General features: G+C 39.4%; 1 protein-coding gene across 1 annotated transcript; it reads left to right on the top strand.

Moving 5' to 3' along the window:
* The first annotated feature begins 8890 nt into the window (after positions 1-8890).
* PTCH1 (patched 1) lies at positions 8891-52629 on the top strand. The gene is made up of 22 exons (XM_005426893.2): positions 8891-9076; positions 10372-10441; positions 10554-10645; positions 12082-12280; positions 12927-13048; positions 14342-14489; positions 15373-15504; positions 15806-15961; positions 16563-16661; positions 17941-18066; positions 25662-25780; positions 27715-28114; positions 28616-28925; positions 34119-34261; positions 36198-36381; positions 37881-38161; positions 39663-39800; positions 41724-41866; positions 44812-44911; positions 46257-46511; positions 47572-47989; positions 49433-52629. The coding sequence occupies exons 1-21, from the start codon at positions 8946-8948 to the stop codon at positions 47986-47988; spliced, it is 3765 nt and encodes a 1254-aa protein (XP_005426950.1). The 5' UTR covers positions 8891-8945; the 3' UTR covers position 47989; positions 49433-52629.
* The last annotated feature ends 15264 nt before the right edge of the window (positions 52630-67893 follow it).

Raw genomic sequence — 67893 nt, 5'->3', positions numbered from 1 at the left:
CGCCCCGACCTTGGAGCCGCCGCTCGAGGTCCAGAGGGAGCGCGGACCTCCGAGCCAGGCTCCGTAGTGAAAAGCCACCAGCACGATCGCAGTGGCCCAAAGAACAAAATAAAAGCCATGCTGAGGGGTGTGCTTGGCCATTTGTTTGGCTTTTTTTCCCGACCTTTCCTGCTTCAGCATAAACCTGGCCATATGGTCGCCCGCTCGGAGTGTCTGACGGGAATCTCGGAGTGCATCCCGCACAAAGTGGGACGCGCTCTGTCCCGCTCGGTGTCAATGGCGAGCGAGCGATGAAAAATGGGCTTCCTGACAGATGCAGCACGGCCTCGGGAGCTGGTGGCCAGTAAGAAATATCGAGGTGGGGGAAGCTGTGACAGGCAGCAGGTTCGGTGCTGGGGGGAGCGCTGACCTGACCTGATTGTGTCCAACAGTGAGAGCAGTTCTGCTTCAGTGCAAAGCCATTCAGAAGGAAGCTGCTTAGGCAACAACAGATGGTACAGCAAGCAGCTGGTAGGGAATACTTGAAAGGAGCTGTACCCTGTGTCGTAACATGTTCATTCCTTTCATTTTTCTATGTTAATTTTGACATCTCCTAAAAGTGCTGTTTAGGAAGTGATATCCTCTAAAAAATTCTGGATGCTGTTTGCATCTGTTTGCATTGCTGTTTGCTGTTCCTTTAAAAAAGATTGCATTCAAATTTTGTGCTACTCCGTGTACAGATGAAATTTGTGCTATCCCAGGAGTATAGATGAAAAGACCTAAAAATGCTGGTTTTAACCACACAGGAAAACAATTACATATTTGAGGAAAGGGCACTGAGAGGTTAAATGAAAAGTTTGGCCTAGAGGAAAGCTGACTGCTGTGGAATAACACTGCAAATTGTTTGTAACACATTACCCAGCAGAAGCTCTTATTCAACCTAAAGTAACTTAAAGAAATTATATTCAGCTGTTTTGAAATCCTTAGCTTTAGACCTTGAAGCCCTTTACATACCCTTCTCAGCAGAACTCCTCTAAACTTTGCCACTTTTGTGTACAATTGAGGATTTTTGCTTGTTATGAAGCATGCTTGGCTGTTACCTTAAATTACTGAAGAGTAAGAATTCAGCTTGCTCCTCTTAGGGTATATACCATCATGTGACCATAAACTGTTGGGAGAATTGCAATAATCTATATTAGCTGCTGAAGGCAGTCTCCTTGATATCTAGGAAAAAGCATAGTCTGTGACACTTTTGCTACTATTCCTTTGCTACTTGAGCCATAAAATTCAGTTGTTGGGCTTCTCCACTGAAAGCTATGGTTTAGTTGTGACGTGAAGGGACCATGTCTTTGGAAGGAAGTGTAGTTTGCGCTCCATGCCCATTCATTCCTCAGTTTCTTTGCTGGATTGGTCAACAAGGATGCCTGTTGTGACAGTGCTGTTGTATAATGTGGACACCTGCCCCATAGGAAATGGACTGAGACCACCAACTCATTTCACATAAGTTAGCAAACAGCTGTCAGATGGTAAACAACTTGAGGTCACTATTGTTCCTGGCTGGATTAGGAACGGTGACCCAGAGGTGAACAGCTCATATCCTGTTACCAAGGACATGTGTCGCAGCTCAGTAAGCAGCCACTGCATTTTACGTTTAATTGAAAAGTTTGAATTGTGATGTACCAGTATTGTATATTATTGTATGTTTCATTGCATATTGGTTTTGCTTTTTTTTCTTAAGTTTGTACTGTTTGTTCATTTTGGTGTGCTTTTTTTCCCCTGCACTTTTCCACTCTCTCAACCTAGATGGACACCAAGCAAGAAATCAAAATATCTCTTTTTCTTTAGCAATCTATCTGTTTTACCCAATTAAAACGATTATTTTTCTGCCTATAGGCAATACAGATGTGTATATGTAAAATTGGATTTTAGCTGATTTTTAGAAAGAAAAGGTTTCAGTTCCTAAAATTGCAGGGAAGGTTTCTCACTACAAGCAGCAGCAGCTGTTGTTGGGCTGTCTTCCTGAGTATGCAGACAGCTTTGTGTCCTTGTCACAGCTCTAAACTTTATCATACTGTGACAGAATGAAAAGGCAACTTTGATGTGTGTTTTTATTTTTGCTATTCATAATCGCGTCAGCATTAACGAAATTTGTAACAGCAACACTGGAGCCATCCCCAGCATGTGTAAGGAGTAACTTAACTCATATCATATGATGGCTTGAGAGATAAAAAGCAGACTTTTGAAGTGCTTTGTTGTTCTTTGTGTTTCTTTGTTAGTTTTTTTTTACATTTGTAGGTTTTTATCTCTGCCTTTTCCTGCCCCCCCTCTGCCCCCCACTTTTTTTAAGTAAAAATGAAGAGCCTGGTGTTATTTTATTCACAGTGTGGTAGAAATGGTTGATACTGTCATATTGCTTTTACATTCTCCTAAAGTCTTTGGCACTAAAGAGATATTGATACTGATTATATCTTCTTATTGGGATGTGATGATGTTCTAGATGGTGTCCTTTTGTTGGACAGCACAACTGGGGAGAGGGGTAAGAGTAGAGGGTCTACCTGTTTGTTGGGAAGGGAGATGGTAGGATGCAGACTGTTTTAACCTGGGTAGGCACAACAGCTGCTCTGTGTGTGCTATACAGATGAAGAAACGTGTATTCAGCGAATGCTGTGCAAGAAAACCTAGACAGACGCAGCATGCAATTTCTGACTGCCTGTAGTGTAGTGCTTGCGGAGATCATGTCTAGTTACATGATTAATATGATTTTTTTTTATTGAGCTGCTGCACAGCCCACTGAATGACCATGTAATCTCTTTAAGACTCTGATTGTTAACCACTGTGTCCTAGCTCTTGTAAGCTCACCATTTCTCAACAGATGTTTTTTGGTAGCTCAGTTTCATTCACTTTCTGTGAAGTCTTTATTTTTGCATTACGTTTTTATAATGTAATCCTGATGAATTTATGACAGTCATCCTTAGCATCATTAGATACATCGTTAGATGTATCAGTATCTCACTGTAGTTAATACATTCAGAGACCAACCATGTAAACCAATAGCAATTGTGGCTCTACAAGCAGAAGATGTTTTAAAAGTTTAAAGAAGTAGACATTCCAATCCAATCCCATTTCTGCTACCAACTAAACTTGGACTTCCAGAAGGTGTTTTGAACTTTCTCCCAGTAAATGGTTTTGCCTGTCAGGCCTAAAGAATGATAATTCTGAGGAAGGTGCTGTCTTCCCTGCTCTTCTGTCAGGAGGCTGACTTAAACTGTCTGTGTGCAGAAAAACTATATTCTGTTGCTGACAAAGAGCAGCACCAGACAAGCTCAAACATATGAGAGAACATGAAGACAGAGCTCTCTAGAGAGCAACAGGAAGCTTTAAATCAAAAGGCCATTATTTTTCTGTGTCCAGTAAGAGACAGGATAGTCTTCATATCTGCTGTAGAACTTCAACTCTTTATATCAATTTCTTTATAGGAGGTTTCAACCCTTTGTGAATAGTATTTGGCTGCTCTGTTTTTTTTCTCATGAGGTCTGTGTTCTTTATCAGTAAAAACAGAGATTGTCACTGGTGCCATTAGTTACAGCTTTCTGCCCTGTGGCATGTGTTATTGCTTGTGATCGTGGTACCCACTTAGGATGAAGAAGCAGAACTGTGTCTCACTGGCCTCATCTGGGTACCATTGTGATGGACTGAAACTAGCTTCATTGCTTGGCGTTTTAGTAACACCTGTATACACACGTGTTACAGAGATGCACATGGGAACAGCATTCCATGAGGAAGTGGAGTAGAAGAAAGCCCATAATGGCAGTCAAGGCTGAGGGAGATGGGCTGTGCAGGGTGTCAGGGAGAGAGGTATGAAGTCCCTTTCTGGTTCTCATCCTGGCAGAGAGAGGGTGCTGAAGGGTGAGAAGGCAGGGTGGAGGCAGGATGTCTGTTCTCCTTGTAAGTCTAGCATCTTTCTCTGTACACTGCTGCTTTTTGGGTTGGTTGGTGAAGGCTGAGACCCACGTTGGAATATTATTCAGTCTTTGTATGTGATCACTGGGTTGTAAGGGAGTTTTATTTCCTATACCTCCTGCTGTAGTGATTACAGGTATTGCAAAGGTTCCCTGCCTTGGCTATTGCCATAAAATAAGCGCTGCAAGGGATACTTATGCATATGTCTGATTTATGAAAAATGTTAGCATCTTTCAAAGACATAAAGCAAAAACATTGTTTGTGTGAGATGTCCATGACTATTAGAGGCATGATTCTGTTGCTTTGAGTTTTCACTAGCACATGGTTGCTGAATTACTCTAATGCTACACATTTATAGTCCCGAAAAAAATTAAAAAGGTGGTGTTGCTCAAACAAAGCAGAACTGTGTCTGCTCCTCAGGTGGTCAAATGGAAACACCTTGAGGCCCATACTCTTCAGAAGGAAGGTTCTCCAGAAAATTATTTGTGTGCATAAAATTTGTCTGAGAATTTAGGCTCCAAAACCAGTATATATTTGTGGGAAACGTGGCTTTGGTTTCTCAAAGTCTGTCCTCCACATTGGTAGGCAAACATTTTTATTCCAAATGTTTGTCTCTTAGGAATGTTCTTTTTTAGAGAGAGCTTGCTGTCTACTAAGCTACTGGTTGCATGTGGTAGTGCACAAGGTAACTATTGGGTGGTTAATAGAGGTACTGTTCATGTCCAAGAAAAATAAAGAAACCTTGGGCTATGTGATGCAATTCCAGTAACCTGAAATGAAACGTTGTAAGACACTCTGAAAAATAAGTATTTAATGCCTTCAGAGCCACTGGACAGTAAATTAATAAGCAGTGACTTCTGGCTATCCCTGATGGCTTGATCTAGCATTGGTCTGGAAGTGTGACAGAGTCAAATTTACTCCTCAGGCTAGTTGGTATGGAAGGGACTGCAGTGATAGATTCCAGACTTCTTGTAAACATGTTAATATAATGCCATGTAAATTTTCACTTTGGTTGTGAGAAAGGTGTAGATTAGACTGACATTCTCAGTGGAATGAGCACATGAGCTGAATGACACAGGAACTTCAAAATGTGTACTAAGTCAGTGGAAGGAAATGTATCAAAAATTGTGCCAATGAAAACAATCACAGTCTTATTCTTACGTCATTGAAGGGTGTATCGGTGTTATGCACCAGTCTTAGTGCAAATTACCTTGACCAGCTTCTGTTCCAGTTGGTGGGGAGGCTCAGGAGGAGCAGCAGTTTGTTTCATGGTGTAGGATGCTGACTTGCCCAAGGCATATCTGGAATGCTCTAGCAAAGAGCTAAGAGGGAAACCTATGGATATCGGAGAGGGTGGGGAGGAGGAAGACACTTTCCTCTTCTCTGAAAAAAAACCAGCTTTTTAACAATAACTAACCCTCAGCAGTAGACATGCTGCAGTTACACTGTTTTATGTTGAGCAATGGCCTTCAAATATATCCAGAATTAGAAACAGATACGTTAAATGTGAAATAATGCCAGGACACTGGTGTTAGTGCTTTGCTGTTTTTCCTTAAAAAATTGTAGCTAAATCACACAGATGGCATGGTATCTCATTTTTCATAGGCAGAAACCCATGACACTGCTGGAAGGGTAGTGTACAAGCCACTGCACTGTCTTATCACCAGTCATGAGACTCTGCATTGACCTGTTACTCAAATAATCTTTTGATTGTGGGAATTCTGACCACTAACTCAGCCATCTGTATACTTAATCATAAGGAATAATGTAATAAAAGTCTAGAATGCCATCAAGTGGCTTTTGGTATATCAAAAAAGTACAGTGATATGTGGATTTTTTAATCAGAATATTCAAGTGAGATGGTTTTGTCTGTCTTTGATATAAAATAGAACCGGAAGTATGTATGCTATACATAAAATTTCTGTTAGTAGCATTTTGAGTGTAAAATGTTGCTATTACCAAGCAGAAGAAAAGAGAATCCGTAAAGGAAAACCATAAAACACCGTCATTTTGTTCATTGATCATATTTTCCATTATATTGTTTGTCCTATGGTGTGGAAATACTATCATGACTATAATGCCTTTTTTTTTTTAAAGTGTAAGGAATGAATTCCTGCAGAATGTGTGAGTCTTGCACGTAATATATATATCCAGCACAGTGGCTTTAGTACATTTCCATGACATTTTTAATCATTTCTCTCTTAAGTTTTTGCTTGTGGGTAATCAGGGGGAAAAAAAAAGCAACAAGAGACTTGATTTTAATGCCTGTTCAGCTAATTGTGCTGATTGTGTGGGTTGAAGATATGTGGGTATAGCAGGCTCCAGTAATCTTTGCAAACTTTTAATTGAAATAAATTGAAGCATAACTGGTAAAAACTTCAATTTTTTTTTTGTTTTTTCCTTCCCTTTTGCTCTCTTTTACTCCTAATATGTTGAAAGACCACTGATGTGTTCACTTGCTTCTGGTCTGTCCATATGTTTTAACAGAACCTGGTCTTGCAGCTGAAAATTCTGTCAATGTACGCTTGTGAATTTTTTTGTACCTGACTGCTACATTGTATAAAATATTTGCAATATTTGGAGCTACTTTTACTATGTTTGGCTGAGGAAGTGTAGATAATGGACCCATCAAAGGAATAGTTAAATGGTGTAATGCCTTAAGAATTTCAAGCAGATCTGCCGATGGGTTCTGGAATCCGTGCCCAGCTTCTTGGGTGGTTTTGCTACTCCTGGTTGAAATGTTAGAAAGGGAAAAACCAGCTTCTGTTCTGATTCTGACTTGCATGATGCAATTTTGATTAGCTAGATCTGCCTTGTTCAGTGAAGTTAACGTGGTTTGACAAGACCTTGATTAGGAAGCGATCATCTCTGTTGATAGTAAACAGTTGGTCACTTTCAGCAGAGGTGGGAATGATGCCCTTTGTCTTGCATGAAGTATGATTTGTTGGTTCAAGTTCTGGTTAAATTCAAAAGGAAAGTGTGGGTGGAATGGGAGAGAATATAGTACCAGGAGTAGAAGTTTATGGTAGACTCCCCAGTCCTCTTAAGATTGGCTTTATTGTCTTGACTGGCATTGAGGGACAAAAGAGGGAGAGTCACTGTCTTTGAAGCACTTGCAGTGTAAAGGGTTGTGAAAGAAAGGTCTGGTTACAAGACGTACAGATTAGGATAACTCTGGTCCCTTATTTCCCATATTCCTGTAAGATGCATTAAAAATCCAAGTATCAAGGACTACTGATTGGTGGAATACTTTGGAAAGACAGCAGCGAGCATAAATCTGGGCTGATGAATGAAAGTATTTTTAGAGTTTAAATCTTGATAAGAATTAGCAATAACATTTTGTTGCCATGCAAATGCAGTCTCAATTATAGTATGTCCTGTCATTGTAGTAAGAGTGATGTTAAAAAGTTCTAAAGGGACTCTAGGTAAAAGGTTCTACTTTGATTTGTTTGGTTTTGTTTTGCGTACTGTGAGCTAGTCTGTGTTCCATGGTATAAAGGAGGTAATCCCACATGTGACAGGCTGAAAAAAAATTGGGTGTGTTGTGGAAACACTTATTTCTTCAAAGAATTCTTGAACGAGAAATTAAGCAACGCTTCGTGCCAGAATGTCTATATGGTTTAATTGTTGAGGGTCTTATTCTGACAGCTTTATGCTTGCAGGGGCCCAGCTTCTTGCCTGGTGGTCGTTTTAGCCCCAGGGGTGTTATGGGTGGGTTGAGGGCCCAAGTGATTGAAAAAGTATGTCCCTATTTAGGCTCAGGAATCTCATCTCCCACTCTGCCAACTGGTTATGGATCAGTCTGTTATATGACCTAGGAAGAAATAAATATATATGCTTAATTTCTGTTCACACTGTTGCAAGCTAAACTTTGGCAGTAATTCAGATAGACAATGTCAAGCTTGCTAGGACTGAGAAAAATGTAACAAATTAGACCAGATCTGTAGCTTGGATTTACATTCTTGTCCTCCTCATCTGGATGTGGTCTTGATTCAGCTAATAGGCTGAATTAATTGACGTTGCCTCCCACATGCCTTGGCTAGAGAGACTACAGGGGAGGTTGTATGAAGTATATGAACTCTAGCTGGCTGGGGTTTTTGTAAAAGGGAAGACAGTTTTCCATTCTTATGCAATGTTTTCTGGCAAGGCACATTGTGTCTAGCTCCCTCTAGAGCCTGTCGACTCTGCAGTCTCCCTCTGCCTCTTTTTTTTTTGTTTCTTTTTTTCCCCACCCATGTTTTAATATGGAGCACACCGTTTGGCTCATGTGGATTTAGAAACAGATATTGCCCATGAGCAATCTCCTGCATCACAGCACATTAAGCCAGGTAGTGGGCCACTGGGGTAAATTACTGTAGACAGACCTTTCTGCTACACTCAAACTGCATCTCTTTATATGAACCTGGCATTTTTTCTTTTTTTTTTTTTATTTAAGGCTGAAAGAAATACTTCTGCTCACTTACTTTTTCCCTTCGCCATTTTTTTTCAATACCAAAGAGAAATATTTGCCTTCTATCTTTGCCAAATTATTTAGTAGAAGAGTGTAAATTAAAGCCATTATCTTGAAATGTGCTTTTGGAGCAGACTACATACAAGTATAAGAAATTGTAACATAGTATTTCTTCTGGTCTGCCAGGTAAAGCTTTTCCTTTTTTCTTCTTCTTTAATTTTCACACTTGGAATATTGGTAATAATATAAAAAAACAGAGGTTCCAGTTTATGCATCAGTGTTTCAGTACAGTAGCAGTAATGGTATTGTAATGAGGAATGTGAGGTTTTTTCAGAGATACTAAAAGTTGTTCTTAGTTTTAGAGTTACACAGTGATCAGTTTGAGAAAGAATAGGCCCTGCACACTGTCAGGGTTTTCTGACTAGAGAGTGTTCATCAAGATAATGCAGAATAAGCAGGTATTGGCTAATACAAAGTCCTTAATGTTTATCCATCAGTTGGTGGACGAGTGAGTCAGGAGTTAAATTACACACGGCAGAAGATTGGAGAAGAGGCCATGTTCAACCCCCAGCTCATGATCCAGACTCCACAGGAAGATGGTGCTAATGTACTAACAACAGAAGCACTCCGACAGCACCTTGAGTCTGCACTTCAGGCCAGCAGAGTACATGTCTATATGTACAACAGGTGAGGGGAAAATCAAAAATTTTCTTGATCATATGTGGTAGCTGAAAAATGGACGCGTGCTTTCCTTAATGTATTTTTAAATAGTTAGCACTTCTGAGCCTTTCCCTTGGGGCTGTGTTTTGATTTGAGTGTCACTGGTTTCTGATAGCTTGACACTGTGGCATGATAGCTGTGATAAATTGGCATTTAACAAGTAAGATGGGGGAAGTGGTGTTACGTGAGGCATGCCACAGCATGCAGCATTTCTTTAGGTAAAGATATAATGTCTGTGATCTTAAATGTAGAACCTTATGGGTAGGATTCCTAACATTGAAAATCCTTCCATACTAGGTTGAATTCACTTGCTAATGTTATTATGAGGCACGTAATGGCTGTGAACAGTGGCAGAGGCTAGTGTTCTTCCAGCAGTTTGGCTATAAAGGCAAATGCAGATGTGGTACAAATGTCAGCGGGTGGAATAAGAGCTATTTAATAACACAGACAACAGACTGTGCCTTAAAGAGTGCCTGTGGCCCCATACTGATGGTTGGCAGTTGTGTGTTGTCTAGCAGAAAAATAATAATGGTGTACCTCAGGACCTCAGGAGGGTACCAGCATAGGGCTAGGATGTCTCCCTGAAAAATGGCTCTGCCAGGGTTACTACTTACATAGTGATGTGCCAAGGAGTCCTGCCTGTGAGGCACAAAGCTCCCTGTCTTTCAGCAGATCTTTTCAGCACACCCAGCTGGTTCTTCCATGAACTGCTGCTAGGGCTCCAATTATCTTTTACGCAGCTCCTGCCCTGTCTAAGTCATTAGAAGCCACGGTAGTGGAAGTTGTAATACAGCTGAAATAAGAAGGCAGGAATCTTAATGGTTTATTTGCTTCTGCATGTCTTGGTCCGCTGACTATATTTGAGTCCTCTGAGCTGAAGATGGCTTTTCTCTTACTGGTGTCACCAAGTGATACCTTAAGTCACAGTCTCATATAAATGAGACTGACAGAAATACAAGATGTATTTTTGTCCCATGAACACATGTTGACTAACTTGTATGTACAAAAGCACCTCCCTCCTTACTTTGAATGAGTTTTACAGAGAATATGGAAATATAGAAACAACTGAAATAAAGAAAGGGTTTTTTTTTTTTGTGAGGTCTAATATATCTTTTTTTAATAACATTTGCCTTATTCAATGATTTGCTGCTTGAGGCCAGTGTGTGTATGTGAGTCACAGTTTTAAATGTCTGTTATATTTTCAAAATTGCTTCTCAGTAATTGTGCAAGAAGAAAATATTTGTCCTTCACATTTCTTACAGACAGTGGAAATTGGAACATTTGTGTTACAAATCAGGAGAACTCATCACCGAAGCAGGTTACATGGACCAGGTATGTGTAGCAGGTATTTAATTACAAGGTTTGTGTGTTTTCATGATTCAGCTTGTGCTGTATTGATTATATTCTTGTGTGACTGTGTTTTTCCTCTTTCTGATTTTGACAGATCATAGAATATCTTTATCCTTGCTTAATTATCACTCCTTTGGACTGCTTCTGGGAGGGAGCAAAGCTACAGTCAGGAACTGCCTATCTATTGTAAGCATGTGTTTTTTGTAACTTTCTGGTCTGAATGTTTTAAATTGTATAACTGTGTACAGTGCTTCAGTTTCATTTCCGTTGTTTATTCAGATTATGATTTAACAGGAAAAATAAAATATGAAGTGTAGTGTATCTGCATAAAAAATACGCATATATGCACGGATTTTTTTTTTCATTTAACACAATGTTTACCTGTTTCTGTGAGATCATTTGTAAACCTCAATTTAAATCCTCTTTTATTTTTCCTGTGTTGCTAGCATGCAAATTAAAATGTAAATTCTGAGTTGGAGTTTTAAGAATTTTATGCTTTACCGTTTTTTTTATCCCCGGAACAAAGTTGTTTCTGGTGGATTTTTTCCCCCCTATAAAATACAAAAACATTGGTTGGCTGGGAATTTTAGACCTAAGGAAATGTCTTGGGTTAATTTCCAAGTCTTTCTGAGGAATAAAGAACAAATCCTTTGCTTCAGAGACCATTAAAGAAACCATATAGTATCTTTTGTAGATGGTTTCTCACAGTTTACGAGTGTGATATTAGATGCCCTGAGTTCTTTAAAGAGTTAATTGTTAATCTGTGCAGGCATTTTCTGTTAATTATGCAAGAGTTAGCATTTGAGTAATTGTTTCTGTCCTGGTTTGTGTGCCTCTGCAAAAGCAATTTGCAATGGCCATCTCCTAACCTTTAGTGTACAGTTTTAGAGGGGGAAATAAGGGGGTTTGTGTTTTCTGGTTGGGAGATTCAGAATAATGACTTAAGCCTGGTTAAGCAGATACAGTGTGGTTTGAACCACAGAATAAGGCAGTCAAAAGCCTTTCTGGTCTGTCAACATCACAAATTCAGAAGTGGGGGGTGGGAGACATGACAGTGATAGTGGTGACAGCCATGGTAGCAGGAAGGCTTGATGGTTGATAGTCAAGCTGCCAGGGCATTTCAAGGAGCACAGTATTGTTACAGATAAACAAAGATCAGTTATATTGATTGATTACATTTGCAAGATGATTATTAGACTAGCAAGAAGTAATCTGATACTATGAGAAAGGCTTTCTTTCCTCAGCCCCCTCTCTTCTGTCCCTTCCCCCTCCCCCCTAATTCTTTGAAGCAGCAGTTGGCTGCTTTTTTGTTATTTAGGTTCTTGATAATTTGTTTTGCTTTGTTTGTAAGTGAAAGTATTTTTAACCAATTTTACAAGATAGCTTTGTAAGAACCAAGTATTTTTTTTGTTCAAATTACAACTGGACTTCAAGAAAAGTACACAAACAAATCTAATTAAAGCATGCCTTACATTTTATGAAACAGCTTTACCAGAAAAGGTTTTAACTTGTAGCGGAAAATAACTCAGTTATTTGTTCAAACATGAATTTTAAAGTATGTTTATTTCAGAACTTCTTTTGTCTTTTTACTATGTGTCTTTCTCTCCTGGTTGCTCTTGCAGAGGAAAGCCTCCTTTGCAGTGGATCAACTTTGACCCTTTAGAATTCTTGGAAGAGTTAAAGAAAATAAACTACCAAGTGGAGAGCTGGGAAGAAATGCTGAATAAAGCGGAGGTTGGTCATGGTTATATGGATCGACCCTGCCTGAATCCTGCTGATCCCGATTGCCCAATCACAGCTCCCAATAAAAATTCCACTAAAGTAAGTTTGCTTGTCCTTGTGCATGTCTTTTCAAGGGAGGCTGGGGGGTGGGGAAGGTTGGGGGGGAAGGTCAAACAGACTAGAAGAAAGTACCATTTTCTTCCAAGCAGTATATGGCTTGTATTCTTGCATGATGTCATTTTTCTGTTCCTATTACCCGCTGTTAGCTCACTGTCATGGATTTTGCCTCCTTGTGTGATGCAATGCTTAATCTTGTACATTTAGAGTGAAAGTACAGTTGTCAGCTGTTGCTGTGGCACTGCAGTGATGTGGCATTTCAGCAAACTGGTGCCTCAGACAGACAATAGCCACTGCTGGAACACAGCTGCTGCTGCACCTCCATGCCATGCAGAAAAACCTTTCCTCAAGTAACTCCAGTTTTGTTGATTTTTTTTGTGATGAATTCAAAGTCATAAGCCTTGAATTTATATATCCCTTTATCAGTCACGTTAGACTTTGGAGAAATTGGCATCTGATCAACAAGGACCTGGGTGCTTTCTTAGCTTGATTTGTTGAATGCCTTTCTTCTAGTAGACTACCCAGATGGTCTTTAACATCCATGATTCTAGTTCACTGAGTGCTGAATTAAGTTATGAATTTGTAAAATTATGAAACCTATTAACTGCTTCTTTGTAACTTTTTCTAGCCTCTTGATGTAGCCCTTGTTTTGAGTGGTGGATGCTATGGATTATCAAGAAAATACATGCATTGGCAGGAGGAGCTGATTATAGGTGGTACAGTCAAGAACAGTTCTGGTAAACTTGTCAGGTAAAAAAAGTATTTAAAGAAAATGTCAGCTTTAATTTGTTAGGGTTCATTTTTTGGGCCATGATAGGAGGATGATGCAAACTCTATTGCCCTTCACATGTATTATAAATTTCGCTTCAGGGTGACATGTCTCAAGAGAGCAGAATTTAGAAGAATGCTTTGACTGTTCTTTAAAGTGGTGTCATCATTTCCTGCTTCTCATCTCAGAATGATGGTGTATGTCAGTCAGAAAGAAAAGCTTTTTACTGGCAGCTTTGTTGTTCAGAATGTATGTATAAAGCATTGAACAGTCTGTAAAGCACTGAACACCTTTGATCACATTTTGAAATATGATCAAAGTAAAAAGGAAGGAAAATAATGCGAGTAATGTACTAACTCCTTTGACTTCTCTCAGAATTCCAAAATATTCACTGAATGTTTTATTCAGGGTTAATACAGAGAATAGTCTATTTTCATGTCCCTGTGTTGTTAATACAACTTTGAGTAGTAATGCAAACTCAAACCCTTTGTTTTAGACTTCTGAACGAAGACATAGAACACTGGACTTTAGTGGCGGAATAAAACTGTGTGATTTACTGTTCTGAAAAACGCAGCCCATACTAAACAAAATGAAGCATAATTTTTCCAGAGAATTTTTAACCTTTTTAGCATTCACATAACACATTGATAATTCTCTCAAGAAAGAGCCAAGTAAGGCACTTCCATTGAAAGACAAAAAGGTTTCTTCTCTTACTAATTAATGGTTCCTTCTTATTAACCAATAAGAGCTTCTGAAATTGTTGGATGGAGTTGCATATTGTGGAAATTCAGGATGGATTGCCTTTGTGTATTCCCCACAGTTTATTTGGCATGAGGAGTTTAATCTACTACTTCTCTCCAAGGGGTAAAAAAGACCAAGGTCTTCAAATGACATTTTGTCAGCATTTACAAGACTTCATAGAAATAACTGTTTCTGTGGCATCCTCACAGCAATCTGTCTTATCAAATATGAACTTAAGAACAGATTTGTAGGGTAATATTCTTTTTTCCTGAAATTAATCCTACTGAAAATAATGTCAGAACTCTAATTAACTTTAGTGAAAACAGATTTAGCCTCAATAGCAGTACAACTGCACCAGATACACAGTAGAATAATTATGCTCTTATACTTTTAATACAAGCATGTGCCCTATAAAATCAAGAACTCAAGCAAGCTCCTGTTAGAATTGCATTGGGACTTCATGCCATGAAAATATTTTCCTGAAAATGCTCAGTTTATGCCTATTTCTCCTCTCTCTTCTCTTCATGTCACAGTGCCCAGGCTTTGCAAACCATGTTTCAGTTAATGACCCCTAAGCAAATGTATGAACATTTCAAGGGGTATGAATATGTTTCACATATAAACTGGAACGAGGACAAGGCAGCAGCAATTCTGGAAGCCTGGCAGAGGATGTATGTTGAGGTAAAATTGAAAATAACTTAGATACTATACTATAAAATCCTAATAAGGTTCACTGCCTACTTTTTATACTATTTCCTTAAGGAATGTGCTTAAAACAGAACTGAGTCATTGCCTCCCTGTTTTTAAGAGTTCTTTTGGTAGTTTGTTGGTTGTTTTTTTGGTTTGTTTTTTTTTTTCCTTTTTCTTGGTTTGGTTTTGTTTGTTTGTTTGTTTGCTTTTGTTTTTTTTGGTTTTTTGTTTTTTCCAGTAAGAAGCTGCTTATTCCTATATGAGAAGCCATGAAGGTTTTACTTTTTGCTGCCTGGGACATTTTTGTTTAGCTGGGGCTGAGAAGAAACCAAAGAGCTAGCTGGAATTTAAAAGCTTTTGGTTGGAGTGATTATTCTAAATGTGTCTGGAAAACATTAGCCACCCATGGGCTGCTTCTTCAGCAGCAGCCCAGGTGAGGAGGCTGTGTGACAAGGCCTGCCCTCTGTGTCCCAAACCCTGCCCTCCACGGCGCTCTCTCTGACCTCTGCAAATGGCCAGGCAGGGAGGGGCAGAGACATGGCTGACCTGGGTTAAGTGCAGAACTGGTACTGCGTTGTGGAGTTACAGGAAGGGGTTCAAGTTAAGTGTTTGTAATGAGCTGGGCATGCAGTAGGCTTTCCTGAAGGGCTCAAATTCTGTCTCATAATCAGGAGCTTGCCAGAAAAAAATCAGGAAACACATCAGTGTTTTATCACATCAGTGTAATGTCTGTGTAGAGCATGGGCTAAAAGGCAAAAAAGATTTGATTTCAGATGTGTGCTGTAGAAGATGGTAATGACTTTTTTTGACAAAATGACTAAAATAAACCAAAAATATTCTTTAGTCGCACAAAGTTTTATTTTTCCTTTCATAGGTTGTTCATCAAAGTGTTGCACAAAATTCTACTCAGAAGGTGCTTTCCTTCACTACGACCACCCTGGATGACATCTTGAAGTCATTTTCTGATGTCAGTGCTATCCGAGTAGCTAGTGGCTACTTACTAATGGTAATAAAATAAATCTTTTAAATTTTCTTTGGTAGTAGAGCAAGGCTTAAAAATATACTTTATTGTTACCAGTTTGTAGTCCAGAGTATTTTACAAATACTTAAAGTAAAACCTGCAGTTTGTAAACTTTACCTCAGGCTTCTCACCTGTTCCGCTTTGTAACCTCTGTGACATGTCTATTCTGATTAAAAATAGTGTAAGGATCTGTAGGTGGATGGAGAGAGACAGCTGATAGAGGAGGATCCGTTCTAATATTTTGCTTTTTTCCCCCCAAATTCCCCTCCCTGCCTCCTCTCCTTAGCTTGCCTATGCCTGTTTAACGATGCTGCGGTGGGACTGTGCCAAGTCTCAGGGTGCTGTGGGGCTGGCAGGAGTCTTGTTGGTTGCACTCTCTGTGGCTGCAGGATTGGGCCTGTGCTCATTGATTGGAATTTCCTTTAATGCTGCCACAACTCAGGTATTTAGAAGACACAAGTCTGCTGTTAAATTGCAAGTACTCTGTTAATGAATGAACACAAGTCAATCTTTGAGAAGTAAAGTACTGAAAAAATATTTTGGCTCTAGATTTTTACTTTACTGTTTTCCTATTTCATAGTTTATGCTGTGATAAATTTAATTATCATGCTAACAAGTGATACTGAAGAAAAAACAGATATTATGTAATCTGTATAATTCTTGTTAGGTTTTTCTGTGTCCCAATACAAGTGGAGGCATCCTAAGTATCTAAAGAGCTGCAGATTTGTTTTTACATCTGAGTATACCAGGATGTTCAAATTCTGAAAATATTTGGAATGTAACTTGAATTATTATCAGATATTTGTCTATCCAAAACTTAAATTACAAATGAGAATTTGTACTTGTTAATGGTATATTTTAAATTCCTTAGCTACATTCCAGAATAAAAGTTAATACCTGTATTGTGTCATTTCCATTTTCATTTTACCCTTGGATTTGTGTAGAGTGTAATGTAAAAGTTGCTATAATTAGCCATTTAATGGCTAGCTGTGTGGCAGATCATAACACAATGTATTTGGGTTTTGTTTTGTTTCTTTCCCAAGGTTTTGCCTTTTCTTGCTCTTGGAGTTGGTGTAGATGATGTTTTCCTTCTGGCACATGCATTTAGTGAAACAGGACAGAATAAGAGAATTCCGTTTGAGGTAATGACAAAATGGAGATTTGCATGAAAATAAAACAAAAAATTTCATATAGGAACAGATACTCATATCCAGAATTAATCAGTGGACTTTTTTTTTTAATAGCTTTTCCTAGGGTCTAGAAATTCTTATTTCTGTCAAAATACGGAATTATAGCAATACATGTGGTCCTAGGACATTTTTGAGTGTTCATATTCTTGTTTTGTTTTTTTTTCTTTTTTTGTAGTGTCTTAGGTTTATTTTCTCTTGAAATTTTAATTTATAAACTGTTACATAAATACAGACTTCCATAATCCAAATTCTGCCAAAAATTTCAGTGAAAATTAATGCAAATCTAGGAACAAACTCAAATAGGAGTCTTGACAATGAGATGATAAAATAATTTTAATAAAAGAACACACAGAATAGAAAAGGGGAAAAGAGAGGGAAGACAGTTACCTTTACTTTTTTTTTTATGACCCTAAAATTGAGTTGTTTTCTGTATTTTTCTCTTGTTTTTATTTTCTGAAGTTTATAATTGACCATGATATTACAAAACATTACATATAACTGATAGGTAACTGATAGGAAATCTAAGGCATCATCACTTTTATGATCCTTTACTTTTATTCATATTTTTAGTCTCAGTCCAAATTTTCACATCCAAAGTACATCCCATTTAAAACTAGTGTATATTTGCTGATTTTGTTTTGTATGAGCAGTCTTCCATGTGCTCTCTCCAGCTCGTTTTGTATGCAGCCAGTGCAACCTCACTCTATAATCTCTGTCTGCTTCGTAATAGCCTGTTGGGTTAGGAAAGGGTCATGTGTTTATCTTGATTTCTTGGTGGGTTTTGTCTGTGGTCCCTAGACTTGGTGGAGTTCTTTTTGTTTGTTTTCTTACATATTTTTTCAAGATGTGTGGCTATGTTATGCCTCTCTGCTGTTAATACATGCTTATTTTGTCTGAAAAATGAGAACACAAAGTGATTCCACTGGTAAAAATTAAATCCTTCTCAACAGCAGATGTACTTGATATATTGTCAGCACCCATTTAGTTTTGTGCTCTGAAGCTAGAATCAATTCTAGTCATGTTTTCTGCCCTCAAAAACTTGAGCAATTCATCCATGTTCCTACCGAACAGTAAACTTGATATATAGTTTTCTCACATAGTCTGAATTTATATTCAGAGTTATTTGTGATAATTTTTCACTGGTGCTGTGTTACATCTGTAGGATGACCACATTGTTTGCAGGACATCAGCTTATTCGCCTGACTTTTAAGATGTGTCCTTTGTTTTGCAGGACAGAACAGGTGAATGTCTGAAGCGAACAGGAGCAAGTGTAGCCCTTACATCTATCAGCAATGTTACTGCTTTCTTTATGGCTGCCTTAATTCCTATTCCAGCTTTAAGAGCATTTTCACTCCAAGTAAGTTTATACCCTTTATATCCAAGTAGGCTACCCGTTGCTAGCTCTGATTCCCTGAGGAATTGTGATGATGATATTTGTTGGTGGTGGCACTGAAGCCTGATTTTGGTGCTCCTGCGGTTCACTGAGCCAGAATCTCGCTGCAGCAGCACCACAGACCTCGGCAGTAACAACTGCTGTCTGCTCTCCTTTCTCCTGCTCCCTCTTCTCATGCACAGAGTCTCTCACATCCTCCTAGCAGGTGAAAGAATACTCTGTCCCAGCACAGCTGGGTTGAATGCGGAACCCAAGCTATATGTAACTAAGAAGAAACAAGTTCCCAGATGGATTTGTGTTCTAAAGTCAAGAGGAATAGACTGTGGTGTAGTGTGTACTGTAATGTTTCTCAGCAGCAATTTAATCCTTTCATTCATGTTTGTCCAGTTTGCTGCTCTTCAAAACTACGAGTGCAATTGCAGCAGTACATATGAATTTGTAATTTTAATAATTACTGTAGCACTTTTTACCGCCTTACTCACAGTAATTTTAGCAAACTTGGAGAAAATTTAATAATTATGTGTTCCAGATGGGTACAAAGAAAATGTGAATTTTATGTGCTGAACCACGCATTGCTTGTTCTGCCTTCCTCTGTCTTCTTGTATTTGTTTCTGATAATATACCTTCATAAATATGAAATATTTATGATATTGGAGAAGGATTTCTTCTAAAAGTTAAGACTGAAGAAAGATTCGGAAGTTCTCCTGACACTAGCAATTTATAGCACTACAGAGCACTGTACTATTTCAGTAGTTATTTTTCTTCTTCTCTGGCCTGGTTCTTCATTGATTTTTATTCTCATTGAGCCCTTGGCTACCCAGAGGAAGCAGGGCTGCAATTTTTCCTAATACATGTGGCAGTTATTGCTGTTCTCAGACATTTACATATGCCTGCATTAAACTGTAAAATGGTAAACTGTGATTGCAATCATGTTACTAATAATATAGAATCTGAAAAATACAAAACCTAAAACCTGATGCATTAATAATTTGTTTACATTTCCTTCTCAATAGGCAATTTGATAGAGAATATTGGAGAACATAAAGGCCTCATTGGTTTTCTTTATCATTTAGCAGATGCTTGTGGCAACTAAACCTAGATGTTTAGCCTTGAATAGTTTCTAGTGTTTAGCTCTGCTGATTTGCCAAAACCTAGATGTCTCTCCTTACAGATCATTTGATAGTGAATTGTTTTATTTTATAGAATCACAGAATAGCTTGAGTTGTAACAGACCTTTTGAAGGTCATCTAGCCCAACCCTGTCCCCTACAGCTTGAGCAGGGACATGTTTAACTAGATTTCTCTGGGCAACTTGTTCCAGTGTTTTCCTACCCAAATTTTTAAAAAGCACTTCTTTATTATATCTAATTGAAATCTACCCTCTTTCAGTTTAAAGTCATTCCTCTTGTTTTGTCCCTACATGCCCTTGTGAAAAGCCCCTCTCCAACTTCCTTGTAGCCCCCCTGTAGGTACTGGGAGGCTGCTATAAGGTCCCTTCAGAAATTTCTCTTCTTCAGAGAGAGGTTGAGTAATCCAAATTCTCTCAGCCTTTTATCACAGGAGAGGCGTTCAAGTCCTCAAATCACCTTTGTGACTCTCCTCTCAACTCACTCCTACAGTCCATGTCCTCCCTGTGCTGGGACCCCAGAGCTGGATGCAGGGTTCCAGGTGGGCTCTCACCAGAGCAGAGCAGAGGGGCAGAATCCCCTCCCCGGCCCTGCTGCCCACGCTGCTTTGGATGCAGCCCAGGACACGTTTGGCTCTCTGGGCTGGGAGTGCCCATGGCTGGGTCATGTCCAGCCTCTCACCCACCAGCACCCCCAGGTCCTTCTGGGCAGGGCTGCTCTCCATCTGTTCATCCCCAGCCTGACCTGATACTGTGATACAAGTGCAGGTGCAGGACCATGCACTTGGCTTTGTTGAACCTCATGATGTTTGCATGGTAAAGACTAAACTTTATACATGAAATACTTTTGGTAGTATATAACTTCTTCCACTGGAAGAAGTTATTGATGTCTTCTAAGTTCTGTGTCCCAATTTCAAATATTTGACAGGTACCTTCAGCAGCTAACAGGATACTGGAGGTCATCAGACTGTAGTACCTGCTTTAAAGAAGTTGCATCAGCCCAAATGCATTTCATAAAGAAGTATTCAAAACAAATTGGCCATTTTGTTGTAATCCCACTGCTGAGCTGTTGAGTGTGAGCCACCAATATTAATTCTCTCTTATCTGATCAAATTTTGCTGGTTTTTTTACATGTTTTCACTCTTCAACATCAGAATGTGACAGGTTGTCTTTGGAACATATGTGGAGACAACACCTGTAATTGGTAGTATAATCAGTTAATTTACAAATGCCTGTCCTAAAGTAATTTATTTTTGCCTACTGCCATGCTACAGACTGAGTCACTGAAAGTATAAAATAAAGTCTGCATAGCAAAATGACAAGCAAAAAGCTTCCAGTGAGATTTCAACATACTGTGTTATTGTATGAACATGTTGATATTCAGAATAAAAACATCAATGTCTTTTATAAGGCAGTGATTAATTTGGAATTTATGTGTAGGAACCCGCATGAGTGTCCAGAAATTAGGGTTTGAATTACTCACACTTTTCTCATTTGGTAATTTGTCTTTGCTGGAACACAGTAGCCCTGTGTACATATATCAGAGGTGAAACGTGCAAAGGAGGAGCAGTGGGCAACTTCTATTCATTGATGTCAGAGCTACATATGACTGATACACTTATAAGTTATTGCTTATACACTTATAAGCAATCACTAAAATGAAATCCTTTGTTGTTATGAAGGAACATCTATTAGTTGCTTTGCCTAACTTCACAAGGTAAAATCAAAATCAGGTGATACTTTGATTTCATTACTTGGAATCAGAGAACCATGGCAGTTTTGGTGGGTGGTCTGTATTTATGTATAGATTTCTTTATTTACAGTCTCTTTCCTCTCTCTCCCTCTTACTCAGACTTGTTTAAACAAGAAGTCCTTGCTGTCTTTGATGGTTTCCTAGCAAGACTTAAAAAGCAATAAAATACTGCTGCATTTACTTTTCACAGATACTACCACCTTCTCATCTAGATAATGAATTTTTAACAGAGGGGCTTGAAAAAGAAGGATTGCTCTTGACCTTGTTTTGGTCTTCATTCACTTTTCTTAAGACATTACAAGGTAATTGTCAACCTTTGCATAATTTTGATGCCCAGTATTGGTAAAATAACCTGGCTGCTGAGGGAGAATAAATCATTTCCTGCATCTGTAAGATAAACTTCTAGTTAGAAACTCATGTTTTGCACATCAGTGCCTTCTTCTGTCTTAGCTTCTGTCATACTCTTCCAGATAAAGCAGTTCATTGATATCTCTGAGTTGTTTATTTACTTTATGGAACTTGAACACTGCAAGTCTCATGCTGTCTTAAGAGTCTAGGGTTAGCTCTTTCCAAAACTTAAAAAGTGGAATTTAGTTCTTTTGAAAGTGAGATCTTTGAAGTTAATTACATGCACAAGTAGCAACTGTTTTAGTTCTTTCCCTGTTCTAATTTTTTTTTCATTTGTTAATCTTATTAGACCCTTATTTAAGCAGTTTTAGGGCTTTGAGATCACTGAATACAACCTAAATACTCAGTTGTAGGAATCATGTCTAAGAGTGCTCAAGACTCTAAAGGAGTAGCTCCTGAATTTTCAGACGTTTTGTTTCTTAAAATGGTGGTGAAGGACAAGATTGTTGGAGAAATCCACTGAAAGTTTTGAAGCTTGCAATAGGAATGTCTTAAACACAGCCCTTTGTTTTGAGTATAAGTGAAGGAAGCCATGGTGGAGTCTAACTACCTCTGGGCTGTATTATTTCCTAAGACAGACTGGTCAGAGACTGTCACACAGTAAATTCTGCCCAGGAAAGATAAGGTAAGAAAAATTATCCACCTATTCTTTCTTACATCAGAAACGTCCTTCCCCAACAGCAGAGGAGTGGTGTGGATCTACTAATGAGCAGAGGTGGAACTTTTCCCAAGTGTTAGAAATAACTTTTTCCCTCACCACAAGAATGACAAGTTTTTTTCCTAAATGCAGAAGTCCATTACCACGTGGCAGTGGTGGGTTTCTGGAGGGAAAGAATCTATGCTTTTAAGCTCATTCCATTATCTTACTCTGCTGAAGTTGTTCATCTCCCACCTTTATCCACACCATTTACCTTTCCCTGCCCCTGACATGAGAATTTAACAAGCAGAGTTGAAGCCTAGGGAAAAGGGGGCAAGGGACGAGGATCTGAGCCTGTACCATATCAGGAGGGAGTTGCAGATAGAGAGCAGTAGAGTGGAAGTTTTCATGACAGACCTCCTCATCTGTTCATCACCTCTGGCTATACAGCACACCCGGTCTCCTTGGGTGGGCTGCCAGGAATGGCACATAGCAGCACATACTTCAGCGGGGCCCCAGCACATACCTACCAGCCTGGCTCCCTGCTCCCTTGCTGCCTCCAGCACAGACTACCATTCTTCTGTCTCCATTAACAGTTGCAGCGGCAATAACATTTTTAAGCTGTGCATTATGAAAAGATGCAAAAACTGTAGCATGTTTCTCAGGAAGTGACCAACAGAATTTTTTTCTGATTAATGGAATTTTTTTACTGCTCTCTAATCTCATTTCACTGAATGCCTTCATTTTACACCCTTGAGTAGGTCCCATTTTATTCCTCCTAGGCTAATCTTACTTTCACTGATTTCCCATGGACAGGGTCTGAGGCTTTTTTCTCTCCCATTTGACCACTGGTCTCCAAAGGTGCGAGAGAAGATGCCCTGTTCTCAGAAATCTGGGTGCTGCCTGTGCTCAGGAAGCTGGGTGCTGTCTGTGCTCAGGAAGCTCAGCTGCCCCAGTTCCTTGTTTCCTTTGCAGACTGTGGCTGTTGTCAGGACCTCAGTGCTCGTACTTTCCTATTCTGCAACACTGTATGTATGAATGGCATTGGGAGGGCAGCAGTGGCAGATGCATCAGGTCAGGGACTGAATCACTCAGTAATTCATTCTTTCCTCTCCTTATCAAGTCAGAGGGTGGGGTTTCTTTGATGGGACAATGTATTAGAATTCGTACAAGAACTTATTTAGTTGTGAAAGCTGAGAACAGCTAATCCTTGTAACGCTGAGTTAAGGTGGATGAGATAGAGCATGCAATATATAGGTAGTGCAACATTAAGCTCTAGGAATCTATTAAAATTAAAATCAGAACAGAGATTGTTTCGAAATATCTTACTTCCAGGGTAGTTAGTACATCAGCACTAGGATGGCACAGTGGAAAATCTAGTTGTTCTAAAAGAGATGTAAGTAGGCAGATTTACTGTGTGTTGTTGGATTAGTTTTGAAGCTTCCTAAAAAAAATCAAATGTCAATATACCTATCCTTAATGGCATCTCTACCACACAGGTTAAGTATTACTTTTGAGATTCAATAATATTGATGATTCAAGGATGTTGGGGTCTAGAAAGGGAACTGATATGGCATGAAGTGTTTGCAGTTTATAGAGCAGAAACAGAGGACTTCTGTTAGTTTTTCAGCCATCCTGAGAGGAGTAAGAATTATTGACTCAGACCTCAGCTATTTTTTCCAAATCTCAGTAAATCTTAGCTGATCCTTGATACAAGGTCTTGGTTAGGCACAACTAATTATTCATGTTATATGGGTGATTCAACCTCTTTTTGGTTTAGCACCAGCAAAGAAAGCAGTTGTAAGAACAAGGTCCAACAAACACCTTTCTTTCAACAGCCGCCATTTGTTTTTCTGACAGATTGAATTAATTCTAGAACAGATCAAAAGTAAATCACTTAATTTTAAAGTCCTGGCTATGACCTTGCATACCTTTCTGTGTGAATATTTATAAATCATTAAATAATCATTGGATCTTTTCTCACAAAGATGACTAAATACTAATTTGGCTTCAAGTACCAGGTAAATTCTGTTTTAGTAGCCATGTCTGCAGACAAACAGCAGTACTAAAATCTTACTTCAAGCAGGCTGGAGATCAGGAAAAAGAAACAGCAATAAAACCAGCTTTTGTAAGCAGTATATTTATGATTGAAATTACTAGAAAATATTTACATAACTAGTTGATGCTGTGATTTTAAAAACAGTAAAAACAATATCTAAGGTTTTTATTATATTCTGACTATTTCAAAACTTTAAAAATCATTCAGGGTGTTATTACTTTGATTTTTGCAGATAAATTAAGCAATTTATAGAATTTAATTGAAAAGCAACTCAAGAATTTTTAAAACATGGATTTTGGATATCACATTGTTTGTACTGCCAGTTTTGAGATCTCTCAAGATCAAAAGAAACCATATATTTCTTTTGGGAAAAAGGACATCACATTTATATTTTGTCATTTTTGTAGCCCAACTTTTGCTGCTCTTTAAGAATGTATTAACCCAAGTAGTCATTATTTCAGAAGTCACAGATGGAGGGACTTGGTAGTTAATGTATAGATAGCTGGTCTATCTATATATATGATACTGGGCTAGTATTGAGATTGCTGCTTACCAAATGGATAAAACATAAGGCTTTCAAAGGGTTTTTTCTTTTCATTGGTTGGTGGCTGAAATTTTTTTTCCCCAGTGTTTCTCCTACTCTTACAACTCTCTTCCAGTTCCTGGTGCCCAGCTTTCCCTTTGTGATGGGTAGGACTCCTAACAATTCTGCATTACAAATAAATGCTATCAATAATAATGATAGATGCTGCACCACATATGTTTATGGAAATTCTCTGGGAATCTCTGTGTGGGAAAGGGTTTGGAGTATGGTTTGAAAGGGGGTGGGTGGAAAGGTTGTTTTTTTCATTATGTGTTTCTTGCTTTACAAATTAAATCAAGTATTCTTGTTCCAATTTAAGACTCATTTTGGTAGACTGGCTCATAAATCAAGCTCTGTTAAACACAGGCCTATTAATACGTATATTTGCTATGTGGTGTTGGTTTAATTTTGATTCTACTTAAAAAATAATCCCTGATAAACTCAAAATATTGCTCTTTCTTGGCTAAACTTTTAGGTAAGACTATCAAGTGCACAGTATTTCACTAAAGTGATAGTTTTTTTTTTTTTAATTTACTAAGATCTAATTCTCTGATTTAATAACAGGCTTTAATATTATTGTGATACTTAAATTGCTTCAGATCCCATAAAAGTAAGACCTTCAGTTCTAATTTCAGATTATCTTCCATTTTATTTTGCTTTGAGACTCTAAATATATCAAAATTTTATGGAAAAATATGATTACTGAGTCAACAGGCTGTTTTTCCTCTTTGAAAATAATCACCACATATCCAGGCACAGATGAATTATAATAATACAAGGTTGAGTATTAAATTAATTCATCACAATAGTCCTACCACAATGAAATGGGAATGTAAATATATATCTTTCAGTTTGCTCAGGCAAAAGCTTGAAAGCATCAGATGGATTGCAATGGTAAATGGAGATGAGAATTGAGAAAGGGATTTTTATGCTTTGTAAAGCTGATGCCCTAAATGACGTTTAGCAGCATTACTTATCCTGTGATTGTCTCTAGGCAGCAGTTGTGGTGGTGTTCAATTTTGCTATGGTTCTGCTGATTTTCCCTGCTATCCTGAGCATGGACCTTTACCGTCGGGAGGACAGGAGACTGGACATATTTTGCTGTTTTACAAGGTGAGAGTTAGCAGTAGCTTTGTCCTCTCTGTGGTCACCAATCAGTGCATCCATTCCTTGTCAAGAGTGGGAGTTCTTCACTAAAGTGGGGTCAGCATGTTATTGTTACCATTTCATTGCTAGTGGCTGGCTTACATTTGCTACCTTGTTTTTTACCTGCCTGAAGGGAAAAGCTGAAATACATCTGTCTCCCTCTCTTCTCCCACATCCCCTTTCCCCCACACTTTTCCCTTCACTCCAGTTCATTTTGACTGTTGGAGAACAACTTTCTGAAAGCAGATGAAAGATCCACTTTTTAGGAATATCTTGAAGTATTTTCAGAAGGTTTTGACTTACTACAAGGTGTCCAGTGCCAGTACTGGCTAATCTTGGAAAGGTGTACATAACTCAGGATACTGAGAAGCCTGACTTACAGTAAATCATTATATGTTAAGTTTTATGCATTTATGCCTTTAAACTTAAATAAATAAACTGTGAAATTACTTCCCCTTAGGCAAGTTTTTCATAGCACTATAAGAAATAGTCACTACCATTACAGGATAATGCTTGATAAAGTGTCCTTTGTGGCTCCAGTAGTAATACAGAATGGTAATACTGCCATTCTAAAGTGTGTACAAACATACTCTCATCTGATACACAGCCAACTCTGAGCCTATAATGGGGGTTAGGAGTCTGCTGTCATGAGTGGAGCCACTGCTTGGAAACCAAACATCTCTTCTACCTTAGTATTTGCTTTTGACTGCAGTGAACAGGATGAGCTACACTTCTACACATGTACTCATACTGCCATAACCAAGATGTGGAGAATCTGCATTGGGATATTTTAGCCTTTTACATGCAGTCAATAGTTTAATATTTAATGTCAAAGGAAGAAAACATTTTACTAAATTTGTCTCTGAGGGAATGGTTAAAACGGGGAGTGGATCCCAAGCTATTTCTTATTCAGTCATAGTTCCAGAGAACAGCTGAATGTATTAGGGTATTGGAGCCCTGATTCTTAAGAATTCAGGACACTTAGACCTTCCAGTTATTCTCTCATCTAAAGCTGCACCAAATGTGGATCAGAATTCAACCCCTTTGCATGTGAAGAAATGTAGTTAGTCAGAGCTTGCTTTGATTAGGTAGGCAATATTCTGAATTCATCTCGTTTTTGTAGAATTTGTGCACTTGATAAAAAATATCTGGTACTGTTTAGTATCGTCCATTTGTCATTTCTCATGTACAGGAATAGGCTTGTCTCTGATAATTATATTTTTTTAATATAAACTAGGTAACTGCTAGGGTCTTGCATAGACTAAAATAAAGGGAATGCTTCAATTACATCTGTGGTTTTGTCTCTTCATATGGCCCATCCTTCCTAGAAATTAATCCTTTCATTAATACTTTAATGTTTTCCTGATTTATAAAATATTCAGTCAGTATGTGGCAAATCATTTCAACCTGCCTCTCAAAAGTCTGAGATCTTATCCAGAAAGCTCAAATATCATTTAATGGTTACTTCATTTGTTCTAAGCACAAGAACTAGCTATGTTATGCATTTCCGTCTTCATCTAAATATCTTAATTCTCAGTGTGGGTACAGAGATGCAGACTCACAGGCTTAGTGTGCATTCAGACTGTACAACTACCTGTTGAGCATGTGTAATTAATGGAGTGATGTGTGTACATGTCAATGTCTTCAGACAGATGCTGTTTCCTTCTTCCTGGAGGACAAGAAATTAGCACGTATTCTCAGGGGCTTACACTATGAACCATATCTGAGAGATATTTCCTAAATGCACAGAATGAAATTAATATCTAAGTGGTACACATAATTAGTGTAAATTGTCTGGTAGAAGTAGAAAAAATCTCAGATGAAAGCATGTTATCCTATCTAGCCTGATTAAAATAAGGATCTGTCTCAATGTGATCAGATGGCTTTTTCTTCTCTTACAGCCCGTGTGTCACTAGAGTGATTCAGGTTGAGCCTCAGGCATATGCAGAAAATGACAATACCTGCTACAGTCCTCCACCCCCGTACAGCAGCCACAGTTTTGCACATGAAACCCAGATTACAATGCAGTCCACAGTGCAGCTGCGCACAGAATATGATCCTCACACGCAGGTGTACTACACCACAGCAGAGCCCCGCTCAGAAATATCTGTGCAGCCAGTGACAGTGACACAAGATAACCTGAGCTGCCAGAGCCCAGAAAGCACAAGCTCGACGAGGGATTTGCTTTCCCAATTCTCAGACTCCAGTATACATTGCCTTGAGCAACCCTGTACGAAGTGGACACTCTCATCTTTTGCAGAAAAGCATTATGCTCCATTACTCCTAAAACCAAAAGCTAAGGTAATCGAGGGAATTGTTTATCTGGTTTTCAAAATTAGATTTCTGCCTTGCCTGGTTTTTAAAAAATATCCTAGCAATGGTTTTAAATATAAGGAATAAATACAGCTCTTGGGAAATAACAGTTTTGAATAATATACAGCTGATTTCTTATTTTATAAGTTTTATCTTGCAAGTGCTATAGACACATACTCAAAATATATGTTATGAGTGAAGGTTCTGGTGACTTTGAGTAACATAATTTCACTTGTGAACATTGAAATGAATGTAACTTTTAAACTTTACTACAATAGAAATTTCTTATCCATGATGCAGAGCCCTTTCAAGGAAGAACAAATGACTTTAGTCTTGTAGTGTGTATATGCATGAAAAAAACACCAGAAAAATAAAAGCTTGAAAGCACTGATGGATGTTAATTTTGAATTTGGCTTTGTAGTATGACATTATGAATTGTTAGTTCCTTTAGAAGCCTAAAACCAAATACATCTCTGTTTTCTGTTGCAGATTGTGGTTATTTTTCTTTTTCTGGGTTTACTTGGGCTCAGCCTTTATGGAACTACCCGGGTAAGAGATGGACTAGATCTCACAGACATTGTACCACGGGAAACACGGGAATATGACTTTATTGCTGCACAGTTCAAGTACTTTTCATTCTACAACATGTATATTGTGACACAGAAAGCAGACTATCCAAATGTCCAGAAGTTACTTTATGAACTTCACAGAAGTTTCAGCAACGTGGCATATGTTTTGTTGGAAGAGGATAGGCAGCTCCCCAAAATGTGGTTGCACTACTTTCGAGACTGGCTGCAAGGTAAGAGATCATTACAGAAACTTTTCCTAGTTTGTTTTGCTCAGAAAGAGCAGTTTTTCATAGTGGTATTGCTGTAATTCAGTCACACAGTTAAAGGCTCTGAGCTGTAGGGAGAATGCCTAGGTGCTGCTTTGAACCCACGTGTGGGCCCACTCTTTGTCACTTATTTTCTTTGTGTTTAAGTTTACTCCCTAGTAAGAGAATTATGAAGCTTTAAGAGATTATATCCATGCCAGTCATGTCTAAGCTGTTGATGAGATGTTATGCATTATCGCCAAATATGGCCCTGTGTCTTGGGTAAATAAATATTTGGTGAGTATTTTCAGAGCAGTGAATGAAAAATCCCTGTCCGGTGATGTATTCTGACACAGACTTAACTTTCAGCTCTTGAGTGGTCTTGTTGGCTTCAACTGGGACTGCTGGCATGAAGAAAACTCAGTGTGGCTTATGTGTTTTATTGTGCTAGGAACTTACTGCATAGTCTAGGTTTCTAATCAACTCCACTCACCCTTTCTGTGGTGCTGCTTTTCTGTGCTGAAGTGTAACAGGGTGGGGATAGACAAGAGAAGGCATGGCCTTTCAGGTATTATGGTGATAATTATATTGAAACCAAGTAATTGAATATTGAAGATACTTTAACAGCCAACATACCCTGCCCAGGATTACTTTGGTCCTATCTATGTCTTTATATTGGGAGAATTTCTAGGAAGTGTTTGCAAAAAAAAAAAAAAATTGTGCTGACCTGGTGAGACTGTAAATTTTAAAATTAATTGTGTACAGATGACCACTGTAGCCTGTGATTCTTAGAGAACATATAAGTAACTGTCAGTATCTGATATATTTTATTCCTTCTGAAAATATGTTGAACGATATTAGGAAAGCAGATGCATGTAAGTGACAAATCTACGCAAAATGAGGTTTCCCGTGTGTTTAATGCATTCCTAAATAATGCAAAGCAGTATTTCAGCTATTAGCTTTGGGAGTTTTTAATGATTTTTAAATACATTGGATCCATTCATTGCAGTCTACTTACTGGAAGCTTTATTTAAAATATTTTGCTCGCATAAGCATATTGAGCTGTAAGGGACGGCATTACTGGCAGGAAGAAAATTCAATGTAGCTAGATGTTTGCTGGATTGGAACCTTACTATACTTGCTAGAATTCTAAGCAGTCCTCCTACATGCTTTTCCAAATTCTCTTAAACCTCTGCTGTTTACTTTGTTTCCTTTGTGGTTATTTTTTGCTGCTGTTCCAAAACAGTAGGAAAAAGTGTATCTGGTGTCCTGATTTTCTCTTTTTCCCCCTCCCCCATGAGGGAGATGGAAATCTGAGATTGTGTTCGGGAAGCTTTATTAGTGCTCAACCTCAGCGCAGTCTGCCAACGATAAAGTCAGGAGGAGGTGCCCTTGGATCTGCTCCCTTGCAGGCTGCTCAAAGTGAAATGCTGGAGGCTGGCCCACTTGGTGCTAGTCCCAGGACTACTCGCGTTCCCAGTGCCCCTCTGTCAGGCGCACCACATGCTTTCCCAAACCTCTTTCACTTTGGGTGCCTCCCTGTCCTCTTTGCAATCCTTTGTGTCCCTCTTGCACTAAGGATTCTTTGTGTGGCCAAGGGTCCGCATGTCCCCTCACACCATATGTACATGCTCATGCATGTTCTTTGCAGACATGCTCTCCCATAGTGGTGTTCATACTCTGTACTTAGCTCAGCACATAGTTACTTTTCCCCTCCAATCCTCATTAGCCAGCCTATCCTTATTTGTCCTCTGCTTTTCTTCCACTAGTGGAGCTGCGTGTATTCCTGGTACGTGGGGCATACTGACAGGCTGTGTGGAGCTAGAATGTTACAGTAGAGTAGTCAGGGTGACTCCAGGGAGCTGTAGTGACTTGCTGTGGTCCATGTGACATGCCAGTCCTGTGATAGGCCATGGATCAGTCTTTTGATCATACACAGCTTTGGAATTAATCGTTATGATTATTAATTAGCATTTAGGTCTGTATCCTTACCTCTCCTCCCTACCTTTTCCAAGGAGGTCACAACCCTGCTTCTTTGTAAAGTTGCAGGCATAGAGTGTGATACTGCATTCACAGGGCTGTAAAGGAGGACTTTGATATGTATCAATAGAAAGAGATTAAGTTTTCAAGTGGTACAGGAAATTGATGTTACAGGGGGGAGCTAGACTGTTGTACTAAAAGCTGCTGTGTTTGTCATAGTTGGGGAATTATTGAAAAATGCAGACTAACAGGCAGAATAACACCTGATTGTTACCAGCTGTGGCTGATGCCGAAAGAGTCAAGGGAAGGGAAGATGAAGATAGAATTTACAAACAAGGTACAGGTTTAGGCTGGATTCAGGGAGAATCCTCTGTGAGGTAGAGCAGTTCTACTGGCATAGTTTTATGTGTTGGAAGGGCTGGATAATCGAAGCAGAAACAGCTTTGACCTAGTGCCAGAGGTTAATGGCTCAAGATGGCCTTCTGACATGCACACATTTGTCCAGCAGAATGAAGGATGCAACAACATGTGAACAACCATTTTTTACCAAGAAGACACCCTTGGTTTAGCTGTGCATTCTTCCTCATCTAATAGCAGTGGAGTGAGCCTTCTGCCTCATGCACTTCTCTTTTCAGAGATCCCTCTTATTTTGCTTTCTAGTATTGTTTATGTTACTGTATTTTCTGTTACTGAAAATGCAATAGAAGAAAAATTCACACTAATCATTCATTTAAGCTGTAAATGTTAACATTACTTTTGTTAGTGACCAAATGTAAATGAGGTAGCTTGGATTCCCTGATGGCTTCTACTTAGGCTTGTTTTTGCAAAGGGAAATCTTATCTGGTGTTTCAAGGTGGCAGCTGCTCACATGAGCCAGTAGGAACTCTTCCCTCACCCCCACTCTCACATAATTTTCTATATTGTCACTTTCTTCTGAAGCACTAGGCAAAAGTGACTGCTTATGGGAAAAAATCCCTCATATAAAGTTTTAAAAATTCCTTTAATTTCTATAACTTTTCTGCAGAAAGATGTGAGCAAGATACTTTCATCTTTCTGCCCAGAAACGTATAGTTTATCCCATTTATGATAGACTAAATATCTACTAAAATAATTGTTATGAACATGTTTGCTTTGAAGGCAGCAAGGTCTACTACAAATTTCAAAGTGTAATGGCAAATTTTACTTCTTGCAAGTTTGAAATGCTTCAGAAATTAAGTACAATCGCCAATGGTTTCTTAATATTCTTTCCGTAGACTTTCAGTTTTAGCAAGGTGAGTTATGAAATGATCTGAAACATAAAGTGTTTAAGCTAGCTGAAGAGTAAAAGTGTAAAAGAGAGCAGGGTTTGAAGGATGACCAAACTTGTGAGAACAGGGGAGCAGGGGGATGTGGTGGAGACATAAGAGTTTTCACCCACTGCAGTAATGTTTCCAAGTACATGCCCTTTTTTGCAACCTCAAACTGGTATGTCACATGCCAATGGATTTATTTATTATTGTGTCTGTGGAACCCCCTGACAGGGGTGGGATGTTTATGTGAAAGCTCTGCCCTGACATGCTGTCCATCATAGCAGTTTGTGTGCTCCTTCTGTGGAAGAGAGATACTTCTAATGGAAGTTACACTGTTCTTAGGTCATCTCCTTCTTGTCCATGTGCTTTTTTGACTGCATCCTCTTCACTTTCCAAAGTAATTGTGTTTCTTGTCACTGATATGATAGCCCAAATACTCTCACCTGGCCACTTTGTGAGAAACTGATATGGAGCTGGACATGGGACTGAAGGCTTGGATTGGTATTTTTGCATACTCTTACCAATGTTTCCCCTCTCTGCAGTGCCAGCAAACAGTGCTTTTTTTGAAAGGGAGCCTCAAAGTCCTTTGATGATGTCAGAAAACCTGATGGCAAATTGTTGTCCTCCTGGAACAGTGCTTAGAGGACTGCATGCAGAGATCTGGCAGGCTTCTTTCATCATTTGGTTCTCAGCCTGTTGGCTTCACATTATTTGACATGGTTTAGGGAGGCAGTTTTCTAAGGAAGAGAGGATGAGTTTGTCAATGGAAATGGGTACTCTGCCCTGGAGACAGTGTCAGCTGGGTGCATTTTCTCTTCCAGTGCTCTTATCTCAGTACAGCTGTAGCTAACCTATCCAGCCTGATGGTTTTCATTACAGCTTCTTGGCCCAGCTGTAGAGGTGGGTCAATGATTTCCTCCACCGCCACTCCCCCAGCCTTTTTCTTCCCTTCCCTGGACATGCGGTTTGTCATCTGCTTGCACAGAGCCTCCTTGTACTGAGATGTGGCTTCCTGTACTAAATCTGATCCAAATTTCTGCTGTGAGGTATTCCCTCCCCCTTGAAGGGTGGCAAGGAGGAAAATAACAGTTGAGAGTGAATAGGTGTTGGCTGTGATCTTTACATGTGCTGGCAGCAGATCCCATGACTTGTATTAGCTGCACAAGTTGAACAGATGGAACAAATTGACAAAATCGTGTTCACTCACGCTGTGCTTGAGGAGCAGCTGAGTTGCTGTTTGAAGTTGAAAGTTTGAGTGTGTTTTTCTCCCTGCTTGTAGTGGAATTTCTGGTTATAGTGTAGAAGCTATTGCCCCAGTGCTCTGCAGTAGCTCAAAACAGTAATGAGAGCAGTGTGTGTCCTCCTCTGTGGTTCCGTGCACTCAGCCAGGGTTTTGGTGAGGCAGAGGCGAGTAAGGAGAAAGTTTCCCTTCTAGGTAACAGACTTATGCCTCCTCTGGTTGTAAGATGGTGAAGCTGGATGAGGGCCGAACTCAGCCCTTCTCTGTTCTAGACAAGATTAACGTTTTCCCATACACTTCCCCAAGTGGAAGGCTTGGAGAAGATATTCAATTTCCCTTGAGGAGAAGACATTTTTGCCAGTTCACAAGGCATTTTCAGCTTGCTAGCTTAACTTTGCTGGTCTACACAACCTGGAGACTCCTGGGGCTTCTCCCTTGCATTTTCTTGCTTTCCCTGCCTTTCTTGGGAAAAAATATTGGACATGCAACTGACACTTCCCACACACTGACAGTGTGGAGCCCCAAATTTAGGAGGCACCAGGTCAATAATTTTCCTCCTGATTCAGTTATGAAAAAGCATCATTATTCTTTCTCCTTCTGGAGCTTGTTTATAATAGTGATTATTCACCTGCTTATTCTGTCTTCCCCTTGTCTTTCTTAACTCCTCAGGACTTCAGGATGCATTTGACAGCGACTGGGAAACAGGGAAGATCACTTACAACAGCTATAAAAATGGTTCTGACGATGCTGTTTTGGCTTACAAACTCTTGGTACAAACAGGCAACCATGCAAAGCCCATTGACATCAGCCAGGTAGTGTATCAGTGTTCATGCTGGTTTACACAACAATACACAAGTCTTCAGGAGTGGGGGGAGGTGCAAAGTCTACAGAGGTTGTAGTATCTTTTTTTCCATCTCAAGGAGCTGAATGTCTGAATTGTGCCTTTCTTTTATGGCCTTGCTGATGTTGCTGACGCCACTCCTCAGATGCAGTATGGCCTATGTTGTAAAGTGTTCAAATCTACATGGCAAATACCAGTCCTAGATTGCTACTGGTGTGCATTTTGTGCTCCCATGCCAGACATGCTCAGTTTCCATGGAAATTGTTGTGAAAATACATCTCTGCATCCCTAGGTGTATGGAGTTTAGTCCTATGTCGGACACTTGCAATTATTTGTTTTGTTCCTACTGATTTGTTCAAAGAAGAACATTTTTAAAAATGTATTATAAATGAATTATAGAGGAAGGAGACTGAAATGATTACATGCAGTATCATACTCTTGCACCAGCATCACTAAATACATCTAAAGTGCTGTAGAACTACCAATGGCAGTTGTTAAAGCTGACTAAATAAAATATGCCTGAGGTTACCACAGCACATGACTGCATTTGCTGTAGCCATTTGTAAGTGGAAATACATTAGGAATGACTCCTTACACTAAAATTAGATTTCAAATGCTGAAGAAGAAATTCTTCAATAACATACCCTCTCTTCTCTGAGAGTCATCATCTGTGCTTTCAGGCAGAAAAATAGTGTTTTTAATGAGCTTCTTGGCAGTTCTGCTTACTGTCTTTCTTTTTTCTTCCTGGCATTAAAGGTGACAGATTTACAGAGTACATTGTTCAAAGTTACTGTAGTGTGTGAAACACACTGCTGTATAGCAACATGCAACATGCTGTCAGGTCTGAATGAAGCTTCAGCAATGAATTAGGCAAAGAAAGGGAGTAGAAGAGAAAACCTTCAATGAGATTTTGTTTGGTAGAGTGTACCAGGTACACTGTGGAACAAATGCAATTGGACTGCAGCTGCTGATATAATTTCCTGTGCCTGGGAGGGAGAAAAGTGTGGTGCACCCACAGGGGTTGAACGCTGTACTGTGCAGTTCCAGAGACAGCTTGAAGACATACAGTTGTTGCATATCCTGTGGACTAATTGAATCCAGATCCTTGGAATCCAACTTTTTTTTTTTAACTGCTGTCACTGTTGTTTTTCATTTCATTAAAAAGACCTGGAACTGGAGCTCAGCCAGAATTTTAAATAAACAAAACAAAAAGCCCCAGTAATACTTTTCACCCATGGAGTCTTCTGCAAGAGCTCTAGCTGTGCAGGATTTGGCTAACAGAACCCTGGAAGTATACCACTGCTGTTTACCGCACAGATGCATTTGCCCACAGTGACCCAAATAACACGGGGCAGTCATCTGCTTTTTTGACGCTGGGCATTTTCTGAATACATAGGTCATAGGAGGCAAGTGTTAGCAAAATTTATACAGATGTTGTTTTATTTTTATAGCTCTCCTCCATTTACTGGGTGGCACTTCCTTCAGTGTTAACAACAGAGGTTAACTGCACACAGACATGTATAGGGAATCTTGCCAGGTTTTCTTTCTGTGTCTTTAAATATGTTTCTCCAACTTGGTTGTTTTTCATTCTTGGCTGCAGTCTTTCAGAATTTGGATTTAATTGGTTCAGTGTATTCTGGAACCATCTGTTGATTTACTGGTTATTGTAAATATTATATGAGCACTAATTTATAAATAACCACTATCACTGCATTTTCTTAGATTTTGTTTTTGTTGTCCAACAATAGTTTACTGATAAGTCCCTTCAAGTGAAGGTTCATCTTCTCTTGCTTTTACCCTCCTATATGTGCATTGCACCTCCAGGCCATTTGTTGAAAGCATTATGGCAAGACTGCTGAAAGCAAAACTTATTCTGAAAGGCTTCTAATTTTTTCCCTGTTTTGCAGTTGACTAAACAGCGTCTGGTGGATGCGGATGGAATCATTAACCCAAATGCTTTCTACATCTACCTGACAGCGTGGGTTAGCAATGACCCTGTGGCCTACGCTGCCTCGCAGGCCAACATCCGCCCGCACCGCCCGGAGTGGGTCCATGACAAAGCAGACTACATGCCAGAAACACGGCTGAGGAGTAAGTAGTGTTTCATCTTAACATCCTACAGTTTACATGAGTGCTCCCACTCCATCCTTCCAGCACCAGTAACCCCTGATGCTGCACAGGGCTTGGAAGCATAAGTAGGAGAAGACATTGTGCAATGCTGTAGTCATAGGAGATCCAAGCACTGCTGAGACTGTGACACCATTGCAGGGTTTTATCATGTTGAATAATGGGATATAGAACAGTTTAAAGCTCTAAAAGTTTATAGTAAGCATTGCTTTTTAAAGTGTTACCTGATAGTTCTGCCTGTGTGAGAAACCTGGGCAATTAATTAAATTCCTGCCTCAGTTATTCTGAAATTTCATTACTGAAATTCTATCATGGTTGTTCTCAATTCTTAATATCTAAGAAATTTTTACCAAAGTAACTCATACTCTAAGCTACTGCACTGATATAGTACAAGAACTAGAGGGAGTTCTAGGGGACTAGGGGAGAAGTCCCACTTCACATCCTTCACTGTTTTCTGGCACCAATACCAAAAGCTGGCTTTGATTCAGCTTTCAGTTGAGGATTGCTAGTTGGACACCAGTAGGGAAGGAGAGAGGGCATATAGGGGACAACTGGTGCACTTGGAAATGTTGTTGGATAACCATGCTTCAGGGTATCCAAGCCCTAGAGCTTTGTGGCAGTCAGCCAAGTTTTGTCTTAATGAAAATTTATAGTTGAGATTATAATAGGGCAAATCATGTTAAGCAAGTCAACTGAATGAAGCTGCAGGGTTGGAACACACAGTGGCAGTAACCAAAATCTTGTTGAAGAAGCCTTTTCTTTTCTAGTCATAGAATAGACCTTGCATTACACTCAAAAAGAAGTATGGACAGTGTTGGTTTGTCAAATTATTAAGGGATAAAAAGTTATGGAAGTAATTCAGTAAGTCATTACTTCTATATGCTGGGGATTTTTCCTCCACTAATTTCCATCTGAATGTGGATTTCTGTGTCTGAATTTCCAAATATTTGCTGGAAATCTTTAAAAAAACAGCCAACCTGCTCAAGCATAATTTTTCTCTAGTTTTGTCTCAGCGGATCTCAGTTAATCTTAGGGAAATGATCTTTGATTTTGAAGAAACTGCATAAAAGAGGAGCATTTTGATAAAATTTTTAAATTATGGGATTGTCTACTCTTATGTTGCAGTTAGGGATTTTTTACTAGGTATTCAGTAAAAAGCACTATAACACTGATCAGGATTAAATACATGGATTGAAAGATAACTGTTAAATTATGTATAACTGTTGGGGAACTTGGTAGAGGCTGTGTTCATCCCATTACACTGCATAATAAAATAGAGTAATCTCATGTACTATTTTCAGTTTCTCTTTATTGGAGAGTTTTAAAACTATAATTAATTCCAAACAAGTAAATTTAAATTTGCCACCTTTTCTGCATTTTGCTCTGAGGAATAAAGTATTTTGCTAACCTGTATATCATCTTCTTCCCAAAAGTGCATTTTAACACTGCTGTCATTTTCCTAGTTCCAGCAGCCGAGCCCATAGAATATGCTCAGTTTCCTTTCTACCTCAATGGATTGCGTGAAACTTCTGACTTTGTGGAGGCTATCGAGAAAGTGAGAGCTATCTGTAACAACTACACCAGCTTGGGGATCTCCAGCTACCCTAATGGTTACCCTTTTCTCTTCTGGGAGCAGTACATTGGACTTCGTCACTGGCTCCTCTTATCCATTAGTGTGGTTTTGGCTTGCACGTTTCTGGTGTGTGCCCTCTTCCTCCTAAACCCCTGGACAGCTGGGATCATTGTAAGTTTATTATAAGGGTCTTTGTTGAAGTCAAATTCCTTTCAGCATAGCTCTTGCTGCAGTCGGGAAGGTTTTGTTTATGTCTGGGCCTCTGGTGGAGTATGTATATTGCATCATTCATTATATATTTATTCAACTTGAGGGGGTAGGGTTCATTTTGGCCACCTTTTTTGCAGGTTTAAAAGTTTCTTAGAAAGGTACATAAACTTTTACCTTTGCTCAAATGCACACTAACATAAGAAATAAAGACACAGAGGAAAATTAAGAGCTTTATTAAAACAATTTCTAATTCTGTATTCCTTCTCTTCTTTTGTCACACATAATTATTTTTAAGGCAGTTGCTTATGACTAGCTTGTCCATAAATTTTCCCAGCCATTTCTGAATGCAATATTTCTGGAAAAAACCGAAATGCTTATGTTGTATGGTACAGACTGTGGAAAGCCTATAACTGAGCGAGGAGAAAGATCATAAAATTGTAAACTGTAGAGAATACTCCTCCATGCTTTCTGCAAGGCACCAAAAGCCTCTCAGTAAACATTCAAGTTAAATTGAATGATGATGTCCCTATGTTTAAATTCCATAAACTATCATATGGTTTATAAAAAGCCAGAAGTAGAAAAGCATAAAACAGTTACTAAGTTTATTTTAATGTACATTTATATGACAGGTATGTTAAAAGGTAAATGTTTAGTCTAGAATATTTTTTCATAGCACCTTATCAAGCAATTTATGTTATTATGCTTGATTCATTAGCTTATAAAATCATTTATTGTAGTGCATACTTTTTCTCCTTTGGAAAAGGAGTTTATTTTCAGAGTCCACCATTGCTTTTATAAGTGTGTCTATTTTTTTTTCTCCTGCTGGGCTTAGCTACTTTTAAAGTTGGTTCTCCAGATTTCCTTCCCTCCCTTTTCCTCAGTTTTTTTTACAAGGTAGATGAAAGAAAAATAAAAGCTTCCTCTTATATTTAACTGTTCACTTTGTCCATGCCAATCCCCCCCCAAATACCTTAAAAGCTGAAAGTCCCTCTGTAACCTGAGACACATCAGCTGATTATGGCATTCAGTTTCTTCTGTGCTTTAGACATCCTCACTTATATTTGCAGTTCTACAAAAGAGAGCTCACATACAGATAGTTGAAAGATACTTTATCTGGAAGGATTGTCTGAAAGATGGGTGAAAAAGAAAAATGTACATTTTGGGAGTATCCATGATAAGGAAGAACAAATGTTTTTTCAGATCACTGATGGATTGTTACCAATACAAAGCTGGTGTGTCATGTGCTAACTGGTTCTTGGGGTGTAATTTAGACTGGCTGTGCAGCATTCGTTGCCATTGAGAATAGTGAGACAAGTAAGAACAGCTTGTCTTTGTGAATATAGGATGGCTTTGATGAATATGTTCTATGGTAACCATGTTATTTTGAAATGGCTTTCTCCTCATTGTCTGGAGTATAAGAAAATATATAAGAAAATACTAACAGATGTTTGAAATCATCTAGGTGGTGGTGCTGGCTCTGATGACTGTGGAGCTGTTTGGCATGATGGGTCTAATTGGAATAAAGCTGAGTGCGGTGCCGGTGGTTATCCTGATTGCTTCTGTTGGCATTGGTGTGGAATTCACTGTTCATGTTGCTTTGGTATGTAAAATCAAGAAGTACTTTAAAAACATCTTAGAATGAAATGGTGGCAATGCTCAGATCACAGATCCTTACAGTTTCTTGTCAGCGACATGATTCTCAGAAGGAAAATGGTCACAGTTTTGTGTATCTTTCTGCTTGTCTCAATAGAACAGCGTTGATCTTGATGAAGTGGTTCCTAACTATTGAGTCAGTCTCCCAGGAGACAAGAGAGAATACATTAGCTGTGATACCTGTTTGTCTGATTAATGCAATTATGTAGAGAAAAGAGAGATCTTAAATCACCTTGCTTCATTCCAGACTCTCATGATCCTTGTCTGAAGCCTCAGTGTTGCTGCATCAGCATTACACAGCTTTTTGTTGCCTCTTGTGTGTTCTCTATCTTGCAAAAGAGAATTCTTCAGAGGAGTTTTTAAAATCAGATATAGCGTCATTGGTATTTCTGGACTTCTTGAATGTGAACATGTTTGAAATAGTGTTCCATTTGTAAAATCTGCACCTTCTTTTCAGAAGCCATTGGCTAATAATAGCAGGCACAAACATGCAGTCTGTAGGAAAATATTTTTCTACTGTTTATCTAGTGGCTTAGATGATGTACAGAGTTAGGCACACAAAGTCGCCCTAAATGAAAAGAATCATTTTGAGAAAAACCAAAGTGGAAGTAGGGTAAGGTTAAAGAGGAACAATTGAATTCGTCAAGTGATGGCATCTTTTTTTCCCCTGCTGCTACAGATAGACTTTTGGAGGTAAATGTATTTGCTAGGGCTTTGGAATCGTTTGGGAAGTGTTAGTGTAGATGAGGAAGAAAGAAATGACAGCTTCTTAGTACTGAAGACTTAAAACAGCAAAAATGGAATAAAAAAAAGGACAAAACAGTTGTTTCTAGTTGGGAAGAAACTAATATAATTTACAGGACTTTATGGGTCACCTGTGCTTGAAGGTAAAATGCCCAGCAAACTGAAAATAGTGGTTTTCTCACACTGACACTGGAGATAAAAACTTTGGAACACATAAATAGTCAAATCAGTGTTGTATAAACAAAAAAGTACTGCTTTTATTGCCAAATTTAATTGAGTTAAAGAGTGATTCACAATGCAGTTGTGGGTCAGTTTTCTGCTATTGCTTGTGAATTGTGACCTTGTTTTTTCTAGTTCTAGAGAAGAGGGACTTAAATTCCAGGACTGTGAGGAAGATAGCTGCTTCAGCACATATCTTAATAGCCAGTAGGAAATTAGCTAAAGAGAGCCCTTACAAATCACAGTAAGAAGATCAGTCAGGTTCTTGTTTTCTTAAACCATTACGTCATACAAAGTAGACAAATTTATAACAAACTTATAACACCAGTATTTGCATATTCTTGATAAAGCTTATTCATACAGAGTTGTAGGGATGAAGACAGTTCACTAGTGATATTGTTGCTCAGGCACTACCATGTTCAGCACTATTCCTAGGATAATTTTGTATGTATAGAACCACTGGCTTTGAAGTACTAAAAGTTTCAAAAACTTTTTTGAGTGAAATGAAAATGTTAAAAAAAGTCATAGAAGCCATGGACCCACAAGAATGAGAGGAGCAGCCCTGCAATTTTCACACCTGAAGTGCTTTCACCAGGATATGGATTCTTTTCAGGTGGAAATAGGCAAATCCAGAGACAAAAGGCCACTGTTGCAAGTAGGCATTGCTTCCAGAATTATTATGGTCTGACTCTGTTATCAGTGCTTAGTCTGGTTGTGTGACTTCAGCAGCTGCTGTCGTATATCTGCAGGATCAAGCGTTCTCTTAAGGGTTAGGTAGCTACAGAGATAATTTTGATAAACTGTAGTTTAGAGTAATTAACTGATGGAAACCTGTGTATGCTAGGAGAGAGGCTGTTTGGAAGGTTGTATACATCTGCCTAAGGAAATGGACTTTTTTGTTTTACAGGCGTTTTTAACTGCCATAGGAGACAGGAACCATAGGGCTGTCCTTGCACTGGAACACATGTTTGCACCAGTGCTGGATGGGGCTGTATCCACTCTGCTTGGGGTGTTAATGCTTGCAGGATCAGAGTTTGATTTTATTGTCAGGTAAAGAATTTTTGTGTTTTGACTTTCTTACAAAAATAAAAATAAGTGTGCTTTTAATGTTTATTCAATTCACTGAATCTGTCATTTTATTACTGTGCATGGTGTGTCAAGTATGCTTATGTCATGGTCCTGCTTTCCCTCTGTTTTATTAACTCCTTGTTACTTGCTAGACATAGTAGTGTTTCCATTGCTGACATTAAAATCTGTTCCAGGAAAATCTGAGACTTAGCATGAACGAAAACAAAAGTGTTGCTCTTTAGAAAGTTTGCTGATTCTGGGTTTGAATTAGTTCAAAGCATCTTGTATTGTCCAGTGTTAGCTGCAGCTGACCTTTAGCCTTGAGGTCCTCCAGACTTCTTGTATGCACAAGAATTTGTATGCAAAAGACATGTGAACCTACAAACATTCAACTGTGTTGCAAGTGACTCTCTCAGGGCCTTTCCCTTCTATCCTTATGTAGGTTTTACATAATGAGGAAAAAGGGTGGGGGGATGTGAGGGGGAGAAGGCGCTGTTTGGAAGCTGGGGAACCATAAATACAAACACAGAACTTCATACTAAAATTTGTACAGTGAAGCCTTCTGTTTAAAACTACAAGCAGGCTGTTTCTTGTGAATATAATTAAGAATGTGTGTTTGTCAAGTATAGAGGAAAGCAAGTCTTTTCTTGAGGGGAATTTGAGAAGTGCAATGAAACAGATCCTCTTCTATTCCAAACAACCTGTGGAGCTCTGCAAAATGGCTAATCTTAGAAGTAACACAGGCTCTTTGTGGTAAACTATAGCACACACACAAAAAAATAATCCAAGCCCTAAAATGGAACTGAGGTAGAACTGGGCCAAATAAAAATGCTCTGAAAGATGGCTTAACTACTTAGGTAGACATAAGCTGGATAGATGACTAGACTTAACTGACATCCATTTGACAACAAGAGCAACAAATGTCAGGGGCAGGAACTGGGAGAATGACTGCTAAATCTCATCAGGCTTTTTGTTTATGTATGAAAGAGTTTTGAAGAAAGCAGGCGGGTTGCAGTTAGATCTTGTGAAACCTGCATGAAGATTATTACTATACAGGTATTCCACATGCTGAAATAAATTTTTCCCCCCCAAATCACTATTTTTTTACTTTATTGAATTGGTATTGAAGAACTATAATTTTTCTTTTAGGACCTGGTTTTATAAGGGTCAGAACATTTTGACATACAAGTAGGTTACTGATAGATCTAACCTAAATTTACAGCGGTATATTTTTGGTGTGCTACTTTCCTACTTAACAGATGAGATTTTGGCACATGTTTTTGTGTCATAGCAAATGGAAGATTGTAGCAGCCCTTCGCACCAAATTTGGATTGGATGTGCTCTCAGTTTATAAAATGAGCCTTTCAACTTTTCAACTTATGTTATTTTACTTTTTTGGCCATCAGTTTCTGTTTTTATAGCACAATCTCACTTCAGTTTGCTGTGTTTAAAAAATATAATAAAATAAACTATGGGGAGCCTGAGCATTGTTAGAGTGGGCGAAGAAGATCCTCAACTTCCGGAAAGCGACAGATTAGTCCAGCAATGTGGAAGATTAAGTAAATTAACAGACACTGTATACACCAACTGGTCAAAGCCATAATCCTCCTGTTTATTCTAACGTTAGATGGATGAGATGCAAATGTTTTTAATGTCTGTTGTTGATCTGTGTCCCAGTTTAAAGTTCTGGTGGTTTATGTTAGTAGAGTAGATTAGCTTGCTGATTGTTGTTAATGCAGATCAGAAATTCCCAAATGTTTACAATAGCAGGATATTTATAGTTTTACAGGAGTCTGATATATTTGATCAGATGTGGAAGCAGGGAGGCAGTAAAGTTTGTTGCCAGCTAGACAATGTAATCAGCGGACCCATTAGTAGCAAACTTGCCCTCTGTTCTCCTCTTTTGCCTTCTCCTTCAGGAATTTACCAAGACTGAGTCCTTGAAATCATTAGTTACAACGCAGCCTTAAGTTTAGTCTGAGCCCCAGCTGTGCCGAATACCAACTAGCAAGACTTTCCTTTTACTGACAGGTTTACCTTGGTATTCATGAAGGATCCCAGACCTTAGCCCTCAGTGGTGGGAAAGGACAACTACTTGTGCACTTTTCTCTTCTTCCATAGTATTTCAGCCTTTATGTTTGAATTGGCTGACGCAAAACAAGAGTATTCAGAGATGCTAAATTGTTCAACAAAAGATTAGCCTGCAATGCAGCTCTGCCATTGTGGAGCGCTCTTACTCAGTACAATGCTGAAGCTTACTATAGAATAGGCATTTTCTTTGCAGAAAGCGGGTTCCTGTGTTGTAAAAGAGTTGCAATTCAAGCTATTTGGTAAAACTGGAACTCACAGAATTCTAGGCGTTAAGTTTGATTAATGAACGGCAAGGAAAACCCTTACCTGATATACTGTAGATTTAATTAGACATTCTGCTGTAAGTTGCAGAAGCATTTCACAGTGGATTAGCTGCTGGGAGAAGAGGGCTTCTTTTCCTTCTACTCTAAATTGTTTAAATTCTACACCCTTCACTTCATTTGTTTGCTTCTGCTGGGTTTTCACTAATGGGGGCCCCTTTTCATTGTATTTGTGCTTTCAATCCATTCAGCCATTCCCTGCACATTCCATATTTTTGTGTTTGTGTAACACATTCATAAACAACATTACATGCTTTCAAATTCTGGGAAATTAACAAATTTAATTTTTTTCTTTCCTTTTCAACTAACACTTTGTGGAATGTAGCTTCTCTAATTCAAAAGGTAAAAACCCCTATATTTTATATAGAAAGTGATATAATTGTTTCCTTTGATGTTAGTAATATGTTAGAGTTAATTTAGTATCTGTATTATTTTAACATATGTAGGAGTAATTTGTAATCCCTTGTTTCTAACAGTGGCTATTCTCTCCCCCAAACCATTTAAACTGTACTTCAGGTATTTCTTTGCTGTTTTGGCAATCCTAACCATTCTGGGAGTTCTCAATGGATTGGTGCTGCTTCCTGTTCTTCTCTCATTCTTTGGACCATACCCTGAGGTCAGTAAAATTAATGGTGAACAGAAAAATCATATTATGTCTGCACTGCTATCCCCCTCAATCACCCCCTGGTTTTAGGAAATATTTTTTAAATTTTCTTGGATTAAGTTTCTTGCTGTCAGGCTTCTTTGTAAATTTTTATTAAAAGTGCTGTTTGTTACATAGTTGATACTATTCTTTATTAAAGTATTTTTTAAAAATAAGTCTTGTTTTAGAAGTCACAATAAGCAAACCTGATAGTGTTATTTATACTAGTAGAATAATGTAATATGCAAACAAGTTTGTAAAATACTGATTTGCCACAATATTTTGCAAAAGATAGTTTGTTTTGTACACAAAACTTCTATTTTCCTACCTCAGTGGCTCTGTTGCATTCCTAGAAGTGTTTAGCTGAGCAGACCACCAGGAAGGCCTGTGTGGACCAACACACACAGTGGTGGTCGAGAGACCACACCTTGATAACCAGGATTGGTCTGCCAGAAGGTCCCTATTGCCCAGCCACCTCTCCCTGTGGCATTCTCTGGCCTCAAGTAGCATTTTTGTTGTGGGGAAGGCTTCACTTAAATGTTGATGACTTTACAGTACAAACTCCCAAGTCCAGACTCCAGGATTCACAGATACCAACTTTATATCTGGTTGTTGGTCATTTATTACCTACCTTGTAGTTAATACAATTACTGTGTTATGTGGGGTTATCTTTATCATGTGTCAATAGAATCAGTGTGCTATGTTCCATGTATCTAGTGTGTGCACAAGAATAGAACACAAGGTATGTATTCAGCACTGGTACACACAGAAGTGTTTGGGTTCTTTTAATATTAGTAAAACAGTTTTGACAACTGTGTGTACTTTCCTAATTCCTAACAATATGCATGGCCTATCTATTACTCAAACAGTGTGAATGTGTATGTTATTTCCATATATGTTGCTGTGATGTGTGTATCCACCTCTTGTTGCAAACAGACATGGAGTAACACTGTCCCAACCCACTGAGATGATTTTATGAAAATCATTGCTAATGCTTGCTGAAAGGGGAGGGGAGCCCACATATTATTTTTGTTTTTATATTTGCAAGTGCATGCACATACTCTTCCTGATACAATGATATTCGGAAGGACATCTGTGCAGTCTTGTTTACATATGTATCTGCAGATGGAGGTCATGTCTTTTATACTTCCATTAATTTTTTCAGTTCAGTATCTGTGTTCATCAGAAAACTGTTGCTAAGCTTGTTATGGCATGGCAGGGTGTATTTGGCAGAACATTGTTTATTTGCATTTGTCAAGCTCTAGTGATTAAAAGGGTAAAGCTAGCTGAATGTAACTGAAAGTGTTGCTGTCACCAGGTTTCTCCAGCCAATGGACAGGACAGATTGCCCACACCATCTCCTGAGCCACCCCCCGGTACTGTGAGGTTTGCACTGCCACCTGGCCACACAAATAATGCTTCAGATTCCTCTGATTCTGAGTACAGCTCTCAAACCACAGTGTCTGGAATTAGTGAAGAGCTGCATCAGTATGAGACCACCCGAGGTCCTGGGGCACCAGCCCATCAAGTAATAGTGGAAGCGACTGAGAATCCTCTCTTTGCAAGATCCACTGTAAGTAGCTTTCATATGTATTAGCAGGAGGGCAAGAAGAAGTTTTTTGGTGTATTTTGTTTTTTGGGTTTTTTTAAAAAGATCTATTTATTTTCATGGAAAACTCTTTATGAGGGATTGTTCTTTGTGACTTTGTGCCAAAACCTGTTCACAGGGAGTGAAGGTTTCCCTCATTCTCTCCTTTAGAACTGAGCTGGGGGGTAAAGTGGTGGTACAAAAGCAGGCATTTGGCATGGGTAATTGCTATTACATCCTATTGGCACCAACCACAAGAGAGAGCTCTCAGTCTGTTTCATGACTGTTTTCAGAGAGAGAAGGAGACATTACAAGATCCCAGCCTCTTTCACACAGCTCCTTGTGGAAATCTATAATATACCTCTCTGTGGCAGCACATTTTGGAGAGAAAGATTAGAGCCAGAAAAAAGCAGTTTAAGTGTTGTACCAAATCTTGGGCCTTGTTGCATCTTGCTACTGAGTTGGCATAATTGCAATTTTAAAGGAAAGTGAAAAAGCTCTGTCTCCTACCCCTGCTGATGTTGCATGCTGAGCCGCAATGCGGATCTGGTTTTGTTCAGCAGAGGCCTAGAAATAGGTACAAGCACAGCCACATTTGAAGTTGGTCACGGTTTATTGACTGATGTAGCTGCTGTGCTTCACGCTCTTTATGGAAATCAGAAAACAGATTCCTACAGTCAATACAAACTACCCCACTAACATCCTGTTTATGTTCCCTGCATGGAGTAGCCTTTTCCAAATGCCTGCAATTCTGCTTGTTGAGTTAAGACCAAGTGCTTGTCACCCATCCCTTTGAAAAGATGGACCAGCGTGTAGGAAGCTTACAATAATGTTTTCAGCCGTCATCCTGTGTTCTCTGAAGATGTGCTTTCCAGGTTTTAAAAACTTCAGACAAAAACCATGGAAAAATCAATTATCAGATTCCACAACATTCCCTTTGTAGAGTCAGAGCATTATTATAATTATTCCCAGCATAAAAAAAAAGCAAGCGTGCTATTTGCTTGCTTTGCTGTGTCAGAGGTGTAACCGTGCGTGTCTCTCTCAGGTGCTTCAGCCGGAAGCCAGGCATCAGCCGAGCCCTCGGCTGCGGTCTGCAGGGCCCGCGGGGCCCAGCGGCAGCAGCAGCAGGGATCGCTTGGGCCACAAGGCTCGCTCGCACAGCGTTCGGAGCCCGGCGTTCGGGGCCGCGGGCGCCGCGGGAGCCGCCTACTGCCAGCCCATCACTACTGTGACTGCCTCGGCCTCAGTCACTGTTGCTGTCCACCCTGCCCTGCACAGCCACAGCCCTCGGGGAGCGAGCTTTCCATCCTACGAGGGACACCACGAGGCCGGCCATGCGCCATTTGAGGACCCCCACGTGCCTTTTAATGTGCGGTGTGAAAGAAGAAATTCTAAAGTGGAAGTTATAGAACTGCAAGATGTTGAATGTGAGGAGAGGATGCCTGGCAACAGCTCACAATAAGGTAGGTCCATCCTGTGTAACTGCAAGATTTGGCCTGTGTCTGGCAATGGTGTGATCAAAAGAAAGACGAAAATTAAATTTCTCAGAGGTAACTTTTCATAGATAGCACTACTTACAGGTCACGCTGATCACCTTAAATCTGCTAATTGTGAATATAGTACATTTTGCACTGGACATGAGGTTGGCTGAGATAGAGCACTCCAACACTGGGAAGTCATACTGCATTCAGACATTTACTGCTTCGAAGAGCCTTGCAAAATGGATAAGTACATCATACAATCCCAGTTTACTATATGAAGAAAATAAAGCAGAGGTGTTTTATAACCTCTTCAGACTGCATTTACCATTGTGTAAGTCCTGTCCTCTGATCCCTGAATCAGGCATGCTCTAAAACATTATATAAAATGACAGTACCTAGGAGAGTGTAAAAATTGCCAGCTACTTCAGGAGACATCATCTCTTGAATAAAATAATTTGTGAAAGAATTTAAAGTCCATAATAAGGACTGAATCCCTCTGGAAGATGAGCCAGGTGAGAAGTGGGAAGTCCTACCATGCCTAGTGGACTTCTGCTCAGCAGTGTCCCCTGCTCTTTGGAGGGGCCTTCAGAGACGTCCCCAGTGACCCCGTACGCTGGAGGTGTCTGAGCTGACCTCTGCCGTGTCAGGGGCATCTGCAGTGGCAATTGCAGGTTTGCACAGGATAGAGCTGCCCATTGAGTTTTTACACTGGAAACTTCTTGGGGCTCTTACATGAGAAACTATTTCTCATTATTTTTACTATATTCTTCTCTTGCAGGGAAAAAGAAGGTGTTAGAATAGTTACTTATCTGTGGATTACTGTTTTTTCTCTTTGCTTCTCTGAGCTTTTCAGTGACAGACAGCAGTCTGAGCAGAGCAAGTAATTTTATTTTGATTCTAGAATATTTTGCACGTACGCATGCATGTATGTGTATGCACACACACAGCGTTTTGGCAGAAATTTTTATGATAATTCAAAATGAAACCACTTTCGGTATTATAAAATGTCTCTCCAAACATCCCAAAGCATAAATAGGAGTGAATGCCTTTAGCCTTGCAGTCTAGAAATATGACAAATAATAGTATCCACAAAATAAGAAAAAACTTGGGCTTAGTTTTTTCAAGCTGAAGTGTACGTTAATATGAGACTCTTAAACTCAATATTCAATGTAGCATACTTCTCATTTTTGACTGAATTTTTCACAGCTATCTAAAACTGGGAATTTAGAAATTAAAGCATCAACATTTTTTTAATTGGCCTCAGTATTTCTTTGCCAGGAAATTAATGACTGAGATGAAAGTAGAGGCACCATTTCCTGACTGCTAAATCTAACCACAAGAATCATGAAATGAGTTGGTTTCGTTTGATTTGTTTGTTTTTCTTGAAATTTAGTGAATGTTTTTTCTCTCTCCTTATTTGTACAGGGTAATAACTGAAGCAAAGAAGAGGCCAAAGATGGAAAACTGTATTCCAGAACTGCTTGAAGAGAAGAACTGCTTCAAGTTGTAAAAAAGGACATGCTGCATCAGGACAACAGTTCACTGTTACTGTAACCTATTGTATTATTTTGTTAAATAATTCTTTTAAGTATTTAAAAGATGTACACATATGTAATATACAAAAGAACGATGTAAAGTAGTATAGTCTGGAGTAATTTGCCTTTGGGCAATAGAATGGGGACAAAATTGTGTGCTCTTTGTACTTTTTGTGCATTGATATCTGTGCCACAACTAAGCTTAATCTAGTTCTAAATTTCAGCATAAGTTGCTGCTGCTTAAATATTTTATAATTTACTTGTATAATTCTATGCAAATATTGCTTATGTAATAGGATTTTTTTAAAAGGTACATGTCTGTTTAAAATATTTTAAATTTGTGTATCACAACCCTGTGGTAGTATGAAATGTTACTGTTAACTTTCAAACACGCTATGCGTGGTAATTTTTAAAATAAGCAAATATGAAGAAAAGCGAATTAATCTGGGAGGCTTAAATAGACTTAGCTATGTGCAGGTTTTGTTTTGCTGTATGTGTCCAAGTGTGCATCTGGAAACATGCATGCTTTTGTGTGCATGTTCCTGGTGTACTCTAGTTTCTCTTTTACTGTATGTTAACACTTGGTGGGCTTACAAACCCACTGATGCTGATGTGAGTCTGGCTTTCCCTGTTAGTAGGCGCTAGTGAAAACTCTGTTGTTGTTTACCAATATATACAACTATAGACTGCCATCATCAAAGGCCCAACTAAAATACTAGAGAAGACAAGGAGTTGAGGTTTAGAATTATGTTTCAGTTCCCAAACCCTTAATGACTTGTTTCACATTACTTCAGTCAAGTCACTTAACTGCCCATGCCTCAGTTTTTCATTCTGTAAAATGGTTATAATTACACTTACCTACCTCCCAGGAATGTTGTGAGGCTTAATTACAGTTCATGTAGTGCTTTGAGGTTTTATTTTCCCTTGCAAAATATGCCAGGTAAGTGCAAGCAAGATAACCATTATTTTTTCACCTCCAAAGGTGCTGGATGTTGACGGGTGCTGGTGGTTATAGAAATACAATGAGCATCTGCCTTGTTTTGATTCTGTTAATTTTGAATAGGATCAGAAGCTGGATAATGGATTGTTTGATGGTGAGCCACAGCTTAGCTGAGTCATTAACAGCATTGAAAGCAATATCTTTGGTCACCTTATTTTCATGGTAGGAAGGAGTTAATAGTAAGTAAAAAAAATCAAATGGAAGGATTAAAAAAAGAAGTATATTCACTTTTAAATATAAATGGCTTTCTGGTGGGCCAGGATGGTAATGACACTTAAGGCCTGGGTAGTTACTTTCTTTATTGTTTGTGTTTTCCCATGCTGCATTGGCACTTTTAATTATAACAGCTAAACTGGGATCTCTTTGCGAAACTAATTTAGCTTTTTGTACTATTGTTTTTAAACTAAAAGGGGATTGCTGCAGGTGAAGGGTCTGGAAAAACACTGCAATCTGTGTTTCAGTTGGAAACAAACCGTAGGAACAAAGAACCTTAATTTAAAATAATGCAACACAAGTTTTCATTTTCTCTGTCTTCTTTTTTTATCTTTTTCTGCCCTTCATCAAGCTGTTTTTTAGAGCAGGTAGATGTTCAGTTTTGTATTTAGAGCCAAACACAACCAATATTCAGTTTCTAAACACAGCAGTGGTGGGGCTTTTCTTTATGTATACCTGAATAGCAGTGGCCAATTCTTTGATGGGAAAGTGTTTTTCTCCAGTGGCTTCAGGGAGTCTATCTTTGCCTACAGACCTTGCCAGCAAAACGAATGGGGATAATTAGAATGCACAAAATTCCATGCCTTTTTTTCTCACTTGAAAACACTTTGATATGAGGCACTTGTTTACAGATCTCCAATGTGAACGCTCGAAGAGCAGGTGGCGAGAGCCTGGTGTCATTCCCGTGATACATAAGCTACTGTCTCAGTGCACACCAAGGGTTAATGTCGCAACTGCCTACTGGTCCAGTTCACTGTCTAACATGAAAACTCTTGATGACAAAAAGATGAGGGGCCTCAATTTAGCACTAGCAGCATAGTGACCTCAGATCATACAAACTCTGCAACAAAACTGTATGATACTAATTGGAAGCCGCCTTCAACCACCAAACTTGTGCGCTCACGTGTCAGAGATTGGCAGGGCTCCCACTGGCACCACGCCGTGTCGCAGGCTGCCTTGCTTCCTGCTCTTCCTTGGGAGGCAAGGGGCCCAGGGCAAGTTGCAGTGTCTCCCACCTGCCCCTGCCCGAGTCTTCCTGCGTGCTTGTGTGTGAGTGAGCTGTCTGCTGCTTTGTGCACAATGTAGACCTTCTTCTTCGATAGTCACATTGGCAAGGGGAGAACTCAGTGGCTGGCAACCTTTGTTTTGTTTTGGTTTTGTTTCTTAACTTTTTTAATCATGGGTGATATTTATATTTTTGTATCATAAGAATGTTTTTCTTACAGTATTTGTCATGCCAGTTTATAACAAACAAAATGCAGGGATTTTATTTCTATTGGAAACACTATTACAGTTATGTTTTTACTGTTTAATGGATTTTTATTTGTATAGAGTGCTTACTAATGTTAAATAGGAAAGAGTATATAACATTTACATTATGGACTTGTTGTAGCTTTTAGTGTAAGGAGTTAAAAGGAGAAAAAATATTCAAACTGGGTCTCATTGCCTGCCTGTTTGGTAGGAGTGGGTTTGTGTCATTTCAGTTACAAAGATAAAATTATGCCATATAATTTATTTATATGAAAATTTATTTTTGTAGTGTACATAGTAGTCATCAAGTCTTTTGACAGAAGTATATTTTTAAAGAGTTTATATGTAATGATGATACCATTATGTTTTGGAACACTGCTGAGATACAATTACAGTGCACACTTTTCCTTGTAAACCCCCTGGAGAAAAGAAAGTGTTTAACAGTGTTAAGAGAGAAAGAGAGTGTGACTATTCATACAATTCTGAACTGTGTTTTAGTTACCATTTGTGATCTAGCGTGGTTCTCATTTTAAGCTTTGAATGGAAATTGTACAAACTCTCTAAATATTAATGTTCAAACACTGATAGAAATTCTAACATGAATAAAAAAATATTATAACTTACTGGCTATGGATTTCCTTGTTTATGGAATGCTTCTTTATTTACTGCTGGTTATCTCTGCAAATGCAACCATGCAATCATTCTGATTTAAAGCATGAATCTGAGATCTTTGAGTATTTGGGATGTATGGGATATTCAGATTTGCCCATTTGCAGCAGGAGCCATTTGTTGCCCTGTCTAAAGGGTAGCATGCTGATCCTTGCCTGTTGATTCTGTTACCTTTGCATGTTGGGGGATAGGTTTAGGAATGGGTTATCCATGTCATTATCACTCTGAATGAAACAATTTGTTGACTAAAGCACTTTATATAATATAAGGTTATTTCTTCTTAGACATGGGAGGAAATTCTTTGTCTTTTTCCCATCTCTGTGGGAATTTGCACCCTAAATTGGATAACGGAATCAGTCTGGTATTTCCACTTTGTGGAAGAAAAAATAAATGTGTTCTGAGTTCTGAAAACTACAGCCGTCCATAAGAAGGGAGACTCTTGACAAAATTCCCTCCGTGAAGCGTGCTGCTGCTTGCCGGCCAGGATGCAGATCCCTGTGCCCCGCACAAGCCTCACTAGGCAGGGAGAAGCTGCAGTGGGCAGCAGGGAACAGGGTAACAACATCTGTCTGAAGTCATTCGCGTCGCAAACCGCAGGGTGGTTTCTCCTGTGCAGATACTCTGCCCAGCATCCTTCTAAGTGCCACAGAGCCAGCAGTCCTTCACTTCATCCTTTAACCTTTAGATTATTTTTTCACATGAGACTTCTAAATGTCTCATAAGGAAAAAACCCAAACCTGTCTTGAGATAATTTATAATTCAGGCTTTACTTTCCATGGCCAGAGTAAATACAAATACAATTTTCAATTTTATGTTTTCTGGAAGTTTAACCACAAAAGAGAAAAGCAGAGTTAAACGACTTGAACTGCAAAACTTCAACACATATATTTTTACTACTCAAAATACTCTCCCTCACACCCTCAGGATTAGCCAGCCTGAGTCAGGTTGCAGATTTGGCTCTTGTGGATACAGCCCATGAGAATAGTGCTCACTTAGACCTTGCTTTAGCTCAACTCACTCGCTTCATCTTTTATGTCCAGCCATCCATGGGAGCTGCTCCATTCACACAGCTGGAAACCATGTAAATAAATCAATACATTCTGTCCGTCAGAACATGGGATTTTTTCCTTTAAACATTCTGTTTTGCAACAACAATAGTTATTTACATAATACTACTTGTCATGTTTAGTTTTCTTATCATTTTGCTGTCAGTGTGATTAACCCCAGGTAAGAAATTGATCTGATTTTTGCCAGAGATTGGCCATAGTTATTCAGGCCTTAAGTAAACATGTGGCCAAATTTTTGTTGGCATAATGCATGTATTTAACAGCTTCAGGAATGCTACATGCTGCTAAAGTGCAGCAGCACTGATATATGAACAGGTGTTTCATTTTTGTTAACTTTTACTCCCAAGGAGCATTTGAGACACTGACTGTTTATATCTGAATATACCGTTGCCAAATTGTAATTATTTTTAATGTCTGCTTCAAGCTATGAGAAAAATTACTACTTTCCAATTCCATTTAATCATTCTTCTTTGTTGCAAACATGTTGAATCTTATTGCTCGAACAGGATGCATGCCAGGCAACAGCACTACCTTGCTTGAGTGGCTTGAAAAAACACACGCCCAGTTTAACTTTCCCTGGTTAATTTCAGCTAATTAAGCACAAAAATGAAGCAGTACTCTGCTTTGGAAAAAAAAAAAGTTTAATGAGTTTAATGTATATGCTGGCATATTTGATACTGCAGAAATAATTTTGCTGCTATAGACACTAGGAAAGAAATCTCTGGCTCAGATACTTGATTGTCTGCAGCGCCATCTGGGCCACTTATCACCCTACCACAGCTCTCCTTATGAACATTTCCACTCTCATTTTAACAGCTGTAATTGGGTGGGTCACTAGTGTTTAAGCTGCCACAGCAGCTGAAAAGCAGCACCTTGCCATTGGTGCAAGGTAAGGCTGCAATGGAGAACATTGTATTTAGGGTTAATGATGCACAGAACACAAGGCAGCTTGTGTTTTAGCCTGTTTTGCTAATCCAAGCATTCTCACAGGCTCTTCTCCAAGCTTAACTCAAGCTACCAGTTAAAGTCACTAGATCTGTGAATCGCCTAGATGAATTAGAATGCCAAGCGTGCACAGTGGATGCAAATTTTTGCACAATGGAGCAGAAAAAATGTGGCTTTTCTCTCTGGTCTTTCCATCCCTTGAGCTCAAATCTTTGCAGGGGATCCAACTTCACAGGCTCCAACTGCCTAACATACTGCAGCCTAATGAAACCTGCTGGAGAGCAAGGCTGTAAACCACAGAAGCTGGGAAGCAGGGAGACTGGAAGCTAGAGGTTGGAAACTGCTTCTTAGGCAAGGAAGGGCTCTGCCTTGGTTGAAGAGGGGCCAGACTTCACTTATGGGTGTGTGAATGAGGTGGATTTCCCCATCTGTTGAGTGAGGAAAGACAATTGAAATATTTGAAAAGTGATTTATGGAAGAAACAAGAGACTCTGGATGCTCTGGAAGAGGGAGAGCTCCACCATTTGATTTAGGAGACCCAAAATTACATTATAAATTTATTTCAACACTTAGGTAAAACTGATTTTACTGCTCCAGGTTGAGTCAAGGTGTGCACCTGTGGATTTTTTCATCTGAAGTTTGTTTGGGGACAAGATTTGTAGGAAGGCATGTCTGCCTAGGCTTTTGAAAGAGAGAAGAAGGCAAAGGCATTTAACAAGAATTACTTGGCAACTAAGAACTCAAAGGAATTACACTATAATGCTTCTTTTTTTGCAGATTTTGTAACTTCAATGAAGGGAAATCTTTGCTCTTTCTCCACCTGGTGACAGATGTCATCTCTCATCTGGAAGACAAGGGGTTGCACCTCTATGGTCTGTCAGATTTCAGCAGGGTATGCAAGTGGGGAGCTTCCTTCAGGAGAGCCTGCTATCATAGAGTGCCTGCTCCTGCACTAAGCTGGCTTTGCTGACAGTATAAATATGACCCTGTAAGTTGCAAACACAAGTGACCAATAGCCTTGAGGTGTCTAAATTTAAACTAATAATCTTGAGGTTAAAATGCCAATTGACTGTTTCCTAGTTATCAAACATATGAACCATCTATAGAGTTCACCTGTGAGACAAACAGGTTATTGCTTCTCATTAAACAAAGAACCAGATATTTTTTCAGCTATTAAAACTAATAAGGCAAAATATTTGAGCAGCTTATTTCAGTATAATATTGAGGGTAAATAGGAAACTCACAACTTTCATCCTAAGATAGTATTTGCAGTAAGAGAATTCACACCCTCTTTCAGGATTATGCAACCATTTTAATTAGGCTATTCATTTTACTTGAGAATATTACTTTGCTAGCCAATTAATATGCTGCTGTACCATGTTGCAACGTTTTAGAAGGCTAACAGGTAAAACTTAAAATGATTGTAAAGGCTAAGGGCAGGTATTATAGCACAGGATCACAAACCTTGGTGTAGCACATCTGGTTGGTGGCCTGTCACTAGTGGGATTCCCCAAGGATCGGTGTTGGCGCCCCAGGGATCAGTCCTGTTTAACATTATTAATGAACTGGATGAGAGGATCAAGTGCCCCCAAGTCAGTTCCCAGATGACAACATGTTGGGTAGGAGAGTCAATCTACTGGTGGGTCAGAAGGCTCTGCAAAGGGATCTGGAGAGGCTAAAGGCAATTGCATGTGGTTCAACACGGCAAAGTGCTGGGTCCTGCACTTCAGCCACAACTCCATGCAGTGCTACAGTCTTGGTGAAGAGAGGCTGGAAAACTGCCCAGTGGAAAAGGACCTGGGGGTATTGAACATGATCCAACAGTGTGCTCAGGTGGCCAAGTAGTTCAATGGCATCCTGGCCTGTACCAGCAATAGTGTGGCCAGCAGGACAGGCAGTGATTGTCCCCAGTTCTGGGCCCATTACACTAAGAAGGACATTGAAGGGCTGGAGAGTATCCAGAGAAGGGCAACAGAACTGAGGTAGGGTCTGGAGCACAAGTCCTGTGAGGAGCAGCTGAGAGAGCTGGGTTTGCTCAGCCGGGAGTAAAGGAAGCTCAGGAAGAGACCATACTGCTCCCCACACTCGCCTGAAAGGATGGTGCAGCTGGGTCTCTTCTCCCAGGCAGAAAGTGACGGGACAAGAGAAAACAGCCTCAAACTGTCAGAGGGGAGGTTCAGGCTGTCCATCAGGCAGAATTTTAAACCTTGTTAAATGTTTGTTAAACGGTTGTTAAACCTTGGAATGAACTGCCCAGGGAGGTGGTGGCGTCAGTCTCTGGAGGTGTACAAGAAATAACTGGATGTGGCACTCAGTGCTGTGATCTGGCTGTTAGTGCTGATCAGTCAAAGGTTGGACTCAGTGATCTCAGGGTCTCTTCCAACCTAAATGATTTGGTGATTCTGTGACTCTTCATTGAAGTTCCCTAGCACCCCCTACCACCCCCCACACTGCCCTCCCCATCACAAGCTCTGCAGGATGTCCACCAGCGCTGTTTGCTGTGAGGGCACCTCACAAAAAAACTCTTCTCCTCTGTGCTCCCCAGGGCCCTTCCCTTCTGCAGCCAAGCTGGCCATGCAAAATGAGCAGAGGGACAGAGGGCAGCTGCTGGGTTTCATATCAGGAGTTGCTGCTATCACAGAGGACGGTCCAGCTCCCATGCCAAGAGATGGCTCCAGATGGCCCCAGGCACTGGAACAGCCCCAGGCACGCAGCTGGAACAGGTGGGAGAAGCAGAACATGGTGAGGGCAGAAAGCTGCGAGGGCAGGCCAGGCACCACCACCCTGGGGTTGCACAGGGGAACAGAGGTGTGTCCTGGGGGGACCTTGGCTGCTAGGCCAATATTTCTGGAACTCTCACAATATTGAAAGTTCAGATCTGACATTCAGAATACTTTCTTTCCTTGAGAGGATAGCCAAACAATGGCACAGGATTACTAGAGAGGTTCTCAATGCCCTGCGCCTGTCAGTGACTTGAAAAGAGGCCCTTAATGATAGGATTTAACTTCTCTGGTCAGCCCTGTTCAGACAGTGGGATCCTTGTAGGCCCCTGCCAACTGAAACAGTCTATACTACACTGTTCTATGCTGTGCCATGCTATTCCATTCTGAACATTTGAACATTTCATTACTTAAATAAGTATACATGAAGCATGGAAATTCCTGAAAAATCTAATGGGAATAAGCCATGAGTTAGCAAAGGCATTTAGGATCTTTAAGGAAATACAGCTTTTAAATTGTCATCAATGGAATTATTCAAAGGCAAATCTGCAAATCTAACTTTGTATTTATCTTTAATGGTTTGGTGTACAGTGAAAGGTGTGATCCTGGTTATGCTGTTCATACCCTTCCTTTAATTCACAGTATATAACTTGGACACTATGGGTCATCCCTATGGAGGTGTCCTCTGCTGTTGTTGAGGTAGAGATTTCTGACTGCTGAGGCTTCAGCTCATTCTTGAGCTAGTTGCCTGTAGCTCAGAATCAAGTAAAAAGAAGTACAGGTTTTTTTTTCCTTTAGACTGTAATTGTAACTTAGTCAGTGGTACTCTGGCACTTCATGAAGGGATTCACATACTTCAGGAGCCTTTCTGAGCTGCATCTGAAGCAGAAAGTTGCACATGGAGAAACAACAAGGAGCTGATTTTGTTTGTGGAAGGGGCACGTCACACTCATCTGAGATGCACAGAAGAGCTATGCTAGGATAGCCTTGTGAATCATAAACCTAGGCCTCCAGGTCACTGCCATTATAACTGGTCTTACTCTCGTTATTGTAATATTTTATAATTGTGTTCTGGTTTTGCCATTCGGTATTAATTTATCACTTTTTAATTTCTCCTAAGTTTAAATCTTAGAAAACCTTTAAAGTCAAGGAAATTACTGCACCATTACCTCTTTGGAACTGCATCTATGTAGGGCAATATTTGAGGTGGGGTTCCTTTCAATTTAAATATTATTTTACTCACAACTGCAACACCTGTTCCTTTCTTTGGCCTTCCTCTTCCTTGCTTTCCCCCTTGTACATCCTTACAGGTATATCAGTCAATTTGGCATACAGAATGGCTCATGGTTAGCTAGTGAATGGAGCTCTGCCCTCAGATACCTAAGAGGCAGTTTGAATTTTTTCAAAAAGCCAATGAAAAGAGCTTGTGCAGAAATACAAGATCTCTTGTGCATCAGTAAGATATTACAGTTTTGGTTTGGGGCTGGGCAGGCCTGAGGAGTCCTGAAAAATAAATCTCTGTAAAAAGCCTTCAGAGTGTATCCCCTGGGAAATGATTACCTGTACTTCTTCTTTTTTGTTTACTTTTTGTTTTGTGTATGTTTCACAAATTATTTTATGATTCGGGCCTTGCATTAGTCTAATGGAGAGTTTACATTTTTGAAAGCCATTTTTATCGGACATGCTTAGAGGAAAAATTACTGATAGATAAAGCCCAAGATTCTCCTAACAAAAAGTGACATGGGCTCTGATCCTTTGAATAGTTAAGTCCTTTGTTTCACAATCATGGCAAATAACTAGGACTGTTCAAACTGGAAAAATTAATTCAGAAATCAGATGTGAGTGCTGTAACTGATAAAAATACATATAAGAAAGTTTGAGTTTTACTCAACTTGAATGAGACTTATTTCAGCTTGGCAACATGGAACTTGGATGTTCTGCATGCAGGAGTACACACAGACTCAGCGGTGCTGGTTTGTTTGCCTTGGTAGATGCGGGGTGAAGGGATGCTGAAACACAGAGAAGCAAATAGGCTTATGAGCTGTACAGTAGAAAATAAAAGAAACAGCAGAAAGACAAATAGAGAGAACTACACCTGAGCCCATGTAGGAGGACTCACAAAAATTTCTTTAAAGGGTGCATTTTGAAGTCCATGTAAAATGACGAGGGGTGTCATTCTGATGGACAAGGGAGGTTTGGCTGTGCCTGCATGCTGAGCATAAGAGCCCAGTGTTCCTGCTCAGAGGTGAGGTGATAACTTGCTTTGGGGGATATTTTTTTATAATGTTGATGCTGGCTTTTTGAGTGTTTTTCTATGCAATGTGTGTGTGTCTGTGTGTGTGAGTGTGTATGATGGGAAACACGCGAGTGTGTAGTAAGAACTGTGGTTTCAGTGTATGGAATTTGCTACTGGCAAGTTATTTTAGTATTGAGTCCAAGATAAATACCAGTTAGGCTTATGTTTTTGCATGTGCTTTTTTGTCCTGAAATGTATTAAAAGTTCCAAAATGTGGGAAGTTGCACCTTGGATTTCACATTTTCCTTGGGGCTGACATTTTCAGTGCATATTGCTTCATTTTCTGATTCTGTTTTAATTTTGGTTGTTTAGCAAAAGGGAACCATGGAAGAAGAGGCTCCAGACAAGTGTTTGTCTTAGGTCTGGGGGCTGACTTCCCTGACTTTCCATGAAGAATTTTCTTCTGCACTGTTCTACGCACCATGTGAGTCTCTAGACCTTCTTTCCACACTCCTGTTGTTCTGATTTATTTCTTTGGACTACAAATAGGATTAAGCAGAATGGAAGGGCACTGACTTACTGGAAGTGGTCTTGTTAGCTTCCTTAATGTACATGTAATACAAGAAACGGACTTTGAATTGAAGACACTCCACTGTGTCATTTAAAGTTATTTTCTCTTGGAGTACCTTTCCCTTTCAGGTCTTCTTTGCATGGATACTTGGAATAACACTTAATTTTTTTCCCACTGAAATTGTGTGTCAGTCCCAGAAGTGGGCTATGACCCAGCTGATGCTTTTTTCCAGTTCCAGAGAACACACATGCCCTTAATAAGCACCATATTATTTCTCACATGCCATGTGACAGACTAAGTATGTGAAAAAGCAAAGGCTCTGGAAGCCCTCATGAAGAAGCAATGCAGTAGGACTGCTTAGGAAGACATTGCTTATGAGTCAGCTGGGAGTCTGGTAGTTATGCTGGCATTTCCTGGGTTTTTTTGGCTTTTCTGTGGGAATTTGCGATATGTGCACCTTGGTGGGTGTTTTTCAATCCCTGAACTCTGTTCATAGAATTATAGAATCATTAAGGTTGGAAAAGACCTCTAAGATAATCAAGTCCAACCAGTAACCCAGCACTACCATGTTTACCACCATGTCCCAAAGTGCCACATCTACACACCTTTCAAACACTTCCAGGAGTGGTGATACCACTACCAATAGAGCATCCTATTCCAGTGCCTGACTAACACGTCAATGAAGAAATTTTTCCTAATATCCAATCTAAACCTCACCTGGTGCAACTTGAGGTATTTTTCTCTTTTCCTGTCTTCTGTTACCCGGGAGAGCAGACCACCCCCCTACCTTGCTACAATCTTTCAGGTAGTGACAGAGAGTGGTGAGGTCTCCCCTTGCCTTCCTTTAATCCAGGCTAAACAGCCCCAGCTCCCTCAGCTGCAACTCACAGGACCTATGCTCCGAACCCTTCACCAGCTCCATTGCCTTTCTCTGGACACACTCCAGCCCCTCAATGTCTTGTTGAATTGAGGGGCCCAAAACTGAACACAGAATTCGAAGTGTGGCCTCACCAGTGCTGAGTACAGGGGGACAATCACTGTCCTGGCCCTGCGGGTCACATGATTGCTGATCCAGGCCAGGATGCCATTGGCCTTCTTGCCCACTTGGGCACAGCTGGCTCATGTTCAGCACCCCCAGGTCCTTTTTCTGGGGTAGCTTTCCAGCCACTCTTCCCCAAGCCTGGCAACCCCCTTCATGGGGCTGTCATGGCCAAAGGGCAGGAGCCAGCACTTCTCAGTGAATCACATACCATTGGCCTTGGCCCATCGATCCAGCTTGTCTAGATCCCTCTGCAGAGCCTTCCTACCCTCTTGCAGATCGACACTCCCACCCAGCTTGGTGTCCTCTCAGAACTGACTGAGGGCACTTGATCTCCTCTTCCAAATAATTGATAAGGATGTTAAATAGGACTTGGACCCAACACTGAGCCCTGAGGAGCTCCACTAGCAACTGGACATCGACTGGATTTAATTCCACTAACCACAATATTTGGGCCCAGCCATTCTGCCAGTTCTGAATCCAGCAAAAGATACACTCACTCAAGCATTGAATAACCAGCTGTTCCAGGAGAATGCTGTGGGAAATGGTGTCAAAAGCTTTATTAAAGTCCATGTAGACAACATCCACAGACTTTCCCTCTTCCATTAAGTTGGTCACCTGGTCACAGAAGGTGATCAGATTGGTCAAGCAAGATCTGCCTTTCACAAACCCACACTGGCTGGATCTGATCCCTGGGTTATCTTGCATGTATTTTGCCCTATAATGGCAGGATGACGTGCTCCAGGACAGTCCCCAGGGTCAGGCTAACAGGTCTATGGTTCCCTGGATTTTTCTTCTGACCCTTCTTGTGGATGGTAAATGGGTCATATTTGCTAACTGCCAGTCAACTGGATCCATTTACCAGTCAGGACTGCTGGTAAATGATGAAAAGTGGCTCTCTGAGAACTTCCACCAGGGTCCTCAGAACCCTTGGGTAGACCCCACTCAGCCCCATAGACCTGTGTGTGTCTAAGAGGCATTTCATGTTGTTGATCATTTCCTCCTGGGTTGTGAGAGATTATTCTGGTCCTTGTCTCCATCTTTCAGCTCAGGGACTGAGTACCCTGAGGACAATTGTTCTTGCTATTAAATTCTGAGTGTAAAAAGGCATTAAGTACACAGCCTCTTTTCCTCATCCTTTATCACTGTGTTTCCCTCTGCATCCAGTTAAGAATGGAGATTCTCCTTAGATCTGCTCTTGTTGCTGATGTATTTGCAGAAGTATTTTTTATTTTCTTTTATGGGCTAGACAGATTAGAATCTCAGTGGATCTGGCCCTTTAAATTTCCTTACTGCATAACCTCACAAAATCCTTCTAGTTCTCCTGAGCTGTCTGTTCCTTTTTCCAAAGGTCATAAATTCTCCTTTTTTCTCTGAATTCCAGCCAAAGCTCTATGTTCGTCCAAGCTGGTCTTCCTTGGCTGCTTTCAGCATATGGGGACAGCTCCTGTGCTTTTAGGATTTCCTTCTTAAGTATGTCCAGGCTTCTTGGACACTTTGCCCTTCAGGACTGCTCCCCAAGGGAGTCTTTCAACCTAAACCTCTGTCCTCCAGAATCCCAGGCACCAGTTCTCCTCTCCCCCCTCCTTATATCTCTGAGAACCAAAACCTCCATAATTTCCTGATCATTGTGCCCAAGATGGCCTCTAGTGATCACATCACCCATTAGACCCTCTCTGTTTGCAAACAGCAGGTCCAGGAGCTGCTGTCCCTAGTTGGCTCACACAACAGCTGTGTCAGAAAGTTCTCTGTCAAAAACTCCAGGTGCCTCCTAGACTTAGTTTGACATTATTTGAAGGTAAGACCTTCACAGGGGTAGGTAAAGCACTTGCAGTTCATAGAACTGAGAGAAGTTGTTTTGTTGGCAAACTTGGGTTATATTCTCTTACAAATGTGCTTCAGTTGACATTTTGTTTTCTTTGCTATCATTTTGTAAAAAATTTTCAATGACACAAGAAAACTCCCAAATATAAGGGGGGCTAGTGCTGTTCTCTCTTGGAACCCAGGGCACAGGGAATGTTTCTTTGCCTGTCCTGAGAAGTCCTGATCCCCAGGAGAGCACTGCTTTTAACCTTTGTCCATAGAGAAAGCTTCCAAGACTTTGGGATGAATTGGAATCTATGAGTGTGTGAAATGTAGTGTAGTTTATCACCAAGTGAAAAACTTAGAGTTTTGGGTTTTCAGTATGGAGGTAAATAGAAGACAGGATGGAGGATTTTGGCATTGTCTGATCTCCTTCTTGTTCTTCATCTGCTCAATTTTCTGCAGTGTTGGTAGTACAGAGTGATTGGTTAGAAAGAACCGCAATGCAGATGTTGTGTGGACAGACAAATAATTCGTTATTGGTACAAAGATAGAAATAAAATATGTTCTAAGAATTAATTGGATTAAATAGCTTTAAAAGACCTTGAACCAGTGTGACTTGTGACTTTTGGTGCCTTCTCTTCGTACGCTAAGTCTGGTATGTAGATGGTGTACTGAACTGTTGATAAGAGAAAAAATAAACAACAACCTGAAGACCAAAAAAACCAAAAGTCCCATTCGTCTCTCAATCCTGGCACAGAACTTTTCAGGGGTCTCCCCATCAGGGGGTCCATGGGGGGGATTTCCACAGTTCTAGATCCTTTTCTTCTGAAATTCTGCTACAACAAAACCAGCAACAAGGAAGAATGCATTGTATTATTGTATTTTTTTTCCTGTTTTGCCTACAAGTAGATTCTTTTTTTCAAGATCAAATCTGTAATTTTAGTGGTTTTGTTTAAATAAAAATTATTTAAAAGGCAAATAGGATTTTGTGATTAGCTGTATATAGAGCATAACCTTACTAAGAATACACAGACAATAGATATTATTTAACTTCAGAAATTCTGCTTGCAAATTCATAGATACACATCTATGATCAAAGAACCTTTCTTATTAAGATAGCATCTCAAATATTTGTTTCTATAAAGTTTTGATAACAAAGCACTCTTTAAAAACAAGCAGGAAAGAGCCACAATAAAAAAGACTGACGTATAACTGAAGCAAGTCAGAAGGGAATTCTGCTTTGCAACAAGTCCCTTCTGGCTTTGGTTTATCCCGTGGTCCTCTTCAGTATAATACAATTTTATTTAGGCACCAAAAGAGGCTACAAAATTTTTAGGAGTACAGACAGCTCAGCTATGGTTTCTCTATTGGACGGATGCTGGCCCCTTTGTTTCACCCTACAGAGGTAGGAAAGAACTATCAAAGCTTTTTCTCTTTTATTTCTTGCTATAGGCTGTGCCAAAGGAAGTGGGTTCTGGAAACATTCACCATTGTAAATCACGGCTTAAATTCAATACTTGCTCATCTGTTTAACTGCTGCTCTGTTTTCAGATTTGCACCCAGCGCTGCATTGTTGGGAGAGCAGAGGGTGCTGTATTGTCACTTGAAAATATATGAAAATCATAACGGATAGTGTAATCTACAGTAAAATTACAGTAGTAAATTGTCAGGAAAATACTGATATTAATGAGTCCTTTACGTTTCAAAATTAAAAGTGGCTATACATTCTGTTTATTGTGTTCCATGAATATTTTCCCATTCCTTTATGATTATACCTTTCACTAACTGATAAAATCTAAGCCTTTCATCCACCACAGATGCTCCATATTCCAGCAGGCCTTTGATCCAATATGATTGTCTTAAATGGCACTATAGGGTCAGAGCACTTTCGCCAGAGCTTTTTGAGCTGCAGCATATTTCATAAGGGCACCCTTTTATTAAGATCTCTTCTGCTACTGTAATGGAAAACAAAGATTTGTAATCTGTCCCTTACAGGATATTAAACAAAAATTATGCCATCATTATTGGAGTAGTTACCTCAGTGCTTTCAGAGATCAATTTGTTATCATTACATTTTTCTAAATGGCTTATTGCTTCTTTTATACAAATGGATTTTGAGTGGTCCTGAAATAGAAAATTAATAAAGAGACAAATTGTGTAATCCTTTAGTCTAATTAAAAAATGTGTGACTCTAAGCTTCATACAATTAAACTTGATTTAAATTGTCTCCCGTACCTTTATCAGGGTTTAAATTCCCTCGTGCACTTCCATGGAAGGAAAGTTCCATGCTTAGTAACTCGGGAGGAGGCATTGAGGAAGGATTTTTCTTTAACTAGATGAGATGAGATGAGCTGAAGTGAATGTGGAAATATGATACATAGAATTTACTGTGCATGCACAAATGCAAAGAATTTAGATCATGTAGTCTGCTCAGGTATCTACTTCATTGTCTTCATACGTGTCTCAAAACATGTTGCTGAAAACAGATGTTCACTGGGTCAGCAGAAACACAGTCATGATACTGGTCTTCACAAACCCTCTGATAAAAATGGCACGTCTAGGTACATGCCCATTTAAGCAGTTTGACATAGCCTGGGAACAATGATGTACAGCACTCCATGGCATACAAAATTTGAAACTGCATGTTGTTTGTGAGTGGCTGAAAGAAGACATTGCCTCTATGAAATGTGCCCCTTTGTATGCTGCTGTGTAGAATAATTCATACACATTGAAGAAGTTTATGCAAAAGCATCTTTGTTAGGTTCACTCTAATATCTTTACAGTACATGAGATCAAATTAAGAGGAAAACTCCTGGAATAAATAAAAGGATACCTGCAATCCAATTAAAGAGAATGCATTGCTTTCCCCATAAAATGCTGCCTCCAAGAAGTGTATACTACCTTCAATAAATCATCATTGTAAAGAACAAAATGTATCCAAATAGTTATTCTGAGAGTTGTCATTAGTGGTTCTGGCATAGCAGCAAAATATTGTAACTTTGTGTATAGATCAGTTTAATCTTTCATGGAATCTGAACACTATCATGTGAACATCTACTATGTCAATTGGCTTGACTTCAGACTTGTGAACAGAATTTGGTGGATGTTGCTTACTTGGATTTGCAACTTCTGAATGTTGCAGCAGTGGCTGTACCTCTTTTACTAAAATACAAAAAATTGTCGTTGTTTCTGGTTCCCAGTTTTCTGTTTTGGACCTCTACACTGCTTATATATGTTCACTTACATTTTTCAGTTGGATATTTACTTGCATTTGCTCCAATTTCCCCCTTCTTTTCAGATAAAAAACCAGAGACACTTGAGTTAGGTCTTCTAAACAGGTGTCAGATAATGTAGAAATAATAAATAATAAAGTGAACAGCCCCAAGAAATTTTCGTTTTATTTTGATGCAAAAATTTTCTGTTCAAGAAGAATATCCTTTCTACCCAGATGAGCGATATCTAGGTACCCTCACAAGGAAAAAAGTCAGTAAATATGAAGAAGAGCTAATTCATGGAACAGCCCAGTGGAAAAAAAAAATATTTTCAAAGGTTTGGGGGGCTTTTTGGTTTTTTCCAAGTACTTGTCCATAGGAAGACAAGCTGCATTTTAAAACCTGGAGCAAATCTTTTGCCAGTATACCTCCTGAACATCTCATATGGATTTCAGGACTGAAGCTATCCATTTGGTGAGAAATTTTTGTTCAGGGTAATGTGCAACATGTTGAACAATCAGATACTGCTAAATTCGGGTATACATCTGGGGTGCTGATAACTGTGTTTTGGAATAGTGGTTTTATTATTAATTGCCTGGTTGAAAGACTTAAACCATTTGGTGCTTGGACACATTGGAATCCTTTAAGTAAATAGTTTAGTCTTGGCATCCTTTCACTGTAACTGCTGCAACTTATCCAGCTAATGTTGAAGGGGTGGATGTTTCATCTCGAAGCACATTTAGAAGGACAAAATTTGGTTTTATACACACTGTCTCTTACACTAAAAGCACAGATTTTCAAACACTTTATAAAAGTCCATAATTCATGCCCAGCCACAGGCAGGATTTGCAACTATTTCAGCCTATTTCAGTTTCAACTTTTTTCTTTGTTGGAGAAATCTGCATTTCTTAGACTGCCTTGAATTCAGGTTAGGAGTCTGACATCAGAAAATGCATTCAAATATTGCTATCAGAATTTGGTGACACAGAAAGAAAATTTACATTTAAACAGGTAGTACAGTCATGTACTAAGCATACTCCTATATGAATAACAATATATTACAATAAAAATAGTCAAGCTATAATCCTGCAAATCTTTACTAAGTGCTTAACTCTCAAGGGACTCCTAAGTTTGTAAAACTAAGCTGACATGTAACTATTTGCCGGACTTGAGCGTTAAGACTTTTCTGTATCTTATGAAGATCCATGAATGTCAAGTCTGGAATATTTAAAGGTCTTGTTGAGGTGCTGAAATATTTTTGAAAATAGAAGATACTCATATGCTAGTGGAAATAATTTAAAAATAGGATGGAATACCTATCAGGATCTGTACGTGTATCTATGTGTATCGAAAGCAAGCAAGTAACGACAGGTGCCCTTCAGCAGAAAAGACGCAAGGTTTTGTAGTGCAGCAGGACATCAACAGGATTCCTGGAATCACCGTTTACTCTACAGCTCCAAGTACCTTAAGAAAATAATTAGTTTCATTGCTGCAATATAGTTTGCCCAGTAAAACTTTAGAAACTTCCCCATCCACTGATAGGAACCCAGCAGTGGCTGAGAGGGATGTGCTGATACTTAGTTTTTGTCTTATTAAAAGTGGTGAAGTCAAATCCCAAAGCC

The sequence above is a fragment of the Geospiza fortis genome, unplaced genomic scaffold, assembly GCF_000277835.1.
Source record: "Geospiza fortis unplaced genomic scaffold, GeoFor_1.0 scaffold325, whole genome shotgun sequence".
In the NCBI taxonomy this organism is placed as follows: Eukaryota; Metazoa; Chordata; class Aves; order Passeriformes; family Thraupidae; genus Geospiza; species Geospiza fortis.
Note: the sequence above shows the minus strand (reverse complement) of the source record. Positions and strands in the feature narration are given on the sequence as shown.

What these genes read in the sequence shown, in the direction of transcription:
- PTCH1 (XM_005426893.2), top strand. Translation starts at nt 8,946, where the DNA reads ATGTTCAACCCCCAGCTCATGATCCAGACTCCACAGGAAGATGGTGCT. An exon ending in ATATTTTGCTGTTTTACAAG is followed by an intron (nt 25,781 to 27,714) that starts GTGAGAGTTAGC and finishes CTTCTCTTACAG; the next exon opens with CCCGTGTGTCACTAGAGTGA. An exon ending in CTTTCGAGACTGGCTGCAAG is followed by an intron (nt 28,926 to 34,118) that starts GTAAGAGATCAT and finishes TTAACTCCTCAG; the next exon opens with GACTTCAGGATGCATTTGAC.